The 64,335-nt window shown below is 45.2% G+C and overlaps 2 long non-coding RNA genes across 2 annotated transcripts in view; both read left to right on the forward strand.

The window, feature by feature from the left end:
- Positions 1–1,186, forward strand: part of LOC128340178 (uncharacterized) — a 16,520-nt gene extending 15,334 nt beyond the window's left edge. Inside the window, exons 4-5 of the long non-coding RNA XR_008313508.1 lie at positions 1–33; positions 921–1,186. The exon at positions 1–33 is cut by the window's left edge and continues 73 nt beyond it. This is a non-coding gene — a long non-coding RNA (uncharacterized LOC128340178). The remainder of the gene's footprint in view (positions 34–920) is intronic.
- Positions 1,187–32,299: 31,113 nt separating this feature from the next.
- LOC128340557 (uncharacterized) lies at positions 32,300–60,642 on the forward strand. Its single transcript, XR_008313795.1, has 2 exons — positions 32,300–32,425; positions 60,070–60,642. It is a non-coding gene; the product is annotated as an uncharacterized LOC128340557 (long non-coding RNA).
- Positions 60,643–64,335: the final 3,693 nt, after the last annotated feature.

A 64,335-nucleotide genomic window follows, 5' to 3' on the forward strand; every position in this document is an offset into this window, starting at 1 on the left:
AGAGACCCACCACCACCATTGAATCTGTTACAGGTAGGATTCAGGGAGTGATGAATTCATCTCTCCCTGCTCTGTGCATCATAATAAGGGATAAATGAAATGCCTTGCCTCCTTGGTTCACACAAATGATACACATGCCCCAGGGAGAGAGGATTTCTTCCATGTGGCAGCTGACAACTGTCCAAAATGGAGTACATGCAATGGGCCAAAAGAAAAAAGAAAAGAAAAGAAAGGTCAGCACTGTACAGTAATAGCAAATCCACATCAATCACTAGCGAAAAAATGTGGTGGTCTGTATTTAACAATTAAAGTCAGCCATTATGGTGAATATGATGGTGGCCAAAGAATGGTCCGTATCTTGCAAGTATAAAGTACCTTTTACTTTAGCGCTACCACTGGTTTTCTCAATGGCCCTGCTGCTTCTGGGACTTCAGCAGCCGTGGGACTTCAGCAGCTTTACTCCCCTGTCAGTAAAGGCCTGAGGCAGGCTTTGCCCTCGTGATAACAGTGGCTGACATGATGCACAGTACTAATGCCCTCATCCTAACAGTGGCTGACATGATGCACAGTAGTTATGGGAACAGAAACATCGGCACTACCAATGATGAAGACCCAGACCCAGAAGCGTGGGGCTGCTGAAAGAAGTGCTGGTAGCACTACAAGCGCTACTGTATTTATTTTCATTTGCAAAAATTGGAAAAAATACAGGAGTGCTTTAGTGAGAACACTGCTGGTTTTCTCAGTGGCCCTGCTGCTTCTAAGACTTCAGCAGTGGTTATGGTGCCAGTATCTTCTGTACCTGTAAGTACTGTGCATCAGCCAGTGTTCCCTAAGTGCAGTATTTTTTAATTTTGCTTATAGATATGTATGTATGTATGTATGTATACATGTATGTATCTCTCTTATACCTGTTCCCCAAGACCTGGAGACATTATAATCCTTATGGATGGACAACTAGAGTGTCTTCAGGGGAGTGGGAAGCACCAGGAAGCTTGGAGTGACCTGCAGACACATACATTTTCAAAAAAATCTGGACTGCTTTGTGTTTTTTTGTGTTACTGTTTTATATAGGCTTTTAAATAGAGATATATTATTTTTATATTTAATATTTTAATTGTACATTGTTTTAATTATATTGTAAAGCGCTTTGGGATTTTTAAAATAAAAGTAATGGTTACAATAAATAAATAAACTGGACTCAAGAAGATTAACTCAGGTTGGATACCTAGAGTGCAAAACCACTAAACAGGAATTCATCCCAAAGTGTGATTGTATTTCCCAATGCCTCAGTAGGCACTATGGCTTTCTTATACACCACAAAGACTCTGCTTAAAAGGTATTGTTACTACTCCTTAAAGAGGTTTGGGGTGTTTCTTTTTGATCAGCTGGTTTTCCACTGTGCTTTCAAACCTAACATATGATGAAATGAGTCCCTTCTCCTGGAAGCTAATAAATAACAACAATTACAATAAAATATATCACAGATTAGTCTTAAATTGACATCATTTTCTTTAAATCCTTCCTAAGGAATTTTCAGTTGTAGCTCAGGGGTACGGAGTGGGATCAGGGGGAGGACCACCCACAAGAGTGGTCTGCTCTGGAGCATTACCCATCATCACCACACAGGAAGAATCTCTCCTATGACTGGATTGAATAATGCTTCAGATGGACAGTTCTTCTCATGGGTAATGCCATAGAGTGCATGCTTGCATCCAAGGGGAATGGGCGGGGCCCCCATTCCCCTAGTAATTTGTACAAAAAATAGAGCGAAGCCACTCAAGAATTCTAGGGGCTACTTTTCAACCCAGATCCCGGGTATCACTCCCCTGGCATGTGTTATGTTTGTTGGGAAACAACCAGGTTGCCTAGTTTATGGTGCCACTGGGACTCAATGTGCTTGTGCAAATACTTCTCCATCACTTTATACTTTAGTGTGGAGACCTCTCCGCAAAGTGCCCATCTTGTCATCCAATCTCCCTTTCCTGCAGATTGCCAAAGGGGGGAACATGGGACAAAGAGGAGAGTGGGCATCCCCCAATGCAGCTTTCCCCTTTGACATGCTTTGAAGCTTGGGATGCAGCAATGTAGTATCCATGTTGCCAGGCTGGAGGAGTGTGGAGACGGGTGCGGGGGGCAAGTGCTCAGAGAGGCAGCCAGCGAGAAGCATTTCAGGCATAGAGCTGTTGCATTTCTGGGCTGGTTTAAGCCGCCCTCTCTATGGTTTCAGTAGCCACAGCACAAATCCCCGGTTATGACAGTGGCAGAATTCGTTTGGCACAATGGAGCCTCCAAACCTGAGTACGAGCAGTGAAACTCACTACAAACCCAAGGTTCAATTCACGGTTTGGGGAGTGGAACTGCGGGGAGGTTTTGGGAGTGAAACCTTTGGGGTGTGGAACCTGCTGATGTGCTGACACCTTGCTACAGAGCTTGCTGGGATGTGGCCTCTGTGGAACCCTAAAACCAGAGGTTGCCCAGCCCGGGTTGTAAGATTGTTTGCAGGAGGGTTCCTGGGTTCAGGGATTATTAACCTCAGGTTCATCAACCTGCAGTTTGGCGTTATGTGCGAAGGCAGCATTAGTCTTCCTAAGGAAGCCAGGGAGCTCTTCTGCAGGGTAAGGCGCAGGGCCTGGCCAGGTTACTGAAGCAGCAGAGGCACTGTCCATCCAAAGAGTCAGCACTGGAGCTTAACAGAAGGATAGTGTGGCACCAAGGATACATAGGCAGAAAGGAAGCGTCTTTACAGCTGGCTCGGAGGTCAAGTGAGGCTGGTGAGCGAGAGGCACCTTTAAGGAGGTAATAAGCAGGTGCTTACCATCGTGTAAGCTGCACCTGCAAGCTGCAGTACTCCACCCACAATCCTGTGCGAGGTGGTGGCACTCCGCTTGGCCTCCGGCGAGGTTGCGGCGTGGCCCGAGTCTCTGCGTTTGTGCGGAGGCTCCACGCACACACAGAGGCTAGGGCGATGCCGTGGCCCCGCTGGATGCCAGGTGGAGCACACCGCCCTAGGCAGGATTGCATGTGGAGCACCATCACTTGCAGGTGCTCTTACACAATGGTAAGCACCAGCTTATTATCACCTTAAAGGTGTCTCTCACTGCCCCCGCTCCCGGGCGCTGCCATCACTGGCCATTCCTGCCTGATGCGCCACCCCTTCCTGGAGCATCAATGGGACCTTCATTTCAGGCTCACCATTCCTCCTCCTGAGGAGGGCTCAAAGACAGAACATACACCTCATGCTGCCAGATTTGAATAATGCCTCCTGGTCTGCCCTGGAACTCATTGCTGTCTCTGCTGGTGGTGTACTGAGAGAAATTGTGGAGGGTCTGGCGTGCAGGAAATGTTAAGGAGTGACCAGCTGGGGTGCATCAAAGCCCCCCACTCTATCAGATTCCTCAGAAATAGACAGTGGCTGGTGACTGGTGGAGGCTGGGGTGGTGGTGGGGGGGCAGAGCGGAAGGCAGAGTATACACCTTTAAGTCCCGGTAAAAGCTCCCACCACCACTTGGCATCCACCATGACCAATGAGCCACCTACCCCACTTGGCTGGCTGATGCACACGCATGGCGGCCATTTTAGTGGCTGGCACAGCAGCCAAGTGCCATGCCGACCACTTAAATGGCCGCCGCACATGCACAGAGGCCAGCTGAATGGCGGGGACAAGGCAGCCTCCCCATGGGTGGCTTCGGCAGGGAGCTGGCCGCCACATCGGGGGATCCACTTTGTGCCCATGATGAGGAGGTGAGTGGTGATGAGGAGTGATGAGGAGGTGAGTGGTGATGAGGTGAGTGGTGATGAGGAGTGATGAGGAGGTGAGTGGTGATGAGGAGTGATGAGGAGGTGAGTGGTGATGAGGAGTGATGAGGAGGTGAGTGCAGCCACCGGCTGCAGGGAGAAGAAGGGGTGAGCGAGGCAGCCTCAGAAGTGACGGAGGCAGGGAGCATGCCACTGTCATTGGGGGCGGGAGCTGCCCGTGAGAATACGGGCTCCTATTCCCTCCCGGTGCTACAGCCCACACCACAGCCACCACTGGATAGAGAAACCTCTTAGGTAGTTGCCTCAGGGTTCTTGTCAGGGAATGCTGCCTGTCTTTTATCCCAGAACTTACTGGTGCTAGTGGTGGGGTCCTCCTCCTCCTCTTACTCTAAGGAGATTTTGTTCAGTTCTAGGTCTGGGCATGGGAAGGTCCTGACACTTGATTCAAGGGCTGAAGCTACATTGAGCCCAAGCCTAGTCTGAATATTTGTTCATCACAATTTATGCATTTATTTATTCATGACATTTATTCATACAGCCTAATCAAACATCTCTAGGCAGTTTCCAAACCAATTAAACAATTTAAAAACAGAAATAAAAACAGAACCAATTAAAACAGATCAAGACCAATCATTAAAATACCTGGTTAAAAAGATGAGTATTTAAAGCTCTCCAGCAGAAAGGGAAAACCTCATATCTTGGCCAGGAGCACATTGTAAAGCTTGGGGCAACTTTGGAAAATGCTCCCAAAACAAAACAAAAAAAGGACCAAGAAAAGGAAGTACTTTTTCAAACAGCGCATAATTAATCTATGGAATTATCTGTCACGGGATGTGGTGATGGCCACTAGCTTGGATGGCTTTAAAAGGGGCTTAGACAATTTCATGGAGGACAGGCCTATCAATGGCTATTAGTCTGGTGGCTATAGGCCACCTCCAGCCACAGAGGCAAGATGCCTCTAAATACCAGGGGAGTGACAGCAGGAGAGAGAGCATGCCCTCACCTCTTGCCTGTGGGCTTCTCAGAGGCATCTGGTGGGCCACTGTATGAAACAGGATGCTGGACTAGATAGGCCTTGGGCCTGATCCAGCAGGGCTGTTCTTTTAGTCTTAACAGAGAAGGCTTGACTCTGAACTGCCACAAAATACCTGCATACATACACAATTTAATTTTAATTTTCTAAAATTGTTTTTATTTTAATTTTTTACATTTCTATACTGCCCAAAACAAGTTCTCTGGGTGGTTTACAAAACATATAAATACATACATACACAAAATCTGTGCAAGTTAATTAGAATGAAATTTACCTGGCAAGCTGGAGTTTCATGGAGCCAGACTAGTAGGGGTGATCCTATTGTATTATGAATGATAATTTATGGTCCTTCCCATTCCAAAGATCCATTGAATAAGGCTGCTGTGGCTCATGCAGTTCTAAGGGCCAAAGAAAAGAGTGCAGCACTGCATGTGTATAAGGCTGTACACCCTGAGCTCTCTCCGTCAGAGAAAGCATTTTATGGGTCTCACTCAGATTCAGCTATGTATGTTATCAGGACAGCATTTTCACACTTGGAACATAGGAAGCTACCTCCAAGGTTTCAGGTAGGAGTCTTTTCCCCAGCCCTACCTGGAGATGCCCAGGAGTGAACCTGGGACCTTCTGCAGGCAAGCATGCAGATATTCTTCCTCTGAGCTATGGCCTCATCCCCTAAGAGGAATATCTTACGGCGTTCAAATGTAATCACCCATCCAAATGCAAACCAAGACAGACCTTGCTTAGCAAAGGGGACAATTCATGCTTGCTACCACAAGAACAGCTCTCCTCCCCATCTTGAGTATTAAACATGCAACAAACACAGTCTCTGCTTTAGACTACCTTAACATGACCTACTGGATCTCCATGCCAAGACAGGGCTCCGAGGTACTAATCTTGAAGCTGTATGTTCTGGCACAGTGTATACGTGACGATATATATTTGCATGAATATGCTTGGACATGCCTGCACGGACATAGTGGTTCGAGATGACTTAGACGTTGGTTTGGTATGAGATTTGGAAAGCTACTTCCATACAGGCTTAATGCAAGGTAAGATGGCAAAATAGGGGCAGAGCTATAATTGGGCAAAGGGGTTCAAAGACCCCGAGCCACCCAGCTCCTGAGAGTGATTCGGCTTGTCCTTCCCCACTCCCTATTTTCTTTGTTCTCTCCTTCACTCCAAAGAAAACACTAAGCTGGCAAGGGAATGAACTCAGGAGAGCTGGGCTAACCGTTCCGAGTGCTTGCCACACCCCATGTGGAAGCCAGCTGGATGTTTTCTTCATTCTCTCCCTCACTCCGAATGTTCTCCATTACTCCATGGAGAACATTCCTGCCAATTTTCATCTCCATTCCTCTGACACCATCGATAAAATTTTATAGTAGTTCTTGTATTTTGTAAAAGTGTTTAAAGCACCATTGCAAATTTGGCTATTGCAGGCCTGATGGACAGGACAATAAAAGCACGAGAACACACTGGAAGCTGCAAGTATTGCAATGCTATCACCTGTTTTCCATCTCTAGGGGTATAGACCTTGTAAAAAAATCACAGTGAGCATTCGTGCCCCCAGATGGTACCAAACAGAGCCAGCATGGCATAGTGGTTAGAGTGTTGGACTAGGACCGGGGAGACCCAGGTTCAAATCCCCATTCAGCCATGAAACTCACTGGGTGATTCTGGACCAGTCATGTATCTCTCAGCCTAACCTACCTCACACGGTTGTTGTGAGGATAAACATAACCATGTACACAGCTCTGGGCTCCTTGGAGGAAAAGCGGGATATAAATGTAAAAAATAAAATAAAATTTATAAGCAAATCTTGCAAAGAACAACTCAACCCAGCCTGACCCAAACCAATCCCTAGTTGTAAGTACTCAGATCAGCCTTCAAAGCAGGCTGCTGGGCATTGGTGAACCCTGCTGGTTGATATTTATTTATTTATGTTTACATTTCTATCCTACTCTTCCTCCAAGAAGAGTGGTGTACATGGTTAGAGGAGAGCTGGTCTTGTGGTAGCCAGCATGACTTGTCCCCTTAGCTAAGCAGGTTCTGACCTGGTTGCAAATGAATGGGAGACTAGAAGTGTGAGCACTGTAAGATATTCCCCTCAGGGGATGGAGCTGCTCTGGGAAGAGTGGAAGGTTCCAAGTTCCCTCCCTGGCTTCTCCAAGATAGGGCTGAGAGAAATTCCCTCCTGCCACTTTGGAGAAGCCACTGCCAGTCTGTGAAGGCAATTCTGAGCTAGATAGACCAATGGTCTGACTCAGTATATGGCAGCTTTCTATGTCCCTATGTTACGTTTATCCTTACAGCAACCCAGTGAATAGAGAGATTAGTGACTGGCCCAGAGTCACCCAGTGAGTTTCATGGCTGAGTGGAATTTGAACTTGGGTCTCCCCAGTCCTAGTCCTAGTCCAACACTCTAATCACTACACCTCACTGGCTCTCATCCCTCAATTGTCATTAACAGTTTCTGTAAATGGGGTGAAGTTCATCTCCACACAGCTGCAGGCAAAACCACCCAGCACATTACTTGCAGATCCAGCTTAAACACAGCACTAGAGGCCCCCTAAAGTGCAAAAGGGACAATCCCTCCCCCACCCGCACCGCCGCAGACCACTTGAAGCTGCCTTAAGAATGTCTACAGTGCAAGATTTACATATTATCATCTCACACACTTTGCCTTGACGTGATGGTTTGCAAAATACTGTACCTTATCTGAACAAATTTAAATGCATTCTGATTCCTGCCATCTTTTGCCGGTGTGATTTATGACATGATGCCAAGTGATCAGTAATCAAAGCGAGAGAAATAATTTTTATCCCACCTGAAAGACCTGGACCCCAGCTTTACAAATGGCATAAAGGATTAATCTAGCTGCTGGAGAGATCAAAGGCTAAAACCCAGTGGCAAATACATCATTTTAAATGGATTTGTAATGTAGTCGTCCATACAGCCAGTTAAGTGTTCAGAAGCATGGAGCTGCTAGCTGTGATCACATGGCAAACGGATCACTTGGAGAGGGGCTGGAGCTCAGTAGCAGAGCCCATGCCTGGCATGCAGACTGTCTAGGTTCAATCTCTGCTATACGAATACGACAGACATTTATATACCACTTTCCAACAAAAGTTCCCAAAGCAGTTTACAAAGATGGATGGATGGATGGATAGATAGATAGATAGCAGGGGTGTAGCAAGGTTGGAGTGGACCCAGAGACAAGATTTTTAATGCACCCCCCTCACTGAAGCTCAGCTCATGAAGTAAAGAAATCTTAAATGAGGCTGAATAGTAGTAACAAAAAGCATAGTAATATATAGATATAGATTATAGATATAGATATAGATATATTCATCCTAAATTATTTTTTTTTAAGGTTTTGTAAATTGTGGATGATGCAAGTCATTTAATGGTACTAGAGAAAGACATGCTGTTCTGGTAGTTCCAGGTCTTAACACTCACATCAATTTTGGAAGATGAATACAACTGAAGGAAGCCCGGGCGGGTGTGTGGCTGGGGGAGTCAGTCATGTGACTTGCCTCTGGGGGCCCCCCAAGGCAGTGGGCCCCCAGACAACTGTCTCCCCTTGCCCTATTATAGTTACGCCCTGATAGATAGATAGATAGATGATAGATAGATAGATAGATAGATAGATAGATAGATAGATAGATAGATAAAATGGCTCCCTGTCCCCAAAGGCTCACAATTTTAAAAAGAAACATAAGATAAACACCAGGTATAGCCACCGCAGGGATGCTGTGCTGGGGATGGATAGGGCCAGTTGCTCTCCCCCTGCTAAATAAAGAGAATCACCACTTTAAAGAGGTGCCTCTTTTGTTCAGGAAGTAGGCAGGGCTGGGAAAGACCCCTGTCTGAAACTATGGAGAGCTTCTGGGCTGCTCGTGTCAACAATACTGAGCTACCAGTGCTGTAACTCATTATGAAGTTGCTTCATATGTTTACAGCAGGGTTCTCAGATATTAATGGATTACAACTCCCATCACCCCCACCATAAGTTGAAGAGATGGTGGGAGTTGTAGTCCAACAGCCTCTGGGGGCCCAAATTTGGGAACCTTTGGTTTACATGATTTCTGCTCATTGGTTTGGGACATCCTAAGAAAAGATGGGTGGCCATAGCAAGGCACTGGGCTCTTTCAAAACGTTCATTTTGTAGCGGTGTTCACCTCATTTGTCATTTCTTTATGGAAGATTATGCTCTTCTTCATGGGTCAGATGTGTGCCACTCAAACACAAAGGTGCCACTTGTGTCTTTGTTGCACATGGTGTACCTCAGTTAGGAACATACAGGTAGGTGCTGCCTTCCACCGAGTCAGACCCATTGGGCCATCTACACAGACTGGTGGCAGCTTCTCTAAGGTTACAGGCAGGAATCTCTCTCAGCCCTATCTGGAGATGCCAGGAAGGGGACTTGGGACCTTCTGCACTTTCAGAGCAGCCCCATGCCTTAAGGGAAATATCTTACGGTGCTCACACATGTTGTCTCCCATTCCAATGCAACTAGGGTGGACCCTGCTTAGCAAAGGGGGATAATTCATGCTTGCTTGCTACCACCAGACCCGCTCTCCTTCCTGGTGATGGCTGGGCTGCATCTAGTAGATGGAGAGCCAGCATGGTGTCATGTTCAGAGTGTTGGACTAGGATTGGGGAGACGCAACTTCAAATCCCCATTCAGCCATGAAACTCCCTGGGGAATCTGGGCCGGTCACTAATCTCTCAGCCTAACCTACTTCACAGAGTTGTTGTGAGGATAAACATAACCATGTACACCACTCTGGGATTCATAGAGGGAGAGCAGGGATATAAATAAAACAAAACAAAACAAAACAAAACAAAACAAAACTAGTACATATTGAGAGGAAATACTACCATTGGCATGGAAGGCTGTTTCTGTGATCTCCAGGAATCCTCCCAGTCATGTGATCTCCACATGATTGGGGGATCCATATAGCAGGCTGCTCCTGATGTTTTAGTGGATGTGTGTTGCAACTATTTACATCCCACTTTAGAATGTCCATAACATGTTATGTGTAAATTGGCCCTAAGACAATCATGAAATTATCATAGGAAAAATAAATATAGATGGGATCTCCCCACTTATTGCGGAAACCAAAACGGAGAAGAGGAAACAAAGTTACTTTGCTCTATCACTATGTAAGCCACAGTGTCAACTAGTGGCCAAGCCTCTAATTATACCCAAGAATCCAAGCAGGCATGGGAATAAGCAATCTCTTGTGACATATCCTTGCAACTGCAGGCAGCAAAAACTCAGCCTTCTCCTGGTGGCCAGTATCTGCAGCCACATGGATATTGTCATCTATATAGAGCTCTATATTTCTGAAAAATGAAACGGTCGGATTTACAATGAACATGGACCACCACTAGGGGGAGCCATGCCTGAATTTCCAACTTGTAAATAATAATTCCCCTTAGATATCAATGGGAAACTAAAAAAATATTAATATTTTTGAGTTTCCCATCAATACCCTATGGGGAATTATGATATAATAATTAATGCAATAATTGTAATAATTTCACATGAAACATAAAACATTTAAAAAACTTTTTAAAAAGCATTAAAAACCAACAGGTGGACTGATCTCCTTGAATGTCCATACACACTTAATGGTACTATAATCTAGTAGGAACCCCATGTAAAATGTCAGAGTTTTTTGCCCAGCATTTTGGGATTTTTTTTGAGTTTCCCATTGATCCCTGAAGGGAAATTATACAATGGGGCCCATGTTCAGTACTTGCACACAGGTCCCTTAGAACTTGTTATGCCACTGATATATTAAGTTAAGAAAACCATGGCACTTCTAGAACTCAAAAGCAAACTAACAATACAACATCTCAGCTACATCTACCATCCGATGGCTAGGTCCTGACTGTGGCCTGGTGCACTATTACAAATTGTATTGCCAGTATGTCTGGACATGGTCAACAAAACTCAAAGTATGTCTGAAAAAATAAGGCCCCAGAAGCTACCCTTTTCCCACCACTACTGGAACTGAGAAGGAATCAATTTGGATTCCTAATCTACATGGAGGTAGGACAGCTGTCCAGCAAGGTAAGATGCAAGTTTCAGGAGAATAATCTTAAGAGAGAAGGAGATTTTTCCAGCCATGTAATTAAAGCAGGAGTACAATACCAAGGACTAATCCAAAGAGGAGTTGTATCAGCAACAGGTAAGCAGCAAGTGAAGGGTTTTATAGCTTGCCTGGCTGACCCATCCCTTGCTAGAGGTTCATGGTTCCTGAACAGGACTCAGAGACAAAAGGATCCATTCTATTAGACATGCCCTGCACCTCTGGCTTGGGTTTCAGATCAGATTCACTGCCACCTCTGGGGTCCTGGAAGTGATTGGAGGCTTTGAAACTGGGGTGTTTTGATAGCTGACTCCCGAACTACACCCTGGGATATAGCCTCAAGGCTTAAATGAACCCTATTGACTGCTTGGGAGATGAACCATAGTTCAGTGGTGCACCATCTGCAGAAGGTTGTGGATTTCATCTCTGGCACCAGTTAAGAGCAGATACTTCTGAGAAAGATGGACCAAATGGTGTGACTCAAAGGGTTGGTTCAAGTTATACCAGCCCCAGCACATGTACAGGAGGGGTGTGTGCTGAGAGAGTGCCTGTTGCGATGTCTTCCGTGAACATCCTGATGCCCTCCCAGTGTGTCTGAAAGGATGAACAAGTTTATCTGAAAGGATGAACAAGTTTAAACTAGTATTTGGAGCATATGTTTAGGAGCCATTAGGATGAACGGCTCCCACCAGTGGATACACCAGGAGGACATCCTGATAGGCATGCTTTTGGCACACCCCCGCTTTCTTCATGTGCGCTTGGGGTTTTATCTGCCCAAAGGCAGATTCATATAACTCTCTGTTATGCCTAGTCACTCTCTATGATTTTTGAGTTGAAAATGTACAGCTTCGCGACTGGAGATTATTATTTTATTTTATTTTTTAAAATGAGCTGCTCTATGACCCAATAGCCACATGAGGGCACCAAATACTTACTTTTTCAGTCTGATCCAGGTTTCTATCCATCTTCATTGAGATTAGTCCACAGTACTACTTAATCCTGAGTTCCTGTGATTTCTTTGTTCCTTGTTCACAATAGTTAACACAGGCTAGGCTCCCCATTTTATTCATAAGCATGCATTTAAAAGTTGGTAGCATCTACTCTTCACTCACTTTGATTGTGTGTGTAACTGGATGGTTAACAGTTGTCAAAAGATAACAAATCTTTTTCAGGGACTCCTTCTCAGACACCCTGAGTGAGGCAGAAACAGTTGAGCCCTGAGCGTACACAATCCCCATTCTTTGAAGTCATTAAATTATTTATTCTAAGTGGAATGTAGTATGTAGGAAGCATATCAGTGTATTGCTCTCCACTCTGATGTTTATCATACTGGTAAACGGCTTTGGGGTGCACTAGATATGGAAGCTGGACAAGAATGGAAGTAGCTTCTGTAGAGAAAATCCTCGCATACTCATTCTTACAATCTATTTTATCTATTTTATTTTATTTTATTTTAACATTTCTATACCGCCTTTCGTTAAAAACAACCCCAAGGCGGTTTACAAAAATTAAAACATACAATAAAAAGCAGTAAAAACATCAAGCTAAAAACATATAAAAACAGGCATAAAAACAATACAACAGATAAAAACAGATATTAGCAGTTTTTTCAGCCCTTTTCTTGGAATGGAAAATACCAACAAACAGACACAATCCTACTATATAAGAACTGCCTTGGATGAAACAATGAGGCTGTTCTCATGAGCACCCAAATCCAGGCTTAGGCGGCCAAGCCTGGGCTTGGCTATCCGTAACAACTGCCGGGATCCACGCAGATCCAGACGGTACTGTGGTGCCAAACCCAGCACTGAAGCCAGCTCGTAGTCAAGGTTAAGGGTGCAAATATGCCCTTAACCCAGCTCCTGGGATCGTGTGTCAGCGGAGGCTGCTTGCAGCTCATGGTGACACAGAGACAGGTGTCTAGAGTGTCCATCCCCTGGGGGAATCTCCCAGTGCACTGTGTAGTGTGCAGTGCACTGTGGGATGCTCAGAGGCTGGGACAGTGAGTCCTGGCCTCAGAGCGATCTGCCCTGCATGGAGCAGGGCTGATCATGTGGGAGCATGCGCCACACTCCCACCAAGGACAGGTCAATCATCTGGGGCGAAGGCAAGGTTTTCAAAGCTTTCCCCCCTCCACCTGCCCAGTAGGTTGTGTGAATGGCCCCAATGAATCCAGCTACTCCTGTTTTCACCAGTGGACACCTAGAAGTCTTTGGAGGTTCAGAAGCAGGATGTATTGCTGATACTCACCCTGGAACAATACAGTACTGTAAAAGAACATCACTTGTTTCATTTCCAAGTGGCCCCTTGGAAAGGTAGCCCCTCCTCTTGGGGAGAGGAGAGCTGGTCTTGTGGTAGCAAGCATGACTTGTCCCCTTAAGCAGGGTCCGCCCTAGTTGCATATGAAAGAGAGACTAGAAGTGTGAGCACTGTAAGATATTCCCCTCAGGGGATGGAGCCGCTCTGGGAAGAGCATCTAGGTTTCAAGTTCCCTCCCTGGCTTCTCCAGAGAGAGGGCTGAGAGAGATTCCTGTCTGCAACCTTGGAGAAACCGCTGCCAGTCTGTGAAGACAATATTGAGCTAGATGGACCAATGGTCTGACTCAGTATATGGCAGCTTCCTATGTTCCTATGTACGTGTAGATATGTTTGATCCAACAAGACCAAGCAGAGAAAGGGCAGAAAATCTGAGATTGTCTCAAGGCTTGTTCAACAGCTCCTCCCCTCTTTAGTCCCAGATTATACAGCGCAGAAGGTATTCTGTCCCCCAAAGAGACAACGTCTCAAAAAAAGTGTTCAAAATGTTTTGAAAAGACTCCACAATACCCAATGTGTTTTAGCCTATGCCTTCTTCAGGGGCACAGAAAACCTCTTGATAATTCAGGTGCCCAGAATGCAAAATATATTGAAAGAAATCCCAAAAGTGTCTCAGCATAGATCTTCTTCAGGGAGACGTAAAAACTTTTGATACTTGTAGGAAATTCTATAGAACCCTACCAAACCAATTGTGTCTGGAGAAGATATTTACTAACAGCTTTGCAAACAGATCTTCATGGTAGGAAATTTTGACAGCGCACAACAAAAGGGTAATGAAGATTCTTTCTACACAATAGCCCCTATCCAACATAATGCACAAGGAGCACCTAGGACTGTGCAGAGATGGCCCCTTTTAAAAACTGAAACCCAACCAATTGACTATTTTGTAGGAAAATGGGAGTGGGAATGGAATTGCTTCTTCTCCTCAACAGATGACTGAGAAAATTTAAAAGGAGCACCTGTCAGCTCTGACTGTTAGACTGAGCTGGGGAATTGTACCCATATTGCTCATTTGTTGTTTTTAATTGGTTCTGTTTTAATTATATTTTAATTTCTGTATTTAATTGCTTTGTTTTATTTGGCTTGTGTAATTTATTTGTTTTTGGTTGTAAACCGCCTAGAGATGTTTGATTAGGTGGTATACAAATGTAACAAACAAGCAAACAAACACATTTGTAATCATGTAATAAATAACTGTGGGAATGTAAGGCATATAAAAAAACAATAAGGCAAACAGACTGTTTCTGTGCATATATAGGCCCTCCCTGGATTGGGACAAGTATCTTTCTGTACATGTGCAATAAATGTGTCATGACTGCTAATTTATTATAGGAGATCCGGACATCATTCACCAAGGTAACAATCCTGGTAACTGCACGCTGCCCTGATCTCATTTGGGAAAGCATGCAGTAAAAATGTAATAAACTAATATATTCTGTTGCAGGAATATGGCATTCTTCAGCACCTAAATCACAATACTTTGTCAATGGGAAAATGCAATCTGGGTATACATTTTGTCAACTTTTTGTGTTTCTATTTCTGTATGTAATCTGATTTAAATTAATGGCTTTAGCTTAAATGGACATATTCCTTTCTTTCTGACCAATGGTATGAAATAATCTTTGACATTTGCTATGGAGAAGGTAACAAATAAAATTAAAGTAGCAAATGGTATATACAGTATAGCTAAATGATTTCATGTATTTTTGGTAAGTATTTTTAATTATTGTATAATGAAAAATTATAGATTTTTTAAATGCTCAAAACATATAAACTGCCTCAGAGATATGTGCAGTACTTTCTTCACCTGTTTTTACCATATAGATGTTTATAAATTTTGTATGAGGACACATTAACCAATCTTTAGTTTACAATTATAATTTGCAGTTGAAAATCAAAATAAATCTTAAAAATTGAAACAAATCTATATATATATATATTTCTATAAGGCATACCCCTCGCTAATCCCATGTGTGGCAACTCACGCGAGAGTTCGCGAGCAGCTGCCCAGATAGTGATGGGGATGGGGAAGAAAACAGCAATGGTGGCCAGTGGTGGGCTGGAGGAGGTGGCGGGTCAGCCAGCCAGCAGGAGACGGTGGCGGGCTGGGCGGCTGGCTGGCGGGCAAGAGGAGGTGGCTGCCAGAGGGAGTTGGCAGGTGGGCAGGAGGAGGTCGCAGGCTGGCAGGCAGAGGTGGCCAGAGGGAGGGAGGGCAGCTGAGTGGCTGGCTGGCTGGCTTGTGGGGAAAATAAGTGCTGGTGGGGGGAGGCGATGGCGGCGAGCGGGGTGGGGGAGAGAAAACGGCTGCAGCAAACTAGACGTGCAGATGCTCTGTGCCCGGCCCAGCTAGTATTAAATAAATGATGTAAAACATGATGCATATTATACTGCCTGTGCCATCTTGTGAAAAGAAACTGTCTATAATGCATTAATTGCGCTTAATGTTTAAAAGGGTGAGTAGTACCACTCAAAACTAGGACCGTAGCCTTTTTTTGAAGGAAGAGGAGGAGGAGGAGGAGATGACACCAGTGAAGCTGCCTCCTGCAACAAGGTGCTGCCAGCTTAAGAGAACTGCTTTTTGTTTGTTTGTGTTTTGGCTTTTTAAAACATGGTCTCTGTAGATACCCCTTCTCCAGTGCTGGAAGGCCTATAAAGAGAAACCTTGATTCTCCAGGCCCCAATATTCCGTGTTTTGGATTTTCCAGACAGCATTTGTGAAGCCAGAAGTTTGGGCATTTTGGCTCCTCATTCTGCTCTCGACTTCTGTGCCCGGCATGTGCCATGGAACCTTGTGTTTAAAGAAGAAGAAACATAAGTGTCTGTGTCCCAAAAAGTATTTTTGTGTGGCAGTATACAAACATTTTTGTTGTCTATCACCTTCTATGTCCCCCAAGTGCCGTGTTTTGTGTTGTGAAAACTTATTTTAGCAATTTTCATGAGCATGTACTTTTTGCCTCAATTTTCTGGAAAATTGCCTAATCTGGACTGAACCTCCCCCCAATTAGTCTGGAAAATTCAGGTTTCTCTGTATTCTGATTTCTTCCCCTGATTTTCTTTTTCTAAAAAAGAAGCAAACAGAATAAGGTTATTCTGCTTTAGCTATCCATGACATGGGGCAGGATATTGCATTTGTGCTGTTGGAATGGAGTTGGTGTACATATATATAGTGCTGAGAAAAAAGTGTATCATTTAAAAAACTCATTTGGAAAGACTTTAAAAAGACATTGGAATCTCTCTTAACACAGACCTGGATGAGGGTCACAGCCTTCATATATACAACCATCTTTGACCATAGTTCTAATACTTGCGATAAACCACTGTTGTTAGAGTATATATGTGGCTAAGCATTTTTATAGTCATTGTTGGCAGTAGTTATAACTACCACGGTATGTGTAACAAGTATGGTTTCCAGTGCAACTGTTATTCAGAAGAGGAGAGCTGGTCTTGTGGTAGCAAGCATGACTTGTCCCCTCAGCAAAGCAGGGTCTGCCCTGGTTGCATTTGAATGGGAGACTAGAAGTGTGAGCACTGGAAGATATTCTCCTCCGGGGATGGGGCCGCTCTGGGAAGAGCAGAAGGTTCCAAGTTCCCTCCCTGGCAGCTTCTCCAAGTTACGGCTGAGAGAGATTCCTGCCTGCAACCTTGGAGAAGCTGCCTCCAGTCTGTGTAGACAATACTGAGCTAGATGGACCAAGGGTCTGACTCAGTAGAAGGCAGCTTCCTATGTTCCAGTTTGCCCCAAATGACCGTTTTCTTCAACTCCACCCCACTTTTCTCAGGCAGATGGCCTGAAAAGGCTAACCTTGGGATATTTTGGGGCTGCACTGTCTCCATCCGCTTAACATTGGGCTCCGCCTTGGTACCAGATTTCCCTCAGTTTTGCAAAGGGCTGGCATCTTGTGACAGAATACTGGCTTGGTTGTGTATATAGGGCTTTAGTCAGATTCCCTCAGCAGGAAGCAGGGAAAAGCCAAAAGGCAAGTGAGAGGGGGGAGGCTCTCTAGGCCAGGCTTCCCCAACCTGCGGCCCGCCCGATGTTGCTGAACTACAACTCCCATCATCCCTAGCCACAATTTATTGTGGCTGGGTATGCTGGGAGTTGTAGTTCAGCAACATCGGGAGGGCTGCAGGTTGGGGAAGCCTGCGCTAGGCTGTGAGGGAGCAGAGGTGAAGCATCTCTTCTCTCTGACAGGAGCCACCCAGCAGCCTCAACTGACAGCTGCTTGGGATACAAGGATGTTCTAGAGCCGGGATTCCCAACCTGTTCTAAAACTCCACCGCGGCTGTTTTTCTCTGCATACGTGCATACCCCGGGCAAGACAGGGTGCCAGGTAAAGATCCTCAGGAAGCCACAACTGGGAGAGAGAAGGTGAGATTTGTGATTTCTGGGGGTGGGGATAGGGGGTGCCACTGTTGGGACATTTGGCGAAGAGGGCTGCAAAGCCCATCATGGCCCAGCTCTCCCATCAGGCTTTCAGCATTGCTTTCTCAGCAGCAGCCTTCCCTCCCTACAGCAAAGGCTGATCAACAAAGGTGTGGGTCACTGACCTTGTGACTCTTACCATGCCCTTTGCCCTTCTTTTTTTAATAGGACCAGTCCTGATTTAATGACTTTTTGTTTTTAAGCTTATTTTAATCCATCTCAGTCTTCTAAATCTTTGCAATTGAAAGCAGCTCGGGCCTCCTCCACGGCTTAATCAGTGTGCGTGCAGAATGAGCAGGAGGAATGGTTTTCGATGCAGCCTGTATGCATGTGCCAGAGGGTCATCATTTCTGCTCTAAAAGTATAACTTGGTCTTCTACTCCTCTTCGCTCAGTACAGAGAGCATCTTGAATTGTCTTATGTCTTGCATTTCATACAAACATCCAGTTCTCATCTTCTCTGTAATCCTTAGTCCATGGATATTCATGGCTGAATCAGTGGACTTATAGCTGAGGACTGGTAAATCAAAAGCCACCTTGTAACCTGCACACCAGACATATATCTAAAGCAAGAGACAAGACAACTGCAGCTCTGGTCTCCCACTCAATTCCTTCGTTTTTAGTCACCCACTTCTGCTCTCACATCTGGAGAGTCCAGCTCACTACAACAGGTAAGGGATCAAGCAAGGAATGAGCAAAGGGAACGGGCTCCTGCCAGTTCTGGCTATCTTGTTGTTCAGCAAGAGATTTAATGGCACTGGCAGAGGCACTGTAGCTCAGTGGCAGAACACGTGTTTTGCATGCAAAACGCCCCAGGTTCAGTCCCCGGCATAACCAGGTTGGGCTAGGAAAGACCCTTGCCTGAAATCGCGGAGAGACTGTCAGTGTACAATAGCAAGCTAGGTGGACCAATTTTCTGACTTGGTAAAAGTAAAGTGCGCTGTTGAGTCGGTGTCAGCTCCTGGTGACCACAGAGCCTTGTGGCTGTCTTTGGTAGAATACAGGAGGGGTTAACCATTGCCATCTCCCGCGCTGTCTGAGATTATGCCTTTCAGCATCTTCCTATATCGCTGCTGCCCAATATAGGTGTTTCCCATAGCCTGGGAAACATACCAGCGGGGATTTGAACCAGCAACCTCTGGCTTGCTAGTCAAGTAACTTCTCCACTGTGCCATTAAGTGGCTATTCTGGTGTAGGGCAGCTTAATATGCTCAATGGCCAGGCTGTGGGGGCAGCAACCCCTTCTATTGCCATCCACAAGGTGGCTAGAACAACTTTAACAGCTTACCACATTACTTATTGTTGGTAGACAGTACACATCAGCTTATCAGGACAACCAGGTTACTATTGGTAGATTGGATTAATAAACTCCAGTCAGACACTCAAAGCAACTTTCCAGTAAGCACAGCAAAAACCATTTCTTCATTTTGCAGCAAAATCGGTTTACATACAGAGAGAGCTCGATTTCCTGGTTCCCAATATTCCAGATTTTGGACAGTCCATGAAACCAGTTCAACCATTTTGTTTCCTCAGTCTGACCTCTGTGCCATGCGACCTCATGCAGAAAAATCACTTTCCATGTACCAAAGAGTGTTTCGTGTGGTAGTGTAGAAACTATCATACCATAATGTACTGCTTTCATGCCTTATTTTTGCTAATAAAGCTAAAAAATAAAATAAAAAGAAAGGAAATAAAAGCTTTTGTGACCATGTGCTTTTTGTCTCAGTTTTCCTGGCAATCAGCTAAACTGGACTGACCTTCCCCTGATTAGTCTAGAAAATCGAGGTTTCTCTGTATTATTCAGTAGGATCTTGTGGTGAAGTTTTTCCTGGACTGTACCAATTCAGAATGCAGTTAAGAACTGCATGTCTGAAAGCTCCCCCAACCCAAGAATATCCTGATTTGCAGCCTGAAATGTCATAGCCCTAGAAAAGTTCTACGGTTGGCCCAAGTCTCATTCAGGAAAAAAGACTTGTGCTGTATGTCTTTCATACACATTAAAAGACAGCATGTCTTGCATTTCCCAAGCCTTGAATATTTTGGAGTATAACTCACACCTCTGGTGCGATTTGAAGGGCACACCTCCTATTTAGTGCTTTGGTACTAGTAGCCAAGCCTGAATAAACATACTTAAAATATGCTTTATAACAATTCTTTAAGGGAAATCTTATGTCAGAAGGAGAATGAAATGTTTGGTAGAAATTACTTAAATTCCTTACCGGTTAAGAAAAGCACAGGCCAACTATGTGTCTTTCTCAGGTCTTCCTAACATATTACAGGTTTTACAAGTAGCAGTAAAATGGTTTAAGTGTTGTCATAACATGTTGTGTACGTAAGTGTTAAATATTTGTTTTCAAGTATATCGTACAGGGACAATACAGAGAGCTGAGACCAGCTGCATCTCACTGCCACATATACCACAGTCTGGTAATAGTAAGGAGTCAAGACTAACAATTGGGGTTAGGGATGTGCACAAAACCAGTTTGCCCTGCTTGGTTCGAGTCCGAACTTGGCTCAAACTGAACCAGGCATGTTTGGTTTTGGAACCCCAAAAGAGGGGCTGAAGAACTCCCCCCCCCAAATGCCTAAGAGACAGTAAGTCCACCATTTAAAAAACCAACACCAAACCGGCCCCAGTCCAGCCCCCCCGAGGGGGGGGGGGTCAGTTCGAACTCAAGCTGAACCGGGCCCATTGAGGCTTGAGGGTGAGCCCTTGGACTGGGCTGGCTTGATGTTGAACCGGCTCGAGGTCGAGCTGGTTCGCACATCCCTATTTGGGCTTGGTTCTGGTTTATCAATATTTTTAAGCCTGCAGCTCAGACACTGGCCAACATTCCATACAGCAGTGCAGCAACATTAGGCACCCACTGGGGCCGCTCCACAGTGTGAAAGGCAGCCCCACCAGTGTGGAGTAACAGGACAGTTGTGAAACAGCTTAAACCAGTGTCTGGCCGGTTGTGCAGCACTACTTCCATTGGCTGACATGATGCACAGCATCTTGGCAACACTGCAAATCATATTGAAGCTGCTGTGGATATGTCAGGCAGCCCTGATGTCAGGGTTGGATTGTGACATGCTGAGGGCCTACGCTACGGTATGTCAACCATACAGTAGTAGTTATTCTAACAAAAAGGACAATGAAAATAGAAAACCCTGCTAACTTGGCAAAGAGGCACCTTTTAATGTGGTGATTCTCTTTATTTAGGAGGGGGAGAGTAACTAGCCCTATCCACCTCAGCAGAGTACCTCCAGTGACTGTTGCTGGGGTCTATCTTAGGTTTCTTTTTAGTTTGTGAGCCCTTTGGGGACAGGGATCCCTCTTTTTTATGCATTATTTCTCTGCGTAAACCGCCCTGAGCCATTTTTGGAAGGGCGGCATAGAAATCAAATAAATAAATAAATAAATAACAAATCCTTTTTTTTACTTGGAAAAGATGCAATGAACAATTAATAATCTAACAAAAACAGTTATCTTGCAATTGTTGGAGGCACAGCTCCAGCTGTACCATCTGTTTGTACCTTTTGTCCTAGTGATGACTAGGGACATTAGGGGTAGATATAGTGAGGAAGGGACTTCCTCTTTATTCGCCCTCTTCTTGTCTCTCCCTCTGCTCTGGCTTTCTCTGATTGGTAGACTGATACTCTCAGGGGTCTCTCACTTCCTCCTTCTTGCTTCCTGCTCTGCCTGCATTCTCCATTAGCCACTCGGCTTCTTTCTCTCCCTCTCTACTCTGCACTTTGAAGATCGAAAGTTCAGGGACACAGGCTTTTCTATCCAAGTATGTTACTTCCCCAATAAACCTTACTTGCTGTTGAACCTTAAATGCCTGTCTCAAGATACTTGTCAATGGGCTTGCTCTTCTCACACACACTTGCTCTGCTATAATTGAGGTGAACTAAACTTCTCCCCTCCTCCAATAAGCCTACTTGCATTAGAAATACCTTTAAATAAAAACACATTGAGGCTATTCCTACGATCAGCTGAAATCGGGCTAGGGGAACCTAGCCCGATTTCAGCTGATTGTGGGAGCCACCAGGTTTGCAGGCGAGCCTGTTCGCCTCCCGGCGGTTAACCCGCCAGACAAGCCCCTCCCCATAAACCGGGTTTGCGAGTGCTCCTCAAACCTGGTTTTTTAAATCGTGAGTAGCCACGGCACGGTTCTGTGCTGTGGCTACTTGTGAGTAGACCTCCCTGGAGGGGAGTTAAAAAGCCACCTCCCGGCTCCGGGGGCCTCTTCAGTATACCCTGCATGCTCGTGCAGGGCATACTGGAGCTTCTGGGGGCCGCGCGGCCCCCGAACTCCCCAGCCCCTGCTGGCTCCGGTACGGAGCCAGCAGTCATGTGGGCGGCTGATCCGGCCACCCAGGTCTACCACCCTGCTTGAGTGTGGGGAGGGCAGGCTAATCCTGCTCTTCCTGCTCACCCTCCCCAGGTGGGTCTCGTTGATCGTGAGACCTGCCTCCGAGTGTAAAATCTGTAGTTGTGTGTTTTTTTTTAGTTCAGAGGCTCCTTATAATGAGGCCCTGAACTCTAGCTTGCTTAACTTGTGCCTGAATCCAGCACTGTCTGATGCTGTTGAGGTCAAGCGGCTATGTAAGCAGCTCTGCCATAATTACTTGCATTGCAGTGAAGGGACAAAACGATGGCAGTGCTACTTGTGCGATCCCTCGCCCTCAACAGCATTGCCCTCACACATCTGCAGTAGCCCCAGCACAGCTCACAGCATCACCAAGAAGCTAGGGATATGGCCAAGGATGGCGTGGCCAAGGATGGCACCTGGGAGGATGGGGGGTTGCTTTAAGGTGCGGGGAGGGTGGCCTGACCTCCTCCTCCTTGTTTCCCCCACCTGCACTGCTATCAAAATCGCTGGCACGGGGCCGCTGGATACCCTTTTTTAACCCCCTCCCCATCTCCTAACCGGCTAAAATGCCAGTCTTTTGAACCGGCTCAGCGGTCGGTGAATAGACCACTGAACCAGTTTGTACACACCCCTACAAGAAGCTGCACATTATGTTGGCCATTGTTTCCAACAGAAGTCAGGCCACACAACTGCCCAGACACCGTTTTAAGTCATTGCGCAACTGCGGTTTTGCACCACACAGAGAGCCTTTCACCTTGAGGAGCAGCCCAGCCGGTCCCTAACGCCAGCATACTGCTACATGGAATATCGACCACTAAAGTGGTTTGGTAACAGGTTCAGACACTTTGAACTAGTTTTCAATCAGCTGAGATATGTTCTCTTTTGCTTGTAATGCAGCTCTATAAAATCAATACAGAGGCTGACACCCACACTAGTCTGCACATGCACAATAGGGCCGACATCCAGACTAATGCTGCACTGTTGTGTAGGGAGGGTGATCTTTGCCAGTCTCTCCTTCCCTCTCAAGCCCATCGTGTCTCCTGAAAATATGTCCCTCAAAACCAGGCTGGATGTTAAACAAAGCAAAATCAAACCAAGTCAAAACCAAATGGGGGGGGGGGGCGGGGAAGACCTGGAGAAGCCTACCTGTTCATTTGGATGGGCTCTAGTTAACAAATATTAACCAAACTGTGCTTTTGAGATGTTTTCTAAGGGCTTCTGAGGGATTTCTAATTGTAAGAAATCATAAGAATAAATCCAAAATGTGCCCACAATGGGAAATATGCATTTGCTGGAAAATTCAGTCAGCCTTCAGATTACCAGTTCAGAAATAAAGTTGCTTTTTGATCCAAAGTTATTTTTTGATCAAAGACATGAGAAAAAAATTGTCCCTGCACCAGTAGAGGGACTGGAAGTGAGCTAGAAAATTAAGATATTTGCGTGGGTGGGGGGAGCTATAAAGCTTGAAGCATGTGGGCCTCTTTCGAGAATATAGGTAGTCTATGATGATACCTTTGGATATTTTCCTATTTTCCCCCATCAGATAGCTAGACTAAATGGAGGGCACGGTTAAGAAAACTGAACATTTGGCCAGTCATCAAGGCCAGGGTGGAGGTAGTGATGGTGGTGGGAAGTTCATGAAAAGACATTGCATTCCTGATCTGGGAACTGTAATCATGACTCATTATTATCGGAACGTCTTAGAATATTTATGATTTCGCTCTCTCTCCTTGGCTCCCAGTACTTCTTTCTGACGGGTCAGATGGTATGTTTTAATGCACAGAATTTTTATAGACAAGGTAATAACACACCCTGAGGTCCCTGCATTTGATATAGTTTGCAAAAATGTTCACAAATGCAGCTAGTAATGAAGTCATATTTTAATGATGCTCCCATGAGATCAGGGAGTCACACTGGAACAGTACGGTGAACTCTTCTTAAATGTAACAGATTGACGATTGTGTCTTTTATAAGGCAGAAGAGACAGATAGGCTAGGCATCTGTCGTACTTTCCATCTATAGCAATAAGTTTCCAAATGTTTATCCAATACCTTAGTAAGGATGGACAGTATGAATGGAATGCATTGCTTTTTGAACTATTACTCAATGTTTAATATGCCCATAAACTATCCTGAAAAAGTTGTCAGCTGCCTTGGCTTTGGTACTTTATTTTGTTATTCTGTTGACTCACCAGTATCTTACAGTTTCACTGCTTATGTTGAGTTTCCTCCCCACCCATCCATCTAGCGTATGAAGCCTGAAGTAAAGAAGCAGACGTAAGAGCAAGAGAGAGAGAGAATCTCATACACATTTGTTTTAATATACCCTGAATAGTTAAGGCAGGGAAGTGCGGGAAGGCAGACAGAAACACTGAGAGACACAAGGCCCATTCACACATTACGTTCAACACTTGTACAACCAGAGCACAGTGTGCAGATCTGCAAACAGGTACAGTCCTTTACATGTTATGCAGAACACAGGTGCAGAAGTACATTTCCTATCTGAACTAGGCCTTTGAAGGGCCTGTATCCAGGTCCACTTTTAAAATGAACACAGGTACAGTCATTCACACAAACGTGTGAATGAGTGTATAGACATCTGTATGATCGTACAGCATAATGTCTGAATCAGGCTACAATAAATGAAGAGATAAGAGATGGCTTCTAAAAATATTTTTAGTGGGTACACTGGCTTCCCTTCTTCACCGACATTCCACATCCATGTAGTTACCTATCCAGAGGATAGTAATCTAATTTGATCAGACAGGAATGATGGGAAATGTTGTCTTTCAACTCAACCCAACAATTTTGGGAGGGCCCTCCTGAAAATTTCTTGGTCAAGTAAGATCAGAGTGGATCTGACATTCTTTAGGCTGCATAGTCCCAGTAAATGAAAGTCCAAATATTTTATTAGCAATAGCAATAGCACTTACATTTATATACCGCTTTATAGCCGGAGCTCTCTAAGCGGTTTTACAATGATTTAGCATATTGCCCCAAACATTCTGGGTATTCATTTTACTGACCTCGGAAGGATGGAAGGCTGAGTCAACCTTGAGCCCCTGGTCAGGATCGAACTTGTAACCTTCTGGTTACAGGGCGGCAGTTTTACCACTGCGCCACCAGGGGCTCTATTTGCAGCTATTCTAGGAATACAAGTTTCATTGGGCCCATTCAGACATAGCGTGAAATCTCAGGTAGACAAACCTGTGGTTAATCTGTGAAGCCGGGAATCATTCCACAGATGATCATTCAGCCACGATTTCACAATCTGCAGCTTCCGGGCAGAGGGACCCCTCCCTCTTCCTCATCTTGCTGGTCTGCAGCAAGCTCCGTGCCACTCACATTGCCAGGGTGTGGGCAAAGCATCAGTAAAGTGGCAACCATTGACCATGATCTTGGAGGGGATGTGCTCATTGAGATTGTGCCTTTTCTGCATCAATCACCTGCCCTCAGCAGGGAAAAGCCAGTTTAACTCTTTCCTCACACCACTGGATACCAGGAACAGCCAGGAAAACAAACAAATGGGTTATAGAACAAATCGATCCAGAATTTTCACTCAAGGCACAAATGACCAGGCTCAAACTATCATACTTCAGACACATTATGTGAAAAGCCAGTTCTCTTGAGAAATCCATAACGTTGGGTAAAGTTGAAGGAAAGAGAAGAAGAGGACAGCCAGCAGCAAGGTGGATGGACTCGATTACGACAGCAATGAATGCACCACCGAGAGATCTTAAAGGCCAAGTTGAAGACAGATTATCCTGGAGAGAACCAATCTATGTGGTCGCTAAGAGTCGACACTGACTTGACGGCACTTAATCAATCAATCACACTAGTTGCACCACTGCCTTTGCAAGAGCTCTGCAGCTATGCAGTCTTGCACAAGCACAATTACTGATATCAGGGGATGGCGAGGGGCACTTTCAGATGGGGTATCAGGGGAGAGAATACAACTATGGGACTCATATATGACAAAAGCAATGGGGCTCATATTTGTAGCTTTGATTCTGCCCTGTAAATGTACATAGAGGAGGGGGAACCAGACCTAGAAACATGCCAATGAATCCTCGGGGAGGACCCAGGTGCCAGAACAGAGGAAAGTCAGAGGCTAGTTATCTGTTACTCCAGGAAGGGATCTTTCCAGCTTCCTAGGAGGGGATATGTATCCCTCCTACATAGGAGGACAAAGGATCCTGGGGTTTGGTTCACTGTGACAAAGGATGTTCTTGGATTCGCAGACCCAGGCCAAATAGTCCAGGAAGCTTCCACACACTCTTGCCCCTATGCCCGCTTGTCAGCTGGGACTAGTCCTCTCGTGAGAAGGCCAGTCTGTTGGGGAACAACATAGGCACCATGTGCTTTGGGTCTCCATTGGATTGCATTCTCATGAGGTAGGCCTTCCACCTACAGGGGGCCATGCTGATGTGGGGCTCCTGGTATCTCTGGTTAAGAATAGAACTCATACTCCGTACCTTCCCCTCTCCACACAAGACTTCCAGACTTCCAAGGAGTCCGGTCCACTTCATGTATTTGAGCAATTTTGGGTGGGCAAAGTTAGGAAAGAGTGGGAGTGAATTCTATGGCCAGTGCTAAACAGGCTGGGTTGGGACTGCCACTGCAGTGTATGTAAATAACCCACTATGGGGCTTCCCAAGGCAGATCACCTGTGGATTTGAGCAATCCCTGGCTAGCTAGGTGACTGTGCAGAGCAAGAAGGTGGATGGATATGTGTTGGGGAAACCAGACTGTCAGAGGGAGCACTCACACTGTTTGTTCATGGCAGTTGCCAGGACCGGGAACATGGCACCAAGGGACACTTTCCTGGGGCTTACATGGAGCTAGCAACTGGGCTGGGCAGCAACAGGCTTCTGGCCCTCATGCATGTGTCTATAGCCAGGCACTCTCATGAGAGAGTGATCCTTGGGAGAAGGTCATAAGCATCCATTGCACGATTTATCATCACACAGGCCTTTCAAGCATGTCCCTTTTGTCCCATTGGATGGCTCCATTCACAAGGTCTGGCTGAGACTACATGCTTTCACCCCAGGGGAAGGGACTGCCCTCCCTCCAATTAAAAATTTCATAACAGGATCACTGAAAAAACCAAGGGTGCTCTTTAAATAGTCTGGGGTACCTCCAAACTGGTAGGCCACATCTGAACATCTACACACACACACACACACACACACGTTTATAGTCTATACAGTCCAAGGGAGCAGTACTGTACATGATTGATTGATTGATTGATTAAGTGCCGTCAAGTCGGTGTTGACTCTTAGCAGCCACATAGATGGATTATCTCCAGGATGATCTGTCTTCAACTTGGCCTTTAAGGTCTCTCAGTGGTGCATTCATTGCTGTTGTAACCGAGTCCCTCCATCTTGCTGCTGGTCGTCCTCTTCTTCTCTTTCTTTCAACTTTACCCAACATTATAGACTTCTCAAGGGAGCTGGGTCTTCACATAATGTGTCCAAAGTATGATAGTTTGAGCCTGGCCATTTGTGCCTCGAGTGAAAATTCCAGATTGATTTGTTCTATGATCCATTTGTTTGTTTTCCTGGCTGTCCATGGTATCCTCAAAAGTCTTCTGCAACACCAAAGTTCAAAAGCATCAGTGCTTTTTCTGTCTTCAAAGTCCAGCTTTCACATCCATAGAGTGTCACGGGGAAAACCAATGTCCGAATGATTCTAATCTTTGTAGAGATAGACATGTCACAGCCTCTAAATATCCTTTCCAAGGCCTTCATTGCAACCATACCAAGTGCTAGTCTGCGGCATATTTCTTGACTGCTGGATCCTTTACTGTTGATGGTCGATCCTAAAAGGCAGAAGCTATCCACCACTTCAATATCTTCATTGTCAATTCTGAGGCTGGTTGCTGTACCCGTTGTCATTAGTTTAGTCTTCTTTACATTTAATTGTAGTCCCATTTTTTCACTGTGCTCCTTGACTTTCATTACTAGAGCTTGTAGATCATCCGCATTCTCAGTTATCAGAGTGGTTTCATTAGCGTAATGCAAGTTATTGATGTTTCTTCCTCCAACTTTAAAACTGCGCTCATCTTCTTCCAATCCAGCTTCTCTCAGTAGATGTTTAGCATATAAATTGAATAAAGAAAGAGAAAGTGTACAGCCTTGTCTTACTCCTTTGCTGATCTGGAACTAGTCTGTTTCACCATGTTCTGTCTGGACTGTGGCTTTCTGTCCTGTGTATAGGTTTTTCATGAGACCAATGAGATGTTCTGGGATGCCCATTTTCCTAAGGATATTCCACGACATCATCGATGCAATCGAAGGCTTTTCTGTAGTCAATAAGGTACATATTGACTTCTTCCTGGTATTCTTTGGCTTTCTCAATTATCCAGCGTGCATCAGCAATGATGTCTTTTGTTCCTCTGCCTTTTCTGAAACCAGCTTGAACATCCGGCATTTCCATTTCCACATAAGGCTCTAATCTGTGTTGGATGATCCTGAGCATTATTTTGCTAGCATGTGAAATTAAGGATATTGTGCGATGGTTTGCACAATCTGTTAAGTCTCCTTTCTTTGGTATGGGTATGTAAACTGACCTCTTCAAATCTGTTGGCTACTGTGTTGCTCTCCTAATTTGCTGGCATAGTTTGGTTAGAGCCTTGACTGATTCTTCTTCTGTTGCCTGCCATATTTCTGTAGCTATTCCATCCATTCCTGTAGCCTTCTGACTTGGTAATTACTGTAGTGCTGATCTAACTTCATCTTCCTGTACTAGAGGTTCTTGCAAGTAGGGAATATCTTCTAGAGTATCTTGGATGTTGACATCCCTGCTGTACAGATTTTCAGGATACTCCTGTCTCTGATCTTCTCTGAGTCAGTTACTCCCTCTGAGTTCAGAGATCTTTTGGAAAACTTGCCTTGTTTTTCCATGTCTATTTCCATCCTCAAGGTCTTTACAGATGTCATTGTAGTATATTGCTCCTTGTCTCTTCTAACAGCTTTCTGAAATTCCCTATTAAGTTCCTTCCTGAGGTCTTTATCTTTCTTGACTTTGGCTTCTCTCCTCTTCTGGGCAATTTCCACCATCTGTTCTGACATCCATTTTGCTTTCTTCTGTTTCTTGGTCTTTGGCAGTCTCTTTTTACATTTATCCTTAACAACTTCTTTGATTTCATTCCACAGTTCCTCTGATTCCCTATCAATGAGGTGCAGAACTTCAAAGCAGTTCCTGATGTTCTCCTTGAAAATGGTGGGTACATTCTCAAGATCATATCATGGAATCTGGATAACTTTGGTTTCTGCTTTAGCTTGACTTGGAACTTGCACATGAGCAGTTCGTGATCGGTTCCACAATCAGGCCCCGGCCATGTCTTTGCTGTTATAACTGAGCTCTTTCACCTCCTTGCACCAATAATGTAATCAATTTTATTTCTGTGTACTCCATCTGGTGATGCCCATGTGTATAGGCGCTGCTTTGGTTGTTTGGTTGTTTGAAGAATGTGTTAGCAATGAAGAGATCATTGGCTTGGCAGAAACTAAGAAGTAATTCTCCTGCTTCATTTCTGTTTCCTAGGCCATATAGGCCGACTGTGTTTTCCTCCTTACCTTTTCCAACTTTGGCATTCCAGTCTCCAACCACCAGCATCACATCTTGCTTGCATGTTCTGTCAGTTTCAGACAGAACTTGAGCATAGCTGTGCATGGGGACCTTAAAAATACAGCAAATGTTCAGGCCAAGCAACCAGCCACCTGCTTTGCCCATCCAGACCCTTGCAACCCATGTCTTTCAAATTGCAGCACATGCGAAGTGCCACAGAAAACCTGGTTTGCTGGCCTCCCACCTCCTTCCAGCACACAAGTCCCACTGTTGATGGGTAGGTGCAATGGACAGAGACAGACACCAGATTTGTGGAGCTATGTATTGTCTATTTAATTGACTGGACTCGTTGTTGTCACAGCCAGGGTTTCCGCAGGTGTGTTCCTTATTGATGGGAAGCCCCCTGTGAATGGAGTCGGCACATTGTTATTTTTGATAAGTGCTGTGGTACCACTTCCACCACAGCCTAGCATATGTCCCCTTTGTGGGAAAACAATCTAGTTGTTCGATTTTGTGTGTGATTTTGATGGGTTTCATGTGTCTGTGTACAAATCACTGCAGTCCAGAATTACTTGAGGTCTCTCTTGCTGTCCCCATCTTGTCCTCCCATCCTTTTATTGGTGATGGACAAGGCGGGGGGCCCATGAGACACAGCGGAAAGCAGGCATTTGTCAATGTGTTTCTTTCCCTTTAAATGTAGGAGCTGCAGGGATGCAGTGTCCCTGTTGCCAAGCAGTAGCAGGTGGAGAAAGGAGACATCAGAGGGCAGGGTATTAGCTCCAAGAGGCATCCAGTGAGAAACACTGCCCTAGAGCTGACAGATTTCTGGGCTGGTCTGAGCAGCCCCCTCTATGGTTTTGGGAGGAGCAAGAGCACAAACCCCAGGTTATGGCGGTGGCAGCATTAGGATGAAACAATGGCCTTTTGTAACCCGAGATTTAAGCAGTGAAACTCACTACAAACTGAAGGTTTAAATTCAGGTTTGGGGTTGAAAATGGAGCTGCAGTTGTGTGATGAAGCCACAGTTTCACGCAGATTACCACAAACTCAAACCTCTGGCCCATTTACTTATGGTTTGGTTTTATGTGAGATTAAATTTACTTATGGTTTGGTTTTATGGGAGATTAAATCTTCTGCTAGACACACTTAACTTTGAAAGAAAGGAAAATTGATATGGCCATTTAGTCCACAAACTTGAGTTTATATTTTTGCTGTACAAACTAATTTGCTTATAAACAATGGTTACTACAATATGGTACCACAATATACCACAATGGTGTGTGTGTGTGTGTACCGACCTCAGAAAATTCATTATGTAACAGCTGCTTCCCCTACAAGTTAAAAGAAATAAAATAAACTGCCTCTATTCTATATAAAACTTATGACAGAGTTATCTGAAACTCAAAGCAGCCTCTAAAACATTAAATATCAGATAAAAATTTCAAGAACACAAGACACTCTGTGCAATTTTTTATGTACTGGGCTCAATTTTTTTTTTTTTTTTTTGCTGCTAAGACAAACTTTGTGACTCCAGTGCAAATAATTACCTGCGGGGAGTGGGGACATATTTCCTCCAAAACAGACCTCTTTACAAATAACTGTAAATGACTGGCAACACATTTACACTTTGGATTATTAGAATCACAGAGCTGGAGGAGAAATCTTGTAGTCCAAATCCCTACTCAATGCAGAGCTAACATAGCCCAAAGGATAGCTGTCCAGCATCTGCTTGAAGACCTCCTGTGAAGAAGATCCCACTCCCAGGTAACTGGTCCCATTGTCACATGGCTGTTACTGCTAAGAAATTTCTCCTAATGTTCAATTAGAACCTACCCTCCTGTAACATAAGATCATTAGATCTAATCCTGCTTTTTGTGGTAGCAGAGATAAATTCTTTGCTGCCTTCTATGTGACAGCCTTTCAGGTATTTGAAGAGTGCAATTATGTCCCTCAGCCTTCACTTCTCTAGGCTAAACATACCAAGTTCCTTCAACCTTTTCTCATATGATTTTTTTTCCAGATCCCTGACCATCTTCACTGCCCTAACATAACAGAAGAACAGCCCTGCTGGATCAGGCCCAAGGCCCATCTAATCCAGCTTCCTGTTTCACACAGTGGCCCAACAGATGCCGCTGGAAGCCACAGGCAAGAGTTGAGGGCATGCCCTTCCTCCTGCTGTTACTCCCCTGCAGCTGGTACTCAGAGGCATCCTGCCTTTGAGGCTGGAGGTGGTCTATAGCCCTCCAACTAGTAGCCATTGCTAGACCTCTCCTCCATGAAGTTATCCAAACCCCTCTTAAAGCCATCCAGGTTGTTGGCTGTCACCACATCTTGTGGCAGAGAATTCCACAAGTGGATTATGTGTTGTGTGAAAAAGTACTTCCGTTTGTTGGTCCTACATTTCTTGGCAATCAATTTTAGGGATGTGTGAACCGTCTGCAGGTTTGGGGGTTTGGTCCGGAGGTTTGGGGGTTTGGGATCGAACCGAATGCCCACCCCCCATTCCATCTGGACTGGAACCGAACCTCCAGACAAATCTGTGATTTTTAAAATTTTTTTAAAAATATATTTTTTAAAAATATCTGTAGCCCCTTTGGGGGGCTTCCTGTAGGCCGCGGGGTGTGTGTGCCTGTGAAGGATCCCTCGCAGAGCTCATTTGTGCATGTGTGGTGGCCATTTTGGAAAAAACAAAATGGCCACTGCACATGCTCAAATGACCTCTACGAGGCCGTGGGCCATGCCAGGCCCAAAATGGCCGCTGCATGCAGTTACAGAGGCCCAAAGCCATGGCAGTGATTTCAGAGGCCGGCAGGGGGAGGGGACCCCCCGCGGCCTACAGGAAGCCCCCCAAAGGGGCTACAGGTATTTTAAAAAAACATTATTATGATTATTATGATTATTTTATTTAAAAAATCATGAACCCCTCCCCTGGACCATACCGGGGAGTGGGGTGTTTCAATGGTGGCTGGACCACACCGATTCCGTGCACACCCCTAATCAATTTCATGGGATGACCCATGGTTGTAGTGTTATGTGGGAGGGAGAAAAAATTCTCTTTATCGACTATCTCCACACCATGCATGATTTCATAGACCTCTATCATGTCTCCCTGCAGTCATCATTTTCTAAGCTAAATAGCCCCACCTGTTGTAGTCTTGCCTCATAAGAAAGGTGCTCTAGGCCCCAATCATCTTGGTTGCCCTCTTCTGTACCTTTTCCAGTTCTACAATGTCCTTTTTTAGATGTGGTGACCAGAATTGTATGCAGTACTCAAGGTGTGGCCACACCATAGTTTTGTATAAGGGCAATATAATATTAGAAGTTTTATTTTCAATCCCCTTCCTAATGATTCCTAGCATGGAATTGGCCTTTTTCACAGCTGCCGCACATTGAGTCAACACTTTCAATCAGCTGTCCACCATGACCCCATGATCCCTCTCCTGGTCAGTCACTGACAGCTCAGATCCCATCAGCATATACTTGAAGTTGGGGTTTTTTGTCCCAGTGTGCATCACTTTACACTTGCTAACACTGAACCGCAGTTGCCATTTTGTCACCCACTCCCCCAGTTGGGAGAGATCCTTTTGGAGCTCCTCACAATCGGTTTTGGATTTCACTACCCTAAAGAGTTTGGTATCATCTGCAAATTTGGCCACCTCGCTCCTTACCCCTACTTCTAGATCATTTATGAATAAATTAAAAAGCACTGGTCCCAGTACAGATCCCTGGGGGACCCCACTTCTTATTTCCCTCCATTGTGAAAACTCTCCATTTATACCTACCCTCTGTTTCCTGTCCTTCAACCAGTAAGCAATCCACACATGTACTTGTCTCCTTATCCCATGACTCCTAAGTTTCCTCGAGAGTCTTTGATGAGGAACTTTGTTGAAAGCTTTTTGGAAGTCCAGGCATACTATGTCAACTGGATCACCTTTATCCACACACTTGTTGACACTCTCAAGAACTCCAAAAGGTCGGTGAGGCAAGATTTACCTTTGCAGAAGCCATGCTGGTTCTCTCCCAGCAGGGCTGTTCTTCTATGTGCTTAACAATTTTATCCTTTAGAATGCTTTCCATCATTTTTTCCTGGAACAGACATAAAGCTAACCGGCCTGTAATTTCCCGGATCGCCCCTGGATCCCTTCATGAAAATCGGTTTTACATTTGCTACTTTCCAGTCCTATGGTACAGAGCCTGATTATAGGGATAAGTTATATATTTTAGCAAGGAGGTTGGCAATTTCACATTTGAGTTCTTTGAGGACTCTCAGATGGATGCCATCTGGCCCTGGCAGTTTGCTAGTCTTCAATTTTTCCAGACATCTTAGAACATCAACTCTTGTCACTTCTATCTGACTCAGTTCTTTAGCCTCCGTCCCCAAAAAGCCTGGTTCAAGAACAGGTATATGCTCAGTATCCTCTGCCATGCAGACAGATGCAAATAACTCATTTAGCTTCTCTGCAACCTCCATATCCTCCCCCATTGTCTAACAGTTCGACTGCCTCCCTTGGAGGTTTCCTGCTTCTGATATATTTAAAGAAGTTTTTGTTATTTCTCTTCTGAACCTGTTCCAATTTGTCTATGTCCTTTTAAAAGTGTGGCACCCAGAACTGGACACAACACTCCAGATGAATTCTGACTAGTGTGGAATAAAATGGAACTACTACTCCTTGTGACTTGGAAATTATGGTCCTGTTAATGCAGCCTAAAATTACATTCACCTTTTTTGTAGCTGCATGGCACTGCTGACTCTTGCTCAGCGGGTGATCGATTTGCAATTCTGATATCCTTGTCACATGTGCTACTGTCAAGCCAGGTATTCCCCCACCCTATACCTGTGCATTTGATCCCCACCCACATTGCGGAATTTCATATTTCTCTGTCGAATTGCATTTAGTTAGCTTCACTGCTGGCTGATGGAGATTTTCTGCCAAGCGGCAGCTGTACAAGGACTACCTCATTCAGCAGCTGGGTACACTTGCTGGTTAGAACAGAGTCCACATACTCAGCTGCTGCTTAGCAGACGATCTCTGCTGGCCCCTCCTACCTTGTTTTCCCCTCAAAGATGAGCAAAAATCAGGAGTGTGCACAGCTTCCAAAACTGGGTAGGACATTCTAGATAAAAGTTGGAAGCTGGGATTTGGGAAGGATTTATTTGTGTAGGGGAAGCGTGTAGGGGAAGCAAGAACCCCCTACTAAATGGCCAAAGAAACACCTTTTAAAGTGGTGTATGTCTTAAATTAAGCAGGGGAAAGCAACCGGCCCCATGAAAATACAGCATAGCAACTCTGACAACTGAGCAAAGAGGCACCTTTCTAAAGTGGGGATTTTCTTTATTTAAAAGGGGGAGAGCAACTGGCCCTATATAAACCCAGCACAGCATCCCTCCAGTGCCTGTTGTTGGTGTCTATCTTATGTTTCTTTTTTAGGTTGTGAGCCCCATGGGGACAGGGAGCCATTTTATTTATTTATTTATATCTATGTGAACTGCTTTGGGAACTTTTGTTGAAAAGCAGTATATAAATATCCATCGTTGTATTCGTAATCTTGCTGGTGTTAGAGGTTGTTGATTTTTACCCACAATAGGTAAAACAGCAGAGCACTAAGGAATGAGCACACACTCCAGTTACAGAGTAGGTAGCAAGAGCATGGTTTGGATATTGCAGCTGTTTAGAGAAAACACATGGAGATCCTTGTGTGACTAAACACTAAATATTTATTGGTTAAATACACTTAGATAGGAAAGACCTATCTCTAATCTAAAGGACTACATAGTGGATAGGTAAGGAGAGAGAGAGAGATGTTTTCATCTGCTCTCTAGGAGGAAAGGAAGGATTGTGACTCAGCACAGGAAGTGCTGCAGAGTCAGTTCAGGGGGTCATAGAGTAGGGACAGATAGGGAGACCCTGACTCACTGTCTCTACTCCCAATGCCCCTAGTGGTCATTAGGACAGTTGGTGCAAAAGGTTGATGCACTGGAAGTTCATCTCCAACAGCTGGTGCCTATCTTGTGTTTCTTTTTAGATTTGTGAGCCCCTTGGGAAAAGGGAACCATCTTATTACTCCTTTCTCGCCCTTTGTCATGAACTCTGTCGCCTATTGAGATCATCTGGTGAGGTCCTGTTATGCTTGCCACTGGCTCCTTTGGTGGCAACTCAGGACCAGGCTTTCTCTGTGGCTGCTCCAAGGCTTTGGAATATGCTCCTTGTCAAAATAAGAGTATCGCCATCTCTGTTTGCTTTTAGGAAGACGTTCAAGTCACACCTGTTCTCTCAGGCTTTTAAATGAAATTAATTTTAAGCTTTGTGACTCCTGTGGATGTGGATGAGCTGATTGGAATGGTGCGACCTACTACCTGTCCTCCTGACTGTTGCCCGACATGGCTTATACTATCTTGCAGGGGGGTTGTGCTAGAAGGCCTGGTAGAAATTATTAATGCGTCTCTGAGGGAAGGCAGGATGCCTCCTTGTCTTAAGGAGGCAATTATTAGACCACTTCTGAAGAAGCCTACCTTGGATCCCTCAGAGCTGAGTGACTACAGGCCTGTTTCCAAGCTTCCATGGCTGAGCAAGGTAATTGAGAGGGTGGTGGCCTCCCAGCTCCAGACAGTGTTGGAGGAAACTGATTATCTAGACCCATTTCAAACTGGCTTTCAGGTGGGCTATGGGGTGGAGACTGCCTTGGTCGGCATGATAGATGATCTCCAATTGGGAATTGACAGAGAATGTGTGACTCTTTTGGTCCTTTTAGACCTCTTGGCGGCTTGGGTTTCTATACTATTGACCATAGTATCCTTCTGGAGCCTCTGAGGGGGTTGAGAGTGGGAGGCACTGCTTTGCGGTCATTCCACTCTTACCTCTTGGGCAGGTTCCACATGGTGTCCCTTGGAGACTGTTGTTCAAAATCTAAACTTTTGTATGGTGTCTCTCAGGGCTCCGTATTGTCTCTGATGTTGTTTAACATCTACATGAAACCTCTGGGAGAGATCATCAGGAGGTTTGGTTCAGGGTGCTATCAGTATGCTGATGACACCCAAATCTATTTCTCCATGTCAGCATCATCTGGAGAGGGCATAACCTCCCTAAATGCCTTCCTGGAGTTGGTAATGGGCTGGATGAGGGATAACAAACTGAGACTGAATCCAGATAAGATGGACGTACTCATTGTGCGGGGTCGAAACTCTGGAGATGAGTTTGATCTGCCTGTTCTGGATGGGGTCACACTTCCCCAGAAGGAACAGGTACACAGTTTGGGGGTGCTTCTCTGGGGGTGCTTCTGGATCCGAGCCTCTCCCTGGTGTCCCCAAGTTGAGGCAGTGGCCGGAAGTGCCTTCTATCAGCTTTGGCTGATACGCCAGCTGTGTCCGTTTCTTGAGATAAACAACCTCAGAACAGTGGTACATATGCTGGTAACCTCCAGACTGGATTACTGCAATGCACTCTATGTGGGGCTGCCCTTGTGTATAGTCCGGAAACTACAGCTGGTTCAGAATGCAGCAGCCAGGTTGGTCTCTGGGTCATCTCAGAGAGACCATATTACTCCTGTATTGAAAGAGCTATACTGGCTGCCGATGTGTTTCTGGGCAAAATACAAGGTGCTGGTTCAAACCTATAAAGCCCTAAATGGTTTGGGCCCTGGGTATTTAAGAGAATGTCTTCTTCGTTATGAACCCCACCACCCATTGAGATCATCAAGAGAGGTCCATCTGCAGTTGCCACCGACTTGTCTGGTGGCTACTTGGGGACGGGTCTTTTCCACTGTTGCCCCAAAACTTTGGAATGCACTCCCGGGTGAAATAAGAGCCTCCCCATCTCTGGCAACCTTTTAAAAGTCTTTAAAGCCGCACCTATTCACCCAGCCTTTTAATGAAATATTGTTTTAACAGTTTTAACATCATTTTAAAATGTTTTAAAATTCAGATTGTTGTAATGTTTTAACTTTTACTATATCATTTATTTTGTTTTAACCAGTGTTTTAAATTTTCTGTTGTCATTTATTTTAACTAATATTTTAACTTTTTGTTTGTTTGCATGTTGTAAACCTCCCAGAGACATGAGTTTTGGGTGGTATAGAAATATGTTAAATAAATAAATAAATAAATAAATAAATGTTTTTATTTTATGAAATTTTTAAAAACTTTTTTAAATCCTGTGACATTATTTTAATTGTTTTTACTCTGTTTTATATTTGTTGTTTGTTGTTTTAAATTGTGTATGCTGTCTAGAGATACACATATCAGGTGGTATATAAATATGATAAATAAAATAATTAAAACCATGCTGAGAATGTTTTCATTTGAAAAGTGGCATATACATAAAAGTAACAAGAATAATAATGGCTGATATCCTCACTAACCATGTGAAGATGATGTGTGCAAACTGCTTCTGCAGCACTTAGTAATCCAGAGTCCCACTTTGAGTATGGAGTAGGGGGAATTTCTCTGATTTCTCCTTCCGCTAGAAATGCTCTTTAGTGTCTGAAAATATGTCTCTGAGGGATTCTTGAAAATATGTCCCTGTGACAAAGACTGCTTCCTTGGGTACAAGAGATAAGCCAAAATCACCTCACCCCACATGCATGACAGTACTCTTGATTATTAAAAGCTGTGAAGAGCCAGTGTGGTGGAGTGGTCAGAGTGTTGGACTAGGACCATAGAGACTCAAGTTCAAATCCCCTGTTCAGCCATGAAACTCATTGGGTGACTCTGGGCCAGTCACTTATCTCTAGGCCTAACTTACCTCACAGGGTTGTTGTGAGGATAAACGTAACCATGGGCTCCTCAGAGGAAGGGCGGGATATATAGTAAATAAATAATACATGGTTGTGAGGATGTCAGCCAATCATTCCTTCCTTCCTTCCTTCTTCCTTCCTTCCTTCCTGTGAATCTACCTTGCTCATTTATGTAGCCAATAAGACAATAATTTGCTACTTATTGGGTGTGCCTTTCTTCAGTAGGCCCAGTTATGCTCTCTCTGTATGTGTGTGGTGTGTATGTGTGTTGGTTGGGCTTTGTTGTGATTTTCTTCTATTAAGTGTGCTTTGGTTTTCCACTGAAACATTGAATACTCTCAAGTGAATCCCCCCCCGCCAAACTCTACACCTTTCTTGCATCATAGCTATCCCCTAAAACAAATTAAGGTAGCTTTTGTTAATTGTTAAACTAATGGCCTTTTGGTGACCTATGTCAGAAATGTCAAATTTGTTTTCTACCTTTTCCTTTAATCAGTGGTCCATAACAAATGAATGAACCAAATTTCAGGACTGTAGCTCAAAAGGACATTTGAATGATTGAAATCCAATAAGAATGTCTAACCTTTGGTTGACCTCTGGTGAAAAGTGCAAGGGTCAGCTGTGGGATATTACCCCCTGCCCTCTTATAATGAATGAGGGTATCACATTTTAAGATTGTTGGCCTGTGAGAATTGTATTGTGTTGCATGAGCTATTTGGGTTAATTTTTGAAAATGAGGCAGAAGGAGGAAGAGATATTTGCCCAAGTCCACAAAACTATCTGTGTCAGAGTTTCAGAGGTAATAAGTAGACCTTGTCATTTGGGGAAGTCCACCTATGGTTGCCACCAGCTCATCTGGTAGTATCTCAGTGTTGGGCCTTCTCTATAGCTGCCCTGAAACTTTGGAACACACTTCCTTTGAGGGTGAGAAGGCTATCTCTAGTCTCTCTAGTGGTCTTTAGAAGGGCTCTTAAGACCCCCTTGTTTAATCAAGCCTTTGGCTAGCTGCTTTTTACTATTTTTATTGTTGTTGTTATTTTATCTGCTTTAATTGTGCATGGTATGTATGTATGTATTTATTTGATTTCTATACCACCCTTCCAAAAATGGCTCAGGGCGGTTCAACAGAGAAATAACAAATAAATAAGATAAACAATGTGATTTTATTGTTTTAATTTTTGTGTCATCTCCGTGAGACGCAAGTTTTTGGTGGCATTTATTTATTTATTTAGTACAAAAAAAAGTCCCTGGGCAGTTCACAATATAAAACCGTTAAAACATTAACATAATTAAAACAATTTAAAATACAATAAAAACTCTAAAACCAAAGCTTTAAAACTATAAACTAAAAAGCCTGACTAGACAGGTATGTTTTAAGGTCCTTCTTAAAAACATTCAGAGAAGGGTAAACTCTAATTTCGTTAGGAAGCATGTTCCAGAGTCCCGGGGCAACACTAAAAAAGGCATGGTCTCGAGTCGCCACCAACTGAGCCAGTGGCGGCAACAACCGGACCTCCACAGATGATCTTAACAGGCAGTGGGGTTGATGCAGAAGAAGGCGCTCTCTTAAATACCTTGGACCCAAGCCGTTTAGGGCTTTATAGGTAATAACCAGCACTTTGTATTTCGTCCGGAAACTTATTAGTAGGCAATGTTTAAAATGAGTCTAATATGTTCTCTTTAGGCAGCCCCAGAGACCAACCTAGCTGCTGCGTTCTGTACCAACTGCAATTTCCAAACTACGTACAAAGGCAGCCCAATGTAAATTGCATTGCAGTAGTCAAGTCTGGATGCTACCAGCATATGCACTACTGTTTTAAGGTTGTTTATCTCCAGAAATGGACGTATCAGCCAAACCTGATAGAAAGCACTCCTGGCCACTGCCTCAACCTGAGAAATCAGGGTTTGGGTCCAGAAGTACTCCCAGACTGTGTACCTGCTATTTCCGGGGGAGTGCAACCCTATCCAGAACAGGCACATCTAAACCACTTCCTAAGTCTCAACCTCCCACAATGAATACCTTCGTCTTGCTTGGATTCAGCCTCAGTTTGTTCTCCCTCATCCAGACCATTACCACCTCCAGGCAGGCATTTAGAGAAGTTAGGCCATTGCCTGATGAAGTTGACATGGAAAAATAGATTTGGGTGTCATCAGCATACTGATAACACCCTGCACCAAATCCCCTGATGATCTCTCCCAGCGGTTTCGTGTAGATGTTAAAAAGCACTGGAGACAGTATGGAGCCTTGTGGGACTCTAGACCATTGCTCTTGTTTTGAAGAGCAATATTCTCCAAGCAACACCATCTGGAACCTACCCTAGGAGCGGAACCACTGCAAAGTCGTGCCTCCCACTCCCAACACCTTCAGCGCCCCAGAAGGATAACATGGTCAATGGTATTGAAAGTCATCAAGAGATCAAAAAGTATCAGCAGACACACACTCCCCCTGTCAATTTCTAATTGGAGATCATCCAACAGGCCAACCAAGGCTGTGTCAACTCCGTAGCCCGCTCGAAAGCCAGTTTAAAATGGGTCCAGATAATCTACTTCTTCCAAGACATGCTGGAGCATCAGATGCCACCACCCTCTCAAACACCTTGTCCAACCATGGGAGATTTGAGACTAGCCTATAATTGCCCAATTCTGAGGAATCCAATGCAGGCCTCTTCAAGAGTGGTCTAATAATTGCCACCGAGACAAGGAGGCATCCTGCCCTCTCTCAGAGAAGCATTAATGATCTTAACAAGGCCATTTCCAATAACCTCGCGGTTAGATTGTTTAAGCCATGTTGGGCAAGGGCCTGAGAGAACAGGTGGTGAGGTGCAGTGTCCCAAGTATCTTGTCCACATCCTCAGGAGTAACAAACTGAAATTGATCCAATTTAACCACACAAGAGGAGCTGCTGGACACCTCCAAAATAGACTTTGTAGTAACTGCAGCATGTGGTTCAGCTCGAATATGAGAGATTTTATTTGCAAAAAAACTCATTAAAATGTCACAATGGGTAACAGATGGATCCAAATACTCATTCAGGAGAGGAGGGGCATGTACTAGCCCTCTCACAACCCTAGACAACTTAGCTGGATGTGAGCTTGAGGAAGCAATGCGGGCAGAAAAGAACCGTTTCTTTGCTGCACACATTGCCAGAGCATAGATCTGTTGTAGTCTGTCAGATTCAAGCCGCATCTTTTTCCACTTGCGCTCGAGCCATCTGCCTTGCTGCTTCAACTTCCCCGTAGTTCTTCCATATACCAAAGTGCTAATTTAGAAGCAGGTCAGAGAGGGCACTTAGGAGCAATCATGTCTATGGCCCTAGTGAGTTCATTATTCCAAGTCTGAACCAGGGCATCAGTAGAATCTCTGGCAGAACCAACCTTGAAACCTAAGGCTTCTTGGAATCCTATGGAATCCAATAACCTTTTTGGGTGGATCATCCTAATAGGACCTTCACCCCTGCGGAGGAGGGTTGAGGCTGTGAGTCCAGCTTTAACCAGATAGTGGTCTGTCTATGACAATTGGGAGATCACAGGACTCCCCACCCATGGAACACATTCCTGGCCAGAGGAAAAAAAAAAAACATATCAAGAGTGTGACCAGTAATGTGTATTGGTTCTGAGACCACCTGGGATAGGCCCATAGTTGTCATGGTCGCTATGAACTCCTGAGCTGATCCTGACAAATTGGTCCCAAAGTGAACATTAAAGTCCCCCAGAACTACAAGTCTGGGAGACTCCAACACCAGCTCTGAAACCAAGTCAGCCAGCTCAGTTTGGGGCTCTGTTGGGCAATGAGGTGAGCGGTATACCAACAGAAGTCCCAGTCTATCCTTGGTCTCCAGACATAGGTACACACATTCGATGAAGACCAATTCCCTGACAGGAACCCTGGTAAGGGAGAGATTAGTCTTATGCACCACAGCCACTCCTCCTCCCCGCCCATGTCTTCTCACTTGCTCTACAATTATCCTGTCAGGAGAAGCTGGGCCCAAACTGGAGCACTAGCCTCCCCAACCCAGGTCTCTGTAATACATACCAGGTCAGCTCCATCATCCACAATCAAATCATGGATGATTTCTGTTTTAGTTTGAACCAACCTGGCATTACAGAGAAGCAAGGTGAGGATCTGTGGGGGCTTAGTACAGCTCCCCAAGGTCAAAGAGCTGGCAGGGGGTGCTGGAAGGGGTGACAGATATTACATTTCTGATCTCCCTTCCCCTATAATTGCCTGCTACCTGCCAATGCCACATCTTCCTCTATTCCCCACCACCACTGGAATCACCCCAGGGACAGTGAAGATGCTATGCCCAATTCCAGGTTCACCAAAACACATACCTGCATAGAGTCTAGCAAATAAACAGAGAAGTTTTTAAAGCAGCAGCATAACTTGCCTCAGCTCTCTTCCCCACCCCTGAAGCCTGCCCCCAAAGGCAGCCCCTTTTGGCTGCCGGCTTCAGAGGCTGCCTACAGGTGGCCTACCCAGCAGCCCACTGTCAGCTGCGCTTCTGGCACAGCTCCTGGTTTTACAGGTATAGTGGCAACTAACTCCTCCTCTTGGCAGTAAACCCAGGTGAAAAGTATGTTACAATTAGCCTGAAGGGAGGAGGCAGCCCACAGAGTAACTGTTGGAAGTGAAGGACTATGCGCTGTCTCTTGTCTCAATGACATAGGAGGACAGACTAGTGAGTCAGAGAGCTAGAGGGTCAAGACATTGGTCATCCCTTCTCTACTGCTCCGACACTATCCCTTTAATTGCTGATCTCAGGGACTTCCTTCCTTCCTTCTTTCCACTTCCTCTTCTCTTCTTCTTCCCTTCCTTCTACCTTGCAACATGCAAGTAGGGTTGTGCGTTTTGTCCCCCCCCCCCGTTTTGTTTTTGGCCCGAATCCGAAACACCCCCATTTTGTTCTTTGTTCGAAATCAGCCAATCTGAAACACCCCAATTTTGTTCTTTGTTCGAAATTGCAAAATCCGAATCAGAAACGTTTTGGATTTTGAAAAATGGCCCAGGGGAAAAACTAGTGGGTGTGGGTGGTAGTGCCCAATGGGTGGAAACTACCACCCAAATTTCAGAGGAATTGGGCAAAGGGCTGATTTTTGGTGAATTTTTGAAGTATAGGATTGTCCCCATAGGGAAGAATGGAGATTTCAGCAAAAGTATAGGTTCATGTTGGGGGGAAAGGGGTGGCCCAGAGCAGAGTAGGGTGGGTGGTAGTTCCCAGTGGGGGCAAGGAAGCTGCCAGAATTATTTCAAAGGAACTGGGCAGAGGGCTGATTTTTAAAGATGTAATGGAGTTTGCGAGTCTGTAAAGTTCTTCCCCATAGGGAATGATGGACCTCCATAATTCCTGCCCCATAACTGCACTTGGGGGGCACCAGGGTGGCCCAGAGCAAGTGGTGGTGTAGAGCACATAGGGTGCCAATCACCCCCATGGGTTGCTAACCCATGGGGTACTGGGTTCTATTGTTTCTGAGATGTTTGAGTGTAGTTTCAGATTCTCTGGTAGCATGTGAGAGTGGATTCATGGTTTGTCATTGAAAATCTCATATGCTACCAGAGAATCTATACTCAGAACACCTCAGAAACAACATAACCCAGGACCCCATGGGTCAGCAACCCAAGGGGGTGGTTGGCACCCTGTGTGCACCCTCGCTCCTGGCTACCCCAGTGCCCCCCAGGTGGAGTCATGCGTCTTCTGAAACCTCCTTTATTCCCTGGGGGGGGGAACCTTAAAGAAGCGTAAACTTCAACAATTCCTAAGAAATCAGCCCTTTGCCCTATTCCTTTGGAATAGGGCAAGTGGCAGGCACCCCTTGGGGCACTGCCACCCAACCCATTGTTTTGCCCCTCAGGCCCCCTCTCTGCCCCGCATCTGCCCCAAAGACATTTCAACTTCAGAAATTCTTTAAAAATCAGCCCCTTTCCCAATTCCTTTGGAATCTGGATGGCAGCAGGCACCCATTGGGGCACTACCACCTGAACCACTCTTCTGCCCCCAAAGCCCCCTTTCTGCCCCAAATCCACCCCAAATAACATCAACATCACACATTAACAACAGCAGAGCTTTGGAAAAAATCAGGCAGATTTCCAAAGGTCATGCACATCCACATCCCTCCCACTCAAAATGCAATTGATCTAATCACAACAGTGTGAAACAACAACAATGAAATGCACACTGCCCCACTGGGCAATGAGGGTAAATGCACATTGCCCCACTAGACAATGAGGGTAAAATTTACCCTTAAATTTGCTTAAAAGGAATAAGGAGGCAATTGCCAGCAGATCAGCCCATGCTTTCGCTGGCCAATCTGCGGGCTGGAAGGGCTGGAAATTCAAACAGATGTCAAAACTCAAAATGGAGACTGAAGGAGAAAGACTTTTTGCAATTGCAAAATGGAGTTCCAAAACAGCCGAAACAACAAAACGTTTTGTATCCGAAACAGGGACGTTTTGTTTTGGCTACAAAATTTTCTGTTTTGAGCATTGGGTGTTTTGTTTTGGCTACAAAACAGCTGAAACGGCCTGTTTTGTGCACAAAACGTTTTGTATCCGAAACGAAACGCACATCCCTACATGCAAGCTCGTCTCCACTGCACCATGTGTGCAGAGATGCAGAATCCATCTCCATCCAGCTAGATAGATAGATTAGAGATCCTATCTTCTCACTTTCCTATCTAGAATGCAGTTCTCTAATAAATACTCCTTATATTGATTTGAAATTATGAACTGGCTCCAGGTTACTTTACTCTCTGCATACACACATGCCTAACTAAATTCCTCTGTGTTGTCCCTCTGTGCACTCTGCTATAATGAAAAAGGGTTTCTCTTACCAGAGAGAATTCCCAACAGTAACGACACACAAAACATCGAAAAAGTCCAGCAGAATCCCTTTGTAGGGGTGTGCACGGAACCGCACACCTGCGGTCCGGCAATGTGGAGGGGGTCCCTTTAAGGGCGGGGAGGGTTTACTTACCCCTCCTGCTGCTTTGCCCCCTCCAGCTCCCGTAGTTATTGTAGAAATTGGGGCGGCAGGATACCTCCCCGCCGCCCCTTCTTGCTCCGCAATTCAAAAGGCTGCAACAAGCCTTCTGCGCACGTGCACGCGGTGCGCGAGCTTCACGTCGACCCGGCGCGACGGGTAGACTGGGCCTCCGACCGCCTTGTCCCGGCGGGTAGACTGGGCCTCCGGCGGTCGGAGGTCCGGTCTACCTGTCGCGTCGGGTCGACGTGAAGCTTGCACGCCGCGCCGCATGCGCAGAAGGCTTGTTGCAGCCTTTTGAATTGCGGAGCAAGAAGGGGCAGTGGGGAGGTATCCTGCCACCCCAATTTCTACAATAACTACGGGCGCTGGAGCGGGCAAAGCGGCGGGAGGGGTGAGTAAACCCTCCCGGCCCTTAAAGGGTCCCCCTCCACCTGGACCGGACCGGCCAGGTCCGAACCGGTCCGGACGGTCCGGAGGCCTTTACAATGGCCTCCGGATTGGTCCGGACCCACCCCTACCCCTTTGCTGGCAGATCTCACAAGTGCCCTTGGCTGTCTACAGCTGAAAAACAAACTCATAAAGTAAGATGCGCGGGAGAAGTGGATCTCAACACTACAGCCCGTTACCAGTTCTTCTCCCCCGTTTACAAACATTCTAACTAAATAAATAAACTGCTTAACCATCATAACTTTGGATCTATCACATTTGTATCCCGAACTTCCTCCTTGTAGGGGAATGTAGGGGAACCATTAAAAATATGATGCAGTCCAAAGTAGTATGGATCATATCACCTCTGCATTTGTCATTCAGTTGCACATGTAGACCAGGCCCAGGAGTGTGAGCTGGTCTTGTGGTAGCAAGCATTAATTGTTCCCTTTGCTAAGCAGGGTGCCCTTGGTTTGCCTTTGAATGGGAGACTACATGTGTGAGCGCTGTAAGATATTCCCCTTAGCAGATGGGCTCACTCTGAGAAAAAAAGGTTCCGAGTTCCCTCCCTGGCATCTCTAAGATAGGGCTGCAAGAGACTCCTGCCCGCAACCTTGGAGAAACCACTGCCAGTCTGTGTAGACAAAACTGAGCTAATTGGACCAATGGTCCGACTCGTTAGAAGACAGCTCCCTTTGTTCCTATGTTCCTGTGAGCTTGGAAGTCCCCAGTTCAAACCATGAACTCAGTAAGTGACCTGAGGTGAGTCACTATGGCCTCAGTCCCATGTGCAAATAATGATGTACTTTACAGAACTCTCGTAAGCACTACTAGTAAGAAGAAATGGTGTTACCCACCTTGATAGTTTATTGGAGAAAGGCAAATTAGAAATGGAATAAATAATTTAAACTAATAACAGTTATTAAAAAGAATGAACAGTTGGCTCCGCTGCAGAAATAATCAGTAACATGACTGCACATAACTGTATGGAGTGCAATTCTAGCATGGGTTCTTATTCCACAGCAATAGCTGCAGGCTGACCAAACTGTTGGATGCTTCTTTCCAGCGGGTAAGGCTGGCTTCCTTCGGACTGGTTGTCACATATCACTGGAAAAACTACCGCCATCTCTAACTGCAGCTATTCGTTATCAGCCCCTTTGCCTTTACCACTTCCATTTGTAATTTAAACACCCTAATTTAATAGGTTTGTCTCATTATTTTGATTAATCATATTAACTCATACTAATTAAGAGATGGATTTAGGTAATGACAGAGGTTAATGGGATCAATTTTCAGTTTCCCCTGATTTTTCGGGCACGGGGTGCAGGAGCAGAGGGAACTGAAGGAGGGCAGTGGTTGGAGAAATAAAAAGAAGGAATGAAGGGGAAAATGAGAAAGGGACTGAAAATCACAGTAAGCAATCAGAAATTCTCCGCTAATTGAATGTCTGGTTTTATTAATGATGAAATTTATAAAGGTCTTTAAGAAAAGAAAAGAATTTAGCCAGTTCAGCAGTTAAGTGTGAAAATTAACTAACTCAGAAATAAAAGTTAAAATATCCATTTCCTTTCCCTTTTCTTCCTTAAGAAAACACCTTAGTTGACATTTCACCCTATTAAGCTTTCAGCTCTCTTTCCTTTCTGCTCCCAAATGAGCAGATGCTGGTCAACGAATAACATCCCCCCGGATGGTTATAGAACCCAATTTCTTTGAGAGCAGAAAGGAGAATAAAGCAGGGACCACCAAGTACACATATCAGGCTTGTTTCCTCCTGATTATTCCCCTGGGATTTTCACTACATCATTGGTGGAAAGTCTGCAAAAATGTGAAGAGTCTAGGAAACGCTGTAAAGTGGAGCATCATCTAAATTTCTGTTATGAAGTTATCTGAGAGATCTGTGGTTTGGAGAACGTGCTAATCCTGATCCCTTTAAAATTCTTATATGTTTTCTTTCCATATTACATGGCCAAGAAGCAATGGCTGTGGCTGACATGATGTGCAAGGGTAATGAGACCGGAAGACATTGGCGCCAGTGTTCCCTGTAACAGGGATTCCTACTTGTTGTTTACTACAACTCGCATTACCCCCAGCTGCAGTGGTCTTTGGCTGAGGATTATGGGAGTTGTAGTCAACAACATCTGGGAACCTCTGATAAAGGGAGCACTGATTGGTGTTGTTGCCGCTGTATACACGGAAGCTGTGATGCCACTGCCCTGACTGTTGGTTGCGCAAAGCTATATCCTTGCAGTTTCTCCCATTTGCCACAATGGGAGAAATTGCAAGCTTCCACAAGCTTCCCACAAGTTTCCACAACTGCAAGTTTCCACAACCGCCAATTGGGACAGCAGCGCCACTGCTTCCATGTACACAACAGTGGCAGGGCCCGTCGGAAGTTAAGGATTTTGCGCTGTCTCTTGTCTCAAAGACAGTGGAGGACAGACTAGTGAGTCAGGGGGCTAGAAGGTCAAGACATTGGTCATCCCTTCTCTACTGCTCTGACACTATCCCTTTGGAATGTAGATTCCTAATCTCAGGGGCACTTCCTCTCTCTTCTCTTCCTTTTTCCTTCTACCTTGCAACATGCAAGCAAGCTCCTCTCCCTGCACCATGTGTGCAGAGAAGATGCAGAATCCATCTGCATCCAGCTAGATAGATAGATTAGAGATCCTAACTCCTCACTTTCCTAGCTAGAATGGAGTTCTCTAATAAATGCCTTATAGATTTGTTCATAGTTCATAGTTCATAGATTTGAAACTATGAACTGGCTCCAAGTTACTTTACTCTCAGCATACACGCATGCCTAAGTAAATTCCGCTGTGTTGTGCCTCTGTGCACTCTGCTATAATTGAAAAAGGGTTTCTCTACCAGAGAGAATTCCCAACAGGGCCAATATCTTCCAGCCCCATTACCCTTGAGCATCATGTCCAGGACTGTTCTGAGATAAGGATAAACTTTAAAATACCAGTAGCCTGCCCAGGAGAGATGCCACCCCCCAGTTCTCTACCTCCATTGTTTTGAAATGGTGCTATGGTGGAGTTGATGAGATGTTTGCAGCCTTTTCTTAGGGCAAGTTATCCCAGAGGTGAGCAAAAGGGTGAATTCCCCATAAAGGTAAGGTGTGCCATCGAGTCGGTTTTGGCTCCTGGTGACCACAGAGCCCTGTGGTTTCCTTTGGTAGAATACAGGAGGGGTTTACCATTGCCTCCTCCCATGCAGTATGAGATAATGCCTTTCAGCATCTTCCTATATCGCTGCTGTCCAATATAGGTGTTTCCAATAGTCTGGGAAACATACCAGCGGGGATTCAAACTGGCAATCTCTGGCTTGATAATCAAGTCATTTCCCACAATGCCATTAGGTGGCATAGGAATATATTATTTGGGGAAACAACCCCTATCTCATTGCCATGTCACCACAGAGAAAACTATTGCAAATGTCTGGCCATCTCCAGATGGAGGAGTGTCCATGGGGAAAGGCTCATTGCTAGTGGAACAAAGAGGCACCTTTTAAAGTGGTGATTCTCTTTATTTAGCAGGGGGAGAGCAACTGGCCCTATCCACCCCCAGAACAGCACCCTTCTAGTAGCTGTTGCTGGTGTCTATCTTATAGTTCTTTTTTAGATTATGAGCTCTTTGGGGACAGGGAGCCATTTTTATTCATTCATTTATTTATATCTATGTAAGCTACTTTGGGAACTTTTGTTGAAAAGCGGTATATAAATATTTGTCGTGTTCGTTAAGTGGAAGCAATAGTTCCCAAAAGCATAATATCTTAAGTAAAGGTTATGTCTGAGCTTTAAAAATCATATTTGAGCTAAAAACAACAACAGAAAAAGTTGAAGCAGCAAGATTATTTATTTTACTTTATTTATATCCCACTCTTCCTCCAAGGAGCCCAGAGCGGTGTACATGGTTAAGTTTATCTGTATAACAACCCTATGAGGTAAGTTAGGCTGTGAGATTAGCCGAGAGCCGCCCAGTGAGTTTCATGGCTGAGTGGGGATTTGAACTCAAGTCTCACCAGTCCTAGTCCAACACTCTCCAGGGCTGCACAACTTTAGCCCTCCTGCAGATGTTGGCCTACAACTCCCATCAGCCCTAACTATTGGCTGCTGTGGCTGAGGATGATGGGAGTTGTAGTCCAAAAGCAGCTGGAAGGCTGAAGTTGTACAACCCTGCTCTAACCACTACACCATGGTGTCTCTGACACATTGCTAATTATTGTTCTCGGCTATTTACAAATACGTCTTTCCAGCTGGGGTGTTCTCTTGCATTACTATAATTCCAGTATCATTTCAGTAAGTTACTGATGTTTACTTATCTGAGTTCTGGATGGAGCCATACATACTTCAACAAAGATGAATGCACTGTAGGCTAATGCTCAAAGTTTATTTACAATTGCAATAATAAAATTGAAGGGGAAACAAAAACTAAGATGCAACCAGCAGGATGTATTGACCACAGATAGGCAACAGCTAATCAAAGGGCCAATTGTGGCCCAGAGGCACCAGGGCGTTTTCCAGACTACGGGATTTGCCACAGTTAACACATTGCAAACTGTGACGGAATAGTGCAACGGTTTCAAAACGAGAGTAAAGGGTTGTTTAATGCTTCGTTGTAAGCTGGTGGCCATTCATATTTCCCATGCGCTGAAATGTATTTTCCAGGCAGGAGTGTCCATATTCTCATTGAAATGTATTTATCTGCCCCTCCTCCTGCTCCATTTGGGCCAATGGAGTTGTGGAGCGTGTGTGACGTGATGACTTTTCTATCTATCTATCTATCTATCTATCTATCTATCTATCTATCTATCTATCTATCTATCCATCCATCCATCCATCTATCTATCATTTCTTGCCTGCCTTGCACTTATCTGCCATCAGGGAGAAGCGCTGTTCCAAAAGAAAACCTTTCATCGTTGCATCCTTGCGCAAGTGATTCCAGGAACAATTAAAAATAAATAAATACTTGTTTTTAATGGGGGAGCTGAAAGGAATCCTGTGGTGAGCCTGCAAGTGGGGAAGAGAGGAACTGGAGTGCTCAGATGGGCGCTGTCTTCCATGGCAGCGGCAGGCGGCGGCCCCTTAGCTCCCCTGCCCCTCCTCCTCAGCCAATGGAGGAGAGCCTCGCTCGGGCCAGGCAGCCTTGTGGCGGCAGTGGGAGACCTTTCTCTTCTCCGCGGTCGCCCTCGCTGCTTCCCTCCTGCGGAGCCTTCTCCTGAGGAGGGAGGATGGTGGCGGTGCGCCTCCAGAGAAATAAACAAATAGATAGATAGGTGGGAAGAGGCGGAGGGGAGGGAAGCGATCCTCCAGTGAGGGCTGTGGAATTTCACAGAAGTAAATGAATCATGATTCAGTTCAATGGGCTTCCTTTTAAGTAAGTGACTGTTCTCTCTCCCCCTGCCCTTTGCCTTGTAGTAAGCAAGTGGGATTGCACAGAAGAAAATGATTTAGTTCAATGGGCTTCCTCTTCAGTAAAAAGTGCACCAGAAAGGGTTGGATTCAGAAATCTGCTCCGCTGCTCTCCCCATTCCCTTCTGCGTTGACAAGCTCAAGTTATATTGGAAGCAAGTGGAGGAGGAGGGAGGAGTGTAGTTTGGGATTTGTGGGGAGGAAAGGAGGGGAAAGCTGAGACTTCTCCTTGCCTGTTTCTCTCCCTGCGGCAATGGGGTGGAGGAAGCAAGCACGGGCGGGCAGTGAGGGGGGTGGGGGGCAAGAACTGTCCATACTGCCACATGCTGCATCCGATAAAATGCAGGACAAGGCTCCCTACAACGGTAAAATACAGCTATTTCCCTGTAGTGCATTTACAACGTTGTAGGGCAAGAACGCATCATTGAAATTCAAAAAGGCATGGGAAATATGATCAGCACCCTGCTGACAATGCTGTGACACCCATGTGGAAACACGATGTGGTAATATGGAGGGGCATTTAGAGAATACATTGAGAGTACATTGCCGCGTGTAATCTAGGAAACGCCCAGGAAATGATTAATTAAATGGCCAAATAGGAGGGAGCTGCAGGAGCTGCTTTAAACCGCACCAAATGGGGAAGTAAGTTTCATTTAGTGACCATGTACATGCCTTGAATATATCATATGTTGAAAGACAGGATACACATTGAGAAGCAAAATTACCTTCTGGTAGCTAGGAGAAGGGTTTCGCTGATTGAAATTAGAAGCTTGTTACTTCTGAGTACACATATATTAAGATCTTACCTGTGTGGATGGACACTGTGGGAAAGCTATGAGAATATAGTGCTGTGTTAAGTGCTATGTGAAACCACAATTATAATTCCACTTCCCGATGATCAAAGAAGAGCAATGTATCAGCAGGTATAAAGGGTGCTACTGTGAAAGCGACTGTACTTAATGTATGAAATTCACTGCCATGGGATGTGATGATAGCCAGCTTTATGCTTAGATCGTTTTTTAAAAGTATTAATCCAGGGGTTGTCAAACGTGGGTCTCCTGATGTTGTTAGACTACAACTCCTGTCATCTCCAGCCACAATCACCTTTGGCTGGGGATGATGGCCATTGTAGTCCAACAAAATTTGGGAACCCATGTTTGAAAACCCCTGTATCAGACCAATTCATAGAGGAAAAGTTTATCAATGGCTATTAGTCAGGGAAGGTAGATGGATCCTCTTTTTTCAAAGGCAGTATAGCAGATGCTGGGTGCATACCATACAGGAGGAGGCTAGTACCTTCCTGCTCTGCTTGTAGGGCTTCCTGGAGGCATTTGACTCTCACTTTTGGAAAGAGGATACATGGTCTGTTTCAGAAGCAGGACTCTTCTTATGTTTTTATGTAAATCATATGAGTATTTTACATATTAATGTGTGTGTTTGTATATTTGTGTGTGTGTGTATATACACACACACACATATATACAGTATGTAAAATACTCATATTATTTACGACATGTCTGTATATACACTATATATCTATATCTCTATATCTATATCTATATCTCTATAGCTATCTATCTATATATATACACACATACATACATACACACACAATATATATATGTATGTGTGTTTGTGTATGTGTGTGACACATGTATGTGTGTGTGTGTATTCCCAGCAATGGTCTGCATCATTCACTTCCGAAACCAGTATGCATTCATTTTCATAACTTTTTCTTCCATTACAATATTAATGGAACTATCAGTAGCAAAGGACAAGGGAAGCATTTTTAATGTTTATCTGACAGTTGCAAATTTCACTTGAGGTTGTTTACTGGGATCTGATTGTTGGCAAAGAGGAGTAGGAGAGGCAGCAAGATGAATGGGATCACAGGGATACGAGATGTATTTATGGGCCTTTTGAATACCATCTAGGAGTAATTTTTTTTGAAACAACCCTTTTCTTACCCCTCCTCTAGCCAGTCTTCAGAAGTTTTAAGCTCTGTGAGAAATGAGGGATTGTTTTAATTAACTTCCATCTATTCTGGGTGCCCTGTTCAAAGTGAATCATGTTGCATTTATGTCTCAGTCCATTAAAAATTACACTCAGGCCTCTGAATGTGATATGTATACTCCATTCTTACCCCACTTCCTCATGCATCTTTTGTCCAAGGAAGGATTTTGGAGGAGAGAAAGGAGAGTTTCAATCTTGATATCTATATCTATACCTATCTATATACTGTTGTTGTTGTCCTAATACTGCACTTGCACAATGATCAAATTTGCACTAGTGCAAGAAAATCACGTAGCTGTGTGAAGTCATGGGTTATTTTCGAAATTGTGCTATTTCACGAAAGTTATCTGCAAAATATATGAGATGTGCTGTGCCTCATGTAAACACAGACATGTTTGCTTTAGCGCAACATGAGAGTGGGGGGAGGGGGGCAACACAAGTTTGGAACGCAAACTCCAGACTTAGCGCAACTAACTAGCACAATGTCTTTGCACAAGTGGAGCACTAGTTCTGCTCACACTGACACACGGGTTGTGCTTTACATTCATGCCTTTTGCACTTTCCAACATGTTCAGATGACAACTTTCCCCATTCCTGGTTGGGGATGCACACAGAAATACAGAAAATTGTCAAAGAAAATCCTCCCCTTTCCTCAATGAGTACATCCCACAGCCCTCAAGATCTAGGCCCTCTGGAAATTGACTGTAATTTTGAGATAACTCTAATGGGAGCTTCTCACTTCTGCCATTGGATCCCACATGTACATCTCATGTCCATGTCAGAACTTCATGTTGCAGAGCAAGTTCCTGTACTCTTTTGCCACTTCTGTTAACTGTTCCCCTTATGCTGGCCAACAGGTAGGGATGCGCTCAAAATGCGATTCAGCATCTGAATCACGATACCTTTAAAACGAAGGGCTTCCACAGCTCCTTGAACATGGAGGAGAGCAGATCCATCACTACTCCTTAACTCATTGCCATTGCTCTACACGCTCTACCCCAGCTGCTCCCATGTGACAGCGCCGCGTGGGGCAGCTGGGGGAGAGCGCTGCCGGCATGCGCTGATCCCTGGGGGGGGAGCGCCATAAGTATGGCAATGGTGATGAGTGGAGGAGGACGGATGGACCTGGTCTCCTCCATATTAAAGGGGCCACAGAAGCTCTCAGTTTTAAAGGCATTGTGCTGCAGTTTGGACGCTGAATCACATTTCGAGCTCATCCTCACAGGTAAAGCAAGTGGGATAAAGGTGCGAGCAGGAGTAACATGGAGGAAACTTGAACAGGCTCTGGAATCAAAACTGACACATGGAGTGCTGCATTATACAGCTGTGAGTGAGTGAATGATCGAATGAATGAAGTTCTTTGATCAGATACAACATTGTACAGTTGTGACACCAAAGGGATCAGGGTTTGACTCTCCAGAGAAATATAATCCTATGTGACATTGTGGCCACTTTTGCACATAAAGGGGGACTGGAGTTGGAGGGACCCACGGTTTCCTTACCATTAGGTCCCAATCCAGCCACCAAGGGTCCCATTGGTAGGGTGATCTGAGGTTGCACTGACGAGAATCCAGTTTGAACCCTCAGTTTGTAGGGAGGTTTGCTGCTCCAAACTGAGGGTTCAGGGAGCCTCCTTTTCATCCTAATGCAGCACTGGAGGCTCTTCCCTCTCTCCCTAGCTGATTGGCTGTGTGGGCTGTCCTTCAGTCAAGGAGGAAGCTCACACAGCCAGTCCCCCACCCCTGTAATCTTGCTGACTGCAGAGAGGATGCTCTCCAGAACATCTGAATGCGGACAGGAGAGTGTCGGGGGGGGGGAGGGGACAAAATTCCACATTACATAAAAATTTGGCTAGGTTCTGTGTATATCGGTTTGGTAGTGGCAGCTTTGTAAATTCTCATTTGAACACTGGTGATTGTATTCCAGCTAAGCACCTATTGCACATACACTGTTATGATTGCACTATGCATCTACACTAAGCTCTAAGGATTTGTGTGATATTCTCTCTCTCTCTCTCTCTCTCTCTCTCTCTCTCTCTCTCTCTCTCTCTCTCTCTCTCTCTCTCTCTCATAAACACACACACACACACACATCTCTGCAATTTTCTGACTCTTTAGAAGCTGTGAAATATGGCTGTGCAAGACAGTCATCTCTCGCCAACCATGAGGGTTCCGTTCCTGGAAAGCCTTGCGATTGGCGAATTCATGGTTGACAAGGCATTAAAACCAATGGGAAACAGGTGGTTAAAGGTAGTGTCCCCTCTAACAGGGATTCCCAGATGCTGTTGACTGCAACTCCCAGAATCCTCAAGCCAAAGCCATTGCAGCTGGGGATTTTGGGTGTTGTAGTCAACAACATCTGGGAATCACTGAGGCTATTCTCACGATGAGGAAAAACCAGGCTAAAGGATCCCAGCCTGGTTTTTCCCCATTGAGAGAACCACCGGGCTCATGGGCAAGCTCGGTGGTTCTCTGGCGGCTAGCCCGCCAAAGAAGCCCACCCCTTAAACAGGGTTAGCAGAGTGAGTGCTCTGCTAATCTCGTTTCCCTGATTGTGAGTCGCCATGGCTCGGCTCCACAGTGCGGCTCTGCAACTAGATGACTTGTGATGAGACCCCCGCCGGGAGGCTAAAATGAGCCTCCAGGGGTCAGGGTCTCTCCAGGATGCCTCACACACTCGCCCAGGGCATCCTGGGACTTCTGGGGGCTGGGCGGCCCCCTAGGATGGAGTGACCGGAGATGGAGGTAGTGTCAGAACACCTTCCATGTAAGCTTCCCGCATTTCTGTCTTTTTATGATAGCCCCCAGTACTGTGCAGAGCAACAAATATGTGGAGGGGATACCAGATGATGCTTTTACATGACACTTCTGTTTCTCAGCATCAGAGAAAAGGCAAATATGGAAGAATGCATAGCAAAGGTGTGGGGAACAACCCACCACCCAGAACATGCAGAGCAGCCGAGAGAGAGTGTGAATTCTACGCATCACCGCTTAGTAATGCCACCATAGTTTAGTCAATTACCAGGACTAATTAGGCTAATCACAGTCAGATTCCTTCTAGTAGTTAGGTTAATTACACCTGGATGTTCCCTTTGGACACCGATTCCCCAGGGATACGGATTCTCCATTGCTGCATTCTATTTCCTGCAGCCAGCCTGGGACTGAGGCAAATGAGGTGGCCAAACCTTCTTTGTAATGATGCACTAAAAAGCGGTGGCCACAGTCAGTGCATTGTAGACACTGTCAATATTTTGACATTGGCTAAAGTGTCTCCTCAGGGCATTCAATCTGGAAATAGAGAGAGCTGCCTGGTTCTTGTGGCTGGGGGCGATCTGGAGGACCACAGGTTGGAAACCCCTGATCTAGTTGAATGCTGTTAACCAACTGTCCAGAGAGCAGGAGGAAGGGGAACAGAAGCAGCAGCAGCAGCTAGCAGACAAAGTGCAGGGCAATGAGCAAAGTTTTAAACCCCCAATTTACCAAAATTCTGGTGGTTTGGGAGGGGCATGGTGGGGTAAGAAATGTTAGGGGGCACCCATAAAATTTTTGTAAAGTTTGGGGGGGGGACTTATTTAAGTTAGTGGGAGGGTCACAGCCAGTGGCGGAGGAAGGCCAGTGCCGGCCCGTATTCGGCCACCGCCAAGGCCCCTCATCCTGCTCCCGGCATCTGTCGTCAGACGCAGGGAGCATTTAGCCATGCCCCCCTCCCCGATGTCTAACATCAGATTTAGCTCCACAATGTCTATTTTAGCTCTTTAAAGGCTGGGAAAGCCGCTCTTGGCCGCTCTGTAAACACAGTGCTGGCCTTCTAACTCCTGAACAGGGCCCCGCAGCCCTATTTGGGATCTAAATCGGGGCAAGCGCTGCATTCACAGCGTGGTCAGGAGTGGCTCTTCCTGCTTTTAAGGCAGGGAGAGTCTCTTTGGCCGCACTGCAAATGCAGCACTGGCCTATTTAACTCCTGAACAGGGCCGCGCAGCCCCATTTGGGACCTAAACTACGGGGGGGCCCCGCATCTGATATTAGGAGTGGGCAGGGGCATAACTATCATAGGGCAAGGGGAGACAGTTGTCTGGGAGCCCACTGCCTTGGGGGCTCCCCAGAGGCAAGTCACATGACTGACTCCCCCAACCACACACCCACCCGGGCTTCCTTCAGTTGTATTCATCCTCCGAAATTGATGTGAGTGTTAAGACCTGGAGCTACCAGAACAGCATGTCTTTCTCTAGTACCATTAAATGACTTGCATCGTCCACAATTTACAAAGCCTTTTAAAAAATAATTTAGGATGATGTTCTATTGTGGCACACACACACACACACAAACACACACACACATATATATATATATTTGTAGACCAAGTCTCCCTGGGGGGAAAGTGCCACTTTGAGGCCCATTTTTGCCCAGCAAAACGGGCCTCAAAAGGGTGTGTAAATTGTCTGAATCAATTTGGGTGATTTTGGGTTGATTTGTTGAGGCCAGCTGCTTTTGATGAATCAGGTTGAGAGGTCTACTATTCGATTTGACCTTGAATCACAGATTTTGATTCATGCACACCCCTAGTGCACAGGTAACACATTTCTGCCACAGTAGTTTCCAGCACTATGGGGCAAATGCAAAATATTTTTTTTAAATAGTTAAAACAGAAGAAAAAACTCAAATAGAAAATGGACAATTTCCCTATTCCCAGTGGCCCTTAACAATCCCAGTTGGTGTGAAATGTCTCTAATTTGACGGCTTGCAGTTGCATGGATGAGCTAATGGATTGTTCAGAAACTGGAGTCAGAAGACATTTTGGAGCATGTTTTAAGTTTTGACATAAATCAGAGGCTTCATTCTCCTGTCTCCCTGACTGGAAAGTAAATGCATGCCTGTATCCTGGTGATCGTCCAGGTGATAGCCTCTTTGGAATTCCACAGAACGGCCTTCTGTCCATGTGTAACAAATGATGGCTATAAAGGAAAGTGATTATAGTGCTGATACAGCAGGAGGCATTTGTTTATATTCTTATAATATGTATCTGATTGAATAGAAATTATCACTTAAAATTGACAAATGGAGAGGAATGCAGTAGGGATGCCAGGATTCAGTTAGGGCTAAACTGGCTGCAAACTTTTCTTCCAGGTGATGTTCCTGAAGAACCCAGGTGACAAAGCACTTGTCATTCAGTGTTGGGGGTGAAATCTAGGTTACAGGGCTCCCCTGAAAACAGCAGGGCTTTTAAAAAAATGTGCAACCAGTCACAAAGTGTTCAGTTCCCCCCCAAATAGTGCCGTTCTAAAAGAACATTTGTGCAGTCCAAAAATTCAAGTCATGCAAAAGTTGTATAATGTTAGATGCTGTAAAAAGGGACTGATAACAAAAAGAAAACTAAAGTGGGTAGTCCAGTCTTCTCTAGAACCCAGACCCTGATCAATTGTACCAATTTCTCCTCACCCCTGCCACCAAAGATGCTTCCCACAGATGCCACTGCTATTTCCCACAAGAGTCTTACCAATGAATATAAAGCACTCCTCCAACAAGGCTGTCAGATGTCCAGTTCTGAGGATTTTCTCCCACATGGAATGTGACTTTAGGCAACAGAGCATATGTGTACAGAGAGAGGGATAAACACGGGCCCCCTCTCCCCTAGCTATGCCCCTGGTTGAGGTGTCCCTGTGTGTCACTTAGGAGTGTACCCAAAGCGGTCTGGGGCCATGCAAGAGGCCTCCGGAACGGTTCGGACTTTGGCTGGTGGGTGTGTGGCTTTAAGGGGGGGTAGTACTTACCCCTCCCGCTGCTCTTTCCCCTATGCGCATGCATAGCGCCAACTTCTACTTGTTGCAGACAACGATGGGGGCAGGGGTGGCAGGGAGGAACTCTGCCGCCCCAAAAACTTTTCAGCAAAGTCGAGCGCCGGAGGGAGAAGAGCGGCAGGAGGGGTAAGTACTACCCCCCTCCCTTAAAGCCACACTCCCCCCAGTGCTGGACCACGCTTCCATGGTTCCGTGCACATCCCTAGTGTCATTCACTACAACTTTGGTTCAAGTAGGTTAGACAGTCAAAAAATTAACCCACTTGTGCCTCAAACATTCACACATCTACCATCTTGGATCAGGGTAGATGACATCATCACAAATTATGTCATTGAGTTGTCCCTGTGTCGCTGTAGCAGATTTGGTTCAAATTGGTTAAGCAGTTCACAAAGATAGCCCACTTGTGCCTCATACGTTTATGCATCTGCCATCTTGAATTGGGGTGGATGACATCATCGCAAATAATGCCATTGAGGTGTCCCTATGTGTCCCTACAATTTTAGCCGATCTGGTTCATATTGGTCCGGGCATTGCGAAGTTGATAGAGGGACACACACACACACACACACACACACACACGGAATGCCAGGTGATCTCATAAGCCGACTGGCAAGCAGACTAAAAACAGCAACAACAAATAACAGAAATCACGAACGAGCGTGGCAAAGGAAGTTTACCGGATTCGTCCTTCAAACTGTTCAGACTACATGTTCTATAATTGTGTATATCTTGTCTAATAGGTCACCACAGTGCATGCTAAGCCAATCCGGTGTCGGCATAAAGACGTCCATTCCCCGGAGCCTCCTTCTGAAAGGGCTGTGTCAGCCAGTTAGTCTACACAGCAACCTTCATGTATGAAACTTTGCTGTGCCCATAAATTTATGGGGTTATAACTCCCTGAGGCCAGTGAGAGTGAGAGGATCTAAACTGCTGTGTAAAAGCCATAATGTGCTTAAAGTGGGAGTCTGTATTGTTGGCATATTTTGAGGGCCAGAGGGATTGTCAAGGTCTGTTTTGAATGGGCATCGAAGCAGATTAGCAGAAGCATCTATGGCTTGTTTTTAGGACAGTTTGTCATTGGCTAGGGAAGTAGAAACGAAGCAGTTATTCCTTAAAATATCTGGATATTATGGATCTGATCTTTTTTCTTTTAGGAAGGGTTAATATGGCCTGGAAAAACCTTGATTTTGAAGATACACTGGGTTCTGTGCTGACTGGCAAAAACTAAAAAAGGAGCAGCATCTTCTGCTGATGTATTCAGAAAGCAAAGACTGGACAGAGCTGTTTTTAAAGCAAATAAGAATCTGAGCAACTTTTTAAAAGGCTGGGAACCCCAGCCACAGAGACAAGACTCTAGGAGTATAATAATTGGTGTTTTCTGAATATTCAGGTAATGCAGGTATAATTTTTGTATGTCTTTTGGTACCTTTCAGTGTTTTGAAAAGAAACATGAAGGAAATCTTGAGCAGTCCAATGGGCTCTCACCTGTTTGATGACCTCTTTCTGTCCTAGTTTGGCTTTCCCTGAGGCACAGTTGTAATGGCAAAGATTTCCTCAATGAACTCAGCACCTTCAACTTTCAACATCGATGACTGGGGAAACCATTGAAAGTGATACCAATCTGCTTAATGCTCTCCGGTGAGAGTGGAGCTGCTGAATGAGCAGCACATGGCCAGGAAAGCTGCCAAATGTACAGGAAGAAAACTGTAGTAAATATATGGCCTCTATTATTGCTTGTTTATTAGGCAAATTGGCCTTTTGTTGGCCTTTGTTCAGTACATTCATCTTATAAGTGGCTCAGTTGTACAAAGTCATTTTGGCCACTGTGATATCAGCATAAGATACTAGTGGCCATTGGGTTGACATCATGGCAGAGCTTTGGGCAGTAGCCCCTTCATAGCAGGTCTGCCCCCTCTGTCACCTACCCTGAGACCCGTTTTGATAGGAGAGGGAGGGACTCCTTGGCACCCCTTTCTCCTTGGCTCCCTGGTGTAGAATCCAAAGGAAAGAGTTGTGCTATGCAAGGACAAGTGCAATAAGGAATGTTAATAGTTTAATGAAATAGATATTATGTACAGAGAGGCAAGTGCAGATTGCTTTTCTGTGCTCTTGCTGCTGGCTGTTTGTTAGCCCCGCCTCTACTCCAGGACTGGGATACAAGTAACTAAAGCCCCATCAAAAGCTGGTCTGGATCAAGGAATGGATTAACCAAAACCACCATACCTAGGGGGGTTTCCTTAAAGGGCTGGCTCCTGGACTCCGGGCTGCAGTTATGCCACCATTCTCCTCCTTGGCCTCCCTGTACTGCCCTTCAAATAGGTGTCGACACTGTCAGCAATTCCACACCTGCATAGAAATGCCCTGTGAAAACCCCTAAGCTCTTGCAAGAGCTCACTAGTTCCAGATCAGGATACTTCCAGCTCGTCGGCCTGTACGCAACAGGAATTGCAGCATGGTATTCCCCTTAACTGTGTGCAGGATCCTTGCCTTGCTCTCCCCTTGCTCTGCATTTCTCTCGGGGCCCTTCCGAAACTCAAATGTTTGTAGGGTCAGGTCAGGGACTCACTTCCTGATGCATCAGTAGACCAAAGTCTACTGATACAGGACAAAGCTCTCTTTAATATGGTGCGCCTTGAAGAATGCATGCACATTAAGCTTCCTCTCTTCCTAGGACTATGCAAACATTTACAGTATTTACCTGAATCAAAGACTAGGTTTTTCCCAAGTTTTTTTATGTTAGATATTGTGGGGGGTCATCTTAAATTCAAACTATGTTCCTTTTGGGTAAATACAGGTATAACCTGTATCTAACCTCAATGTTTGAAGGGTGTTGTCTTAAATTCAGGGTCATCTATTCAGATAAACACAGTCATTTCCTAACTTTGCTGTCTTTTGCCTACGAAAAAACGTTGTTGGCTGTGGCTGGGAGGCACACAATGTATGAAGACTGTAATATTTGCACGCTTGGATCCACACTGGTGCCGTCCTGCTGCTAATACAAATTTGGGACAGCTGTAGTGGTCCTTCAGGACTGTTGTGGATAGGATGTCAACCATTACGAAAAGCACCAGGTTCGTGAACCTTTGACACACCCAGGGGCTTACTTATCATTGTTATGATAATATAAGGCAACTGACTTCCAAGTTATGTTGCTCAAAGTATAGATACCAAGTGAAAAAGACTTCTTCATTTTGCTGCCGCTGTCCGCACTCCTACTCCAGATACATGCATATATGGCTATTTATGCTCAGTGTCAAAAATAAAAAAATCTGTCCCCAGGCACAGAGGTACTCTTCCCCCTAGACTTCCATGTGGACGTCCAGGGCCTCCACACACCTCAGGGCCTCCCAAAGCCTCTTTGATCTTTCTCTCCTCTTCTCTCCTTGTTCTCTTTCATCTCCCTTTGATTTTACTCCTTCCTTCTCCCGTACTGCATATTCTGGTATAAAAAACAGTGCATTCAGCTAATTTAAATGGCAGGATTGTCAATGCAAAATGTGGTTTCTGTAGGTCAGTGGATTGAGTATATTCCTTTCTCTGAGCATATTGTAGTATGGAAATACTGTGTTTAAAATTGAGGTGTTTAAAATACTGCATGTGACATGGTAAGGCTCTACACACGATCTGTGTGTAGAGCTGAAAGGGGTTCTGCAAGGGGAGAGCGGGCTTGACCCGCTCTCTCCGCAGACGATCAATCGCCCCTCCCCAGGTGGGCAGATTTCCCAGCCAGACGAGTGGCAGCTTTGTTCTGGTGCTCCCACGCCCAGCGACGGCTCACTTGGGCGCTCTGGGAGTTGGGCAAAGGGAAGTGCCACCATGCAGCACCCCACCCCCTGGAGCCCAAGTAATACACTGTATGAGTGTGCAGTGCATTCCTGGTCTCCCTCTCCCCTCCCCCTCCCTGAGTGTGCCTGCCACGGCTGCGAGCAGCCTCAGCTGACACACAATCATGAAAATAATGTTAACAGAACACTCTCTCCGTTACCCTCATTTAAGGTGGAAGGTATTTAGGTGGGCTTGCCGCTGTGGAGCCACCGGACTTCCCCGGAGCCTGGTGGTTCTCACGAGCAAGCAAAACTGGGCTGGGATCCCTTAGCCCAGTTTTGCTCCCTTATGCGAATCACACGCGTGTGTGTGTGAATAATGCTTATCTTTCAGCAGTGGTGGCACAATCCAAAGGCCTTTAGGTCTAGAGCGCTTTCCAGATTAGACCCTGCAATGGAGTCATGGCATATCTGTAGTGTGCTTCCGCACTTCCAGTGTTGTGACACTGCAGTCCCTTCGCTGTCAGTAGGGTACTGTTCGCATTTCGGATGCCTTGTTTCAGATTTAATCGCTCCAATTTATTGCTATAACGTTGTATGTCCGGCATGAAAAGGTTGCTGTATTTTCCGGTTGTGAGTTTTCGTGAGACTGCTCCCCCTGCTGGTAGCTTTGCGATTTATGTTTTGAATGTTATTTGCCTGAACAAAGGCATTTTGCCGCTGTTGAGCGGGTAAGCTGGAAAGCGCCCAGGCTCCAAAATTACCTAGGTGCACCTCTGCTCAGGCAATTTTGCACCAGAGGCCAGTTTGGACAATACTTCTGATGGGCTCTGCAAGGATCACGGATGGTGGGGCATTGTGGAAGGCTGAGTTTGCTGAGAATTGTTATCAACTTGTGGCCTGTTGCAAACCACCCAGAGACGTAAGTTTTGGGCAGTATAAAAATGTTCAAATAAATAAACAAACCTGTAGTCCCTTTACAAGGGCTTATTTAGACTGAACCTGATTCAAGAATCAGTTTCAGAAAGTGAATTTCAGGGCAGGGAAAGATGAGTTTTATTCCACAGGTTAGATTTCTGAAAGTGAAATAACGGTATATTCATATTAATGCTCTCATCCCAAAATATTTTCTCTGAAGTTAGCCCTGTCAGTTTTGATAGAATTAAAACGGCTCTGACACAGATCCATGGGGAGGGGGCCAAGAAAAGGGCCTTTTCAGTACTCCCCCTCCCCTTGTCTTGGCAAAGCATGCCATTCTCTCTCCCGGGTGAGTTTAAAACCCACCTCTTCCAAGAGGCATTTTAAATCCAGGTATAATCAGTCCTCAGTTTAATAATTTGGCTTTTGTTTTTAATTTTGGTTGCTGGTTGTTTTAATTGTGTCTTATTTTTCATTGTATTTCTGTTGCATTGTGACCTGTCTCAAGCAGTAGTGTGCTAGGAACATAGGAAGCTGCCTTCTATAGCATCAGCCCATCTAGCTTAGTATTGTCTACACTGACTGGCAACAGTTCTCCAAGGTTTCAGGCAGGAGACCCTCCAGCCCCAGCCCCAAAGCAGGATATCTTACAGTAGACAGCGCTCAAACGATGTCACCCAAACAAATGCCAGCCAAGGCAAACTCTGCTTAACAAAGGGGGCAATTCATGTTTCCTAT

Source organism: Hemicordylus capensis, chromosome 1 (assembly GCF_027244095.1).
Source record: "Hemicordylus capensis ecotype Gifberg chromosome 1, rHemCap1.1.pri, whole genome shotgun sequence".
Lineage (NCBI taxonomy): Eukaryota > Metazoa > Chordata > Lepidosauria > Squamata > Cordylidae > Hemicordylus > Hemicordylus capensis.